The sequence below is a fragment of the Corticium candelabrum genome, chromosome 18 (assembly GCF_963422355.1).
Source record: "Corticium candelabrum chromosome 18, ooCorCand1.1, whole genome shotgun sequence".
Taxonomy (NCBI): Eukaryota; Metazoa; Porifera; class Homoscleromorpha; order Homosclerophorida; family Plakinidae; genus Corticium; species Corticium candelabrum.
In genome coordinates this window covers 1,435,611-1,503,896 of record NC_085102.1, presented here as the reverse complement: position 1 = coordinate 1,503,896, position 68,286 = coordinate 1,435,611, and the positions used below count along the sequence as shown (strand labels likewise).

Here is a 68,286-nt window from a genome sequence, read left to right as displayed (position 1 = left end):
AGCATCAATTTTACATGTGTGGGTCCATTTTTGACAGTATTTCTCTGGTTGCGCCAATAGAAAGAATGTCTCTCTGGCTTTCTTACCATTTATTAATTAATAAATGTCATAAAATATAATCAATTAAATAATAAATTTGATACATGTAAACTGGAAGAATATAGTTTGTATGTAGGCCACCTCACTTTAGATAAGATCTGATACGAATGCTGGCGAGTGCAAGCTTTTGATTCAATTGCATGGATTGCGGCATGTAAAATGCAAGATGTAAGATGGCGGTATTTATTAATTGAATCCATACTGGCACGAAATCAAAGAATGAAAAGAAGTTCTATTAAAGTTTAATAGACATTCTTGCTCAAGGATTTCTTGGCGTTGATTGTACAAACTTTTTTTGACGTTCTCACCACATCTTATTATATTTACACTTATATTACGTGGGTTACAGTGCTCAGCACCGTTTGCGCAAGGAGAATTCAACTGCCTTCAACTGTACTTAAAGTCTATTTTAATAAAAGTGAGTGTGTCCATAAGAGTGAGCGCGTCCCGTAGCATCGGTTAGCTCCCCGTTTTTAGAGGTCACGCTACGCCCCTAGACATGCGACACAAAAGATATAGGGTACTGCATACGTACAATATGAACTTTCCTCATTTGCTCGAGCACCTGAGAACTGAGAACTACGTATTGAACGTTGTGTAGTGTTCGGAATTTCTAATTTGAGGACAGATGAATAAAAGGAATATATCAATATTTATTTATCTGCAATCTGGCAAGCAAGAATTGAGAGCAAAGTTTGAAAACAAATTTTATCACAAAAGATGTTGGATATAATTCTAGACTTGATGACAACAGCAATCGGTAAAAAGAAGACAAACACGATAATCATTCAATAATCCAGGTTAATGAAAGAATCTAGATTATATTATTGTACACAGAATTATTATATTATAATTGTGTTTTTAGCTCTAAATACGCTTGCTCTCACATATCAAGAAGGGGGAATACGACTAGGCATATAATTAAGAGACGTTTACCTCTCAAACGAGCCAACCGGTGGTTTCATACCGTTAGTCTTCCCCGCATGAGAGCAGTCGCGAGATTATATATACCGCTCGTCCGAGTATACACGAAAACATTCTGAGAAGTTACAATTGTTGGAACAACGTTATAAAACAAAGGTACAATAGTTACCGACTTTTCTAAGCCACGAAGTCGGAGCTAGCGATACAGCAACAGAACTATGCAGATCGAAGCGAGCAGGTGTCCAGGTGTCCGAGCTATAATGTAGGACGTACGATGTCCGTGAAGTAATCCGGAACTCTAGTTCTCGCAGTTTTTTTCTAAACCCTCAAACTGAGGTTGCTACAGTGTAAACTTCGACAAGCACTTGCACTTCGAGCCAAATCGGAGTTCCATACGCTCTGCACGTAGCCAGAAACCACACGTCACGTTTCCGTAAACTGCATCTGGCGTAGTCACGTCTTTCTCTAGACACCGCCGTAGTAAGCGGGGAAACTGGGGCTGCAGCTCTCTCGCTCAGAGTAGGAATTGAAATTTTCTGTGCCAGTGACTTTGCAAGTCTGTTTACGGTCTCGTCTGGCAAGTAAGATACTCATGATACGTTACAGCCCCCCCACACTCGTGAACATCTTCCTACGCCACTGACCAAAACGGTTAATGACTTGACCACACACACACACACACACACACACACACACACACACACACACACACACACACACACACACACACACACACACACACACACACACACACACACACACACACACACACACACACACACACACACACACATCCTATAACGTTGTTGGAATTTGTTGCAGGAAATACAAGAATGCCCAACCATAACCTGATGGCAACTATTTCGTGCTGAATCATGCATGCAGGCGGCGATTTCTGTTTGGTGTTGCCCTTAATTAATTTACGTTAAGTCAACCAGGAACCAGCCTAGGGATAATCTATAGTATTGATCCTTGCTCTGTCTGTGATGCAACACCCCTAATTGTTTAAATCCTTTCTATATACCGTCAAAGTGCGACTGCAATAATTTTTGAGAAGAAACAGAAAGGTCGGAAAGGGTGGCTGGAAGGACAGTCGATAGCTGCTGACAAAGCCGATCTTTCTCACAACTCTCCCTGAATTTCAACTATATCTGACCAATATAAAAATAATCGAAGAAGCATTGATGACAATTAAGGTTTAGATTAATAGCCTAAATATCGATTGACATGTTAATGTACGAAGGTCACATATCAAAACAACCGGAGTACAAACAGATGTGGAGAGCTTTGCAATTGAATGACCGTTTACTGGCAGAAATTGTAGCGACCTTACTATTTCAAGTACGACAAGTAATCAAAATCGTTTTCAAAAATTAGCGACGGACGATTAAAACTGAATGACTTGCTGTTGTAATCTCGAAACTGTGATATTGTAATTTGTAGTAATTGGTACTGTCATGTATAAAACCCAGCTCTGGACCATAGAGGCCCTTGCCTAAAAATTATGAATTTGTTGTTATACCAAAAATGTACAGTTCCATAAAGCTGTCAGCAAATTACACAGATAAAACGATAGAATAGATATTAAGACATAAACTATTGTTTCACAATAGACTACATGTCTTCAGCTTATGATATTTCAATGTGCACAAAGAGAATGCAGAATACGTTCTTTGTAGCGATTTCCAAAGACGTGACATACAGGTAACGTACGTTGAAGACCACATCATTGCAACCATGCAGTGACCGATGAAGGAGCAGCAGCTGCTCTCGTTTTAACTTTTCACTCCCTTCTACAAACCATGTAGAACACTACCTCAGTTTTGAATCACGGTTACACATTCCAAGCTCTTTATTTATGACTTTCCTCAACGCTATATATATATATATATATATATATATATATATATATATATATATATATATATATATACAGTTTGACATGTAAATTACTTGTCAAAAGACCACAGATGATAAGCTGTCAATTCACAATTTTCTCCATGTTTTCTCTTTCTCGTCCAATCTTCTTGAAATTGCAGCAGCCATTAATTTAAAGGTTCATAATTGTTCTCTCCATCATTGCTTTCTACAGAAATAGCGTCATTACGAACGCTATTGAACAAAACTCCTACAGATGCGGAGCAGAATTAGTCACACGTAAACACTGTCCATCAAGCTAAAGACCTCGACTGCGCTAAGAAAGAGACCTCTTGAAGAAAACTACAACTCTAGACACTCTTCTTCACATTGAATTTCTTCTGCACAAAGTTCTCGCGCACAGGCAACATAGACTGAAGTCAGTCCCAAAACAGTTGGAGATATCAGTGCGATGTTATATGCTAATTATAGCTATGGATGGATGAAAGTCGAAAGCCCGGTCGTGTTCCTTGTTAGCACTTTGAATGCATGGTGTCGCTGAAGAGAAAATGAGTAGACGTTTCGCAATGGGCGAAAGGACAGAGGCTATTGGAGGTCGCAAAAGCAATCATGAAAGTACGAGAACTCAGGATCCGCGGCAGTACGTCGGGTGGTAGAGCACGAAATCGACGAAAAAGAACTAGAAGGTCAGTTTCATGTCTCTCTTTCTACTGTTCACTTTACTTTTGCCTGTCTTTTGTTGGGTTTGTCTCTGATCATGCGTGACCGTGCTGGTCTGGCTGTGGCTCGATTGCTTGTCTATTTGTGTATCTTCATGTCGTGTTTTCGATTGACTGTTCGTTTGACTTGCTCCCAGCCTGCAGTAAATGACTTACATTCTTATGCATAAATTGATAGCTTGCTCAATCAGATCAGTCTGGTTCGTGAGATTTCTTGTAAGTATCGAAAATAAATCTTGCCTCAGAGCTGCTGGTTTATAAATTAATTATGTCTTTCGCCCAGCGTACGCCAAAAGTTGGGCTACGCGAGACTATAAACATGGCGCTATAACTTCGCCTAATTAGCAATATAATCCAAAGCTCTGTCAGGACCACATCCCCAATATATAATGCATGGATAGCTGCTGTACGAAGTGTGCAAAATTTGTTCAGTCGTAAGTACCGAGCATGCATGTATTGTATCTAGCTCTCGGTCTCTAATTTGAAGACAGCTAACCTCTAGGAATTGGGGGAGCTAGATTTCCCAACGCTACGGAACACGCCCACTCCTTGTTGACGTAGACTGATGTTGTACTCATCCACTCTACATGCATACCCGTATACCCACGCTGTACATACGTATATAATTAAATTAAATTAGCTACATGCATATACACGTGTGCATGGAAACGCCCGGTTGAAACTAGAGGGATCAGGCAGAGCGTGGCCCAACAGGCGCGGCGTTACCCGTTTCGAGACAGAGAGCACAGTACACGAAGAAGCAGTGGCATAGGAAGCGTAGAGGCTGGGGCGGCCACGGCCGCCGCACTTTTCAGAAAGTGGCTTTCCGCCAGCTTTTCATTGCCGGTCACTTCCGTTGTTAGTTGTGCCGATTAAATACGTAATATATTTCAGTATGAATGCGAGCAAACTTAACGTGCTCTAGATTGCTTGCTGTACAGCGCACAGGCGCGTTCGTTACATGCACGTGATCACCGCCACGTGCCCTTGATTATAGACCATGCAATGTGTATAGTATAATCATTACTGTTTATCTCAGATCTGGCACAAGATGAGCATTGCAACAGAACACGGCAAACAAGTGGCAGACGAAGGATATGAATTGTTACCCAAGGAAGATGTTCCATCGGAAAGTGCTAATGGCAACACTTCTAGTGTTCCGAAACGTCAAATATCTGCCATCTTTACTGATATCTATGAGGTAACTCACACATACGCAGCGGACCGTCCGTGTCAACGTATACCTAGATTATAGCACAACACTCTGCACGTCTACTTGTCACAACGAGCGAATGGAACTCTTCTAACCCAATCGAGGCTTAGTAATAAGAAATTGCATGTTGTAGTACGCTGTTATTCGATGGGGCCGTGTACGTGGTCGATCGAGAGGGCCTTGCATTATTTTGGAATTTCTAGATCAGAGGGAAATCACTACTACATATGTAAACCGTGTGTGTGTGTGTGTGTGTGTGTGTGTGTGTGTGTGTGTGTGTGTGTGTGTGTGTGTGTGTGTGTGTGTGTGTGTGTGTGTGTAAGTGTAAGAGAGAGAGCTTGGTTTTGAAGGCTGCTGTTTTGTATTCATCACGAAATGAACACGAAACAGATTGGGACGCCAACCCATTGACCCACGTCGTGCCATTAGCAGGGCCTTAACCCAGTATCCAGGAATTACCAACGAGAAGGTTGCACGCCGTGGATTTTGTACCGAATGGTACTGAAAGGATGGTACCACCTCAATTGGATCACAATCAGGATGCAAAGAAATGGAAGATGGAGAATGGGCATCAGCTCAAGGTAGGACAGCTAGAAGCTTGATCTTCTTGTAATTGATGGTAAGCCTCTTGTGCAAGGGGCTTACCATCAATTACAAGAAGACCAAGCTTCTAGTGCAAGAAGCTTACCATCAATTACAAGAAGACCAAGCTTCTAGCTGTCCTACCTGGAGCTGATGCCCATTCTCCATCTTCCATTTCTTTGCATCCTGATTGTGATCCAATTGAGGTGGTACCATCCTTTCAGTACCTTGGAAGTTATCTTTCTAATAATTGCTCCATGGATGTTGAGATATCAACACGGATAACCAAAGCATCTCAATCATATGGGTCACTTAACCGCATCGTTTGGCACCAGAGGAAGATCAAGTCTAGTACCAAGCTGAACATCTTTGTCTCTGTAGTTCTTTCCATCCTTTTATATGGTTTGGAAACAGCAGTACTTCTGGAGCCGCAAATACATCGCTTACAGAGCTTTGTGATGCGAAGCCTCCGCTCCATCCTTGGAGTGTCCCTATGGGACGGGAAGAGAGACACCTCCATCAGAAAGATAGCCAACCTACAAAGAATCTCCACCATGCTAACACAGAGACGTCTTCGGTTATTGGGGCACATCTTGCGCATGGATGAATGTCCTCTGCCAAGGAAACTTTTGGTGTGTGCATCACCCAAGGTAGACGTTCAGTCGGAGGCCAGAGAATGAGATGGAACGATTTGGTACTGAGGGATTTAAGGAATTGCAATCTTGATGGGGTTTGGAGGATACTAGCAGAAGATAGGAATGAGTGGAGGAATCAGATCTGGGCTGCCACACAGGAAGTAAATTTCAAGAAGGAAGAACAAGAGAAATACCGCAAGGATGAGCAGAAACGTCGCCGCGAAGCAAGGCAAACGACATCAGAGTTTGCTTTACACTGCAGCTTTGATGGTTGTGGATTTACTGCTGTAAATCATGACGGCCTTGTAAACTACCAGAGACAGAAACATGGTCAGTCCCTGACTAGTCAATATGTCAGTACTGTCACCAAACATTCCGCCAACAAGGCCTTCACAATCACGAGCGTTTCTGCTGTCAGAGAACATCCATTCCTCCGATATAGCATATGGTGACCTTGGCCTGCATCGTTTCTCATTGAAATGAACGCAGCGTGAAGTGAAGTGTGTGTGTGTGTGTGTGTGTGTGTGTGTGTGTGTGTGTGTGTGTGTGTGTGTGTGTGAGCGTGTGTGTGTGTGTGTGTGTGTGTGTGTGTGTGTGTGTGTGTGTGTGTGTGTGTGTGTGTGTGTGTGTGTGTGTGTGTGTGTGTGTGTGTGTGTGTGTGTGTGTCTTCACCTTCTAATTTCAATAAATTGTTTTATCAATCGTCAGGACAAATCAACAACTACTGCACTTCAAAGTCAACTGCAAACAAGAAAGGAATTCGAATGGTTTCACTCACCAGGAGAAGCACAAACCAAGCGCAAAAAGCATCTCAACTCTCTCCTAACCGCGACCGCATATCCACTCTTCATGGCAATTCTCGTCACAGTCATCAAAGATGGACGTCACTACACATTCTACACTACCCTCATGCCTCTACTCTTCTTGAGTCTTGCACTACAAATAGCCATTGCAATTGCAATTGTCATTAGAAATGGTATGGTTCATATCAAGCATCCTCTGGACGTCGAGGCTGCAACTATGGTAAAGAGACGAAGTATTGCAAAACTAAAAGCTCGGTTTGACTTGTCTTTACAAATTGCCACGACGGTGTCTATTGCTCTCAATATGGCAGTTCACGCATTTTTCGCTGCTCGCGTGTTGGAAACAGATGGAAAGACATCAACAGGCAACGATACCAAGTAGCAACTATACAGCATACATTAACTAAACTGCATGTTAGTCTGTTAAAGACAGTGGAGATTAGGGGTTAAAGCATGATAATACATTTTCTATTGGCCGAGTAGATACAACACTGAGTAAACTTTCAGAGCTTGTCTGGGCTAATTTAATTAAAATATTGGCGCGGCACTGGCCAGGGCAAGCCAACACTTACATCACAGATTGCTGTTAGTGTACGAAAGATGGAATCAATGTAGAAACCCATAGAACATTCAAATACATGTATCATACATGAACGTATAATCAACATGCATGTAGTCGGTCTTTGTTAATAATTCATTTGGCTAAATATTTTCTACTAGAAAATTGTTAATTGAACTAATACAGTTATTAGAGGTCTCTGCATGTCCAGTCACATAATTATTATATCTGTCTTTGTTCTGGTATGCGTATAGTCGCGTGACGTTTGCAAAGCTACATCGCCGATGCACAATGGCAAGTCATAGTACGCACTGATACGCAATGACATTTGACTCTGTGCTCGCATACAACGGTTGCTTTCAAGTTTGAAAAGAGCTGGTAAACCAACTACAATCAAACGCGAAAGCAACCGTTGTATTGCGTTTTCTCAACGCTATCAGCGAAATTGGTTGGTTTCAATTGCAAAGAATTTGAGATAGCATGTAAGGTGGTTAAAACGTTTGACGGTATTCCGGTTGTTTGTCATCTACGGTATTCGTGTGGGTCTGCATTCGTGTTCGTCTGCGTTCTAGTTACAAGTACATATTAGCATGTTTCACTCCAAAGCTGTCACGTGACGACAATTGTTTCAGTCCTTTGTCGTCCTTACTACGTACTGTAGCAGAGTAGTAAATAATATATTAGGTTTTCAAAAAAGATCAATCACTGCATGGGAATATCTTTATATAAAGGAGAGACAATTTATAAAGCAATGCACATGCATTGCAAAGAGCAAGCAGATATTAGTCTCAGGCGAAATGTCCACATAACAAATTTATTGTTATTGTTAGTTATATCTAGGACTGGACTGCAACGCATTTCATAAAGGAAGCGGTCACAGTCGCAGCTGTTGTATTTCAGGATACCGAGGAAGTATACGTACCGTACCGACTCCTTCAAATCCGCTATGTCGACGTATAGAGCAGGTATTTAGGAATCTAATGAAGTTGCGTCAGAGGCATTTGATCTAGCTAGATACAGATGAAATTCGAAAGCCCGATCGTGCCTGTCCCTATGTCGTGCAGATTTCCAAAGCGATCTGGAAATTCTACAGTGCGTGTAACGTATGCTGGAAACTTGAGAGTTTACTGTTGCAGTCAATGTCTCGCTGGTATTTTACATTCTATAGAGGTGAATGCTTTTTGTCCCATGACCATTGAGGGTTTAGTACTTTCGACCAGAAAAGGAGACGACATTTACAGTCACAGGCAGATTGAACTGTGAGAATGTAGCGCATGCAGATCAAAGTAAAGTTGCATTTCACGTTGGAAACTGCGCTATATCAGTAGCGTAGCTAGGCATGAGGCAGTGAGGCAGTTGCCTCGGTAGGAAAAATGGGCGTGGCATAAAGACTTTTACCCGAACGTGCATGCGATACTCAAGCTATTGTTGACTCTACCAGTAGGGTCAGTATCTTGCGAGAGGTCGTTTTCGAAGATGAGAAGGCTTAAACATTGGTCAAGAACCACTATGGGAGAGAATAGGCTAAATGGGTTAGCTCTCATGTTTGTCCACAAGGATATGAAAATTAGCAGAGAAAATGTTCTGCAAAGATTTGATTCCACGAGACATAGAAGGATTGGACAGCTTCATCTGCCAACTGCTAACTAATCCAAGTGTAGTTTACTGTTTTTACCCTGTCAAATCAATTAAGCATAGCAATATGACAGCAATAGCCTTAGGTAGTGCATATCAATAAGGAATTAATATTAATAAAAAAATTAATATTAATATCAATTTGCCTCGGTAAGAAAAAAATCCTGGCTACGCCACTGTATATAGATGGAAAAGTACGACGTACGACGCTTACACAGGATAGATTTCTAAATCTCGCGTAATTATCGAAGAGACTCGACCTGTATAGCAAAAGTAAGATTTCCAAAATGATCAAATATTTGATCATAAAACAGAGACATAGAGAGTCAAGAGTACACTAGAAACTGCCAGAATGCGTATGTTGCACAAGGTTTGATAAAATGCGCAAAATTCACTTACCGTGATTGTTTCAATAATTTTCATATTGCGTAAATCAGCTGAAATCGTGTTAGTCGCTGTACTCTAATATTTAAAATGTATTGTACTTCATTTTTGTGTTGTTTCCACATCATATAAATAACTTACAGCTTCGTAATCGCTAAGTGCAACGTTCCCAAAAGTTAGATCTCCTTTCGTTGCTTCGTACAGCTAAAATATGTACATGATTGTTCGGCCGTCATAGCATGGAGTTAATAAGTTAATTAAAATAATAATATAGAAACCCTGCTGTCCATTCAAATTCCCGTGATATCGATGCCGATATTTAATTGGCGACGTTTACAAGCGAGCTCTTGACTGTTCTCGCCCTGAATGCTCTATGAGTGTGCATCACTGCAGCGATCTGCAGATGAAACAATGCCTGCACGACGTTTGAACATTTTGATATTTTGTGCCGGTGACACTAGAGAGTCAAACAGGCACCTTAGCAGTAAAGTGATATAAATGCATATTTTGCTGTATATAAACCAAAAATGCAAAAGACAAACCAAAGTAACAAGTGTCAATATATAAATCGTCAGTCACTTGAAACTTTTCTGTTTCTAGTTTTCAAGTAAACGTACGTACGTTTAGTAGTCTAATTAGAATTCAGTTTCTAAGGATCAAAGGTGACTTAATTTGTGGCATAAAAAAGCAAGTAGATATTATACAAGCTAAAGTTATGTAAAATCCTAACTAAAGTATTTACTCTAGCAAAATAACAATTTATTTATTTATCTATATAATTAGAACTTATTAATTGTATTTACCTGTTTGTTATTGTTTAAAACGACAAGGTAATAATATTTTCTAGTGGTATACAATTGTAAATAAGTGATTAGACATAAATTTAAATGTATTGCAGATAATACATAATTTTTAATTTAAAATTTTACCATTTAATTTTCCATTTTTAAAATTTAAGCAAAAACTTTAATTAAAATATAAAATAGAATAATTAAACATTCTAAGATGTCACTTTTAAAATAGACAAAAAATATTGAAAACGTACTCGTTAGTATCTCAACTGAAATCGGTAAAGTTGCTTCTTACTACAACAAATGCTTTTGCGATGACTCACGTCAGGTTGACAACTTTGTACGTACGCTTAGTTCACCAAAATGATACAAAGTCTCGTATTTGGTACCAGATACCGTTCAATCTTGTTAGATGCCTGGAACACTGTTGGGTCGTCATTTCCCGAACAGATCTAGATATTCTGTAAAGGTTTTGAGCATACGATGTCAACATGCACCTAGTGCTAAAATCAACTATGAAGACATGCTTGTGGCTTCCACCTAAGCTATCATTAATTAATCTACTAAAACTCTGAGTCTCTGCAGCGTGGAGATTGTATGCTTGCGTGAAGGTTGAAAATATAAAGAATTTCCTTATGTAGCAGTATCTTCATGGCTTTCTACGCAATCTAGAGTAAAACATGGTTCGAATTTCACAGTCAAAATAGGGTATTCCCCTCTGCCATTGAAAATCTGATTTAATTTTCTCATGATCAAGATGGTAGGATTATAACGGTCACCACTCTGTCACTCAACTTTGACGTTTTGTTAGCCTTTTGTCGTTACGTCCATGCATATATTTATAACCTGCCTACCATGCAGCTTGCAGCCACGTACGGCATCTAGTACAAAAGCAGTTCGCCCGTTTAGAATCATCGGTCGCTATGGCTGCACCTGTCCCCGACAGCTGCCTCTTGTTTCTCGACTCTGTGTAGATCCGACACAGCGTTCAATTCCACATTTTTACGTGATTTCACAACCTTCTAGGTGATGCTAACATATAAATTCCCAATTTAACCACGCTCCCGCGGAACAGTCTTATACTGTTAGTTCACAATGACGACCAGACACGACTCTTGTATCTGCATGGTATCATACCTTATAAAAATAAAATTTGATTCCGACGCTAAGAACGAAATAATTGTCTACGTATACGAAGCCTAGTGCAAGGTCTAGACGTTAGGTAAATATTCTTGATCCGTGACAATCAATGGAGTTGGCTCGTTCTAGCGAGAACGAAGCTCGACAAAATCTCTACCGCACCCTACTAGTAGAACAATAGCAAGTGCTATAACGTAGACGTGGAGTGCGGATAAGGAGAGGGCTGGGTACTCTAGTCCTGACAATCACGTACCTCTGTTTCGGATAGCCTCACCTACTGCGAAAGCACAGAAACAACCCGAATCTATTTGCTGTAGCAGCGTAATGTCAACATTTCAAAACAACCGTATGCCATGGACAGCGTCCAAGTGTTTCCTGCGCCTAGCCGCGATCGCTGTCACTGTTGATTGAAGTCACCCCCTATAGTTTCCGATGCCCGAAACATGTTGGGTCGTCGTTTCCCGAACAAATTTAGCTAAACATTCTGAAAAGATTTTGAGCATAGTATCTACTAAAATCAACTTGGAATTACTACCAATATACACCTCGCCAATTTAGCATTACGAGTATCCTCAGCATAGAGATCGTACGGTACCGTGTGATCTTCTAAGAAACAAAATTTTCCTGTTTAGCAGTATCGTAATTACTGGCTTGCTACGCAATCTAGAGATGGAATTCCGCTGTCAAATCTAGAGTATTCCCCTTTGCCATTGGATATAAATTTTCTTTTCCAGATGCATGTAGGATGTAGTCTCGCGTACCCAGCCACTCCCCTTTCATTAAATAAAGCCACACCCTCTAGTTTCATATGCGCAGAACCCGCTGGTTCGTCATTCCCCGAGCAAATCTAGACATTCCGTAAATAATTTTAGATAGAATCTCAACGTCTGATGCTAAAATCACTTTGAAGACATGCCTTTATATCTATAGTTCTAACCAATTTAATAATTATCCAAATATCATTACTGTCTGCAGCCTAGAGATCGTACGGTGCCGATGGAACATACTTGTATAAGAAAATTATTCTCTATTTAGCATCCTAGAGGCCTGCTCCCCAATCTAAAGAGGTTGGAATGCCACAGTCTGCTTTGGATATATCTAATTACCTTTTCTCGTATGAGATGGTAGGATTAGATTGTTCAACAATAGATACAAGCGTTTATGACTTTCCTTTGCTTCAGTAACAAACAGGAGTAACATGCGGCTATTTTTTAATTGGCGTTACACTGGTCTAGAAAGCCGAGGCGAGGTACCGTACGTATCTGCACCGTACATATATACGGTTCCGTACCGTATGATCTAGACTAGCTACTTGTTACACCTGTTCGTCACCGAAGTACAAAAGAAGTCGGAAACGCTTGCTCTATGATAGGAAATGCCGTATGAAAAGTAGAACAAATTAAACACGCATTCAATTTGACGTTCGGCTACAGCAGGGTGTTATCAATCTGCTATTTCTAACTCATGTCTCGTCACCATGGGTCCCGAACCTCGAAGACAACTCGCATCATCTGTCAAACTTTGACTTCTTGCCAAATATGGATAAATCATGCAAACATCGACTTGCAGCATTGGATAGAAAGGTGGACTTACGTCATTGTAATCGATATGATCCGGTACCAAATCTGTTAGAGTAAGATAACGTTTTCTAGTGGCCGTGCGTGCAGTCGTAAAGTGTTGGAATTGTTGCGGCTGTCATGGAGTTGTCGACGGCATGTGTACATACACTCCACAAGTTTTCGTTGTACGCCCTTGATGTCATCAATACGACTCCTCCGTGTTTATAGAAGATAATTCTATTTTCTTACCTTGACTTACTCGGTACCATATCAGAGAGGTCGCTAGTACGGCGTTACAATACTCTACCAAGTATGGTCAAACGATGGGTACCGTTACTACACAAGATACACGGAATGATGTCATACACAATGACATCATACAGGAAGTGGCAGACTTCCAATGTTATATATATGACGCAAAGTCTTACTTCTTTTATCTACAACTGTGAGACAAGAGAAGCAACATGGTCAAGTTCTGTCTTTTGGTTTGCTTTCTTCTCTTTGGCGTTGAACTCGTCATGTCCATAGCAGAGGAAAAGGTAATATATGAGTTGGAGTTCTACATTCTAATCTATTGCATTGAATGCATTATTATTGTATTAGACTGATGGTTGTGCTGGAGTTCCCGGTATTCCTGGTTTGCACGGCACTCCTGGGCGAGACGGTAGAGACGGAGCTAAAGGAGACAAAGGAGAAACGGGGAAGGGAGAAAAAGGAGAGACAGGAGACGTTGGAAGAATGGGGGAGAAGGGAGAGGCGGGGCCACAAGGTTCTGTCGGTCCCAAAGGAAACAGCGGGAAAGTGGGAGCACGTGGCTTAGTGGGAGTAAAAGGAATGAAAGGAGTCGATGGATCTAAAGGATCGAAAGGAGAACAAGGGACAGCAGTTAAAGTCAACTGGAAACAATGCGTGTGGAACAGAGAAGACGGCAAAGACAACGGAGTTATTCAGGTTTACCTTAATTAACAGTTTCATTTCCTAATAGAATATCTCAAAAAGTGTAAAATGTTTGTATTCAGGAGTGCAGATTTACAAAACGATCTGGAAATTCTGCACTGCGTGTAGCGTACGCTGGAAACTTGAGAGTTTACTGTGGTAGTCACTCTGTCTGTTGTTCTCGCTGGTATTTTACATTCAATGGAGGTGAATGTTCTGGTCCCATGACCATTGAGGGTCTTGTATTTTCTAACAGAAAGGGAGACAGTGTTCATCGTCACAGGCAGATTGAGGGCTACTGTGAGAACATACCAGCAGGTCAGATCAAAGTTGCATTTCACGTTGGAAACTGCGCTAGATGGATCGGTACGATATACGACGCTTACACAGGATGGATGTCTACATCTCGCATAATTATTGAAGAGACTTCTCCTGCACAGTAAGAGTGAGACTTCGAAATAATAATCAACTGGTGATCGTAAAGCATAGAGGTAAAAGCGCCGAGAGTGTGCTAGAAACTGCTAGGACGCGAATATTGCACATGGATTGATAAATTACCCAAAATTCACTTGAAACGTGTCTCAACTTGTATAAGTGTGAAACAGAAATTCGTGTTGATAGTCGCTGTTAAATATCTAAACAGTATAATAGTGCATTTCTGTGTTGTTTCTGCATCATAAACATCCAGTACGTAGATTGCAGCTTCGTTAATCGCTAAGTAAAACGTTCGCAAAATGTTTGAGATGCTTTCGTTGCTTCTTATAGCTAAAATATTCACGTAATTTTTCGGCGACCCTTGCATGGAGTTAAACCCTTCAACTCCGCACGATATCGGTGCCGATATTTGATCAGCTACGCTTTCAAACGAACTCGTGGCATTCTCGCCCTGAATGTTACGCAGACGCAGATTTTTTATGAAAAGTAACGTGGTGAAAGTTGACATTTTGCATCTCTGGTACGCAGCGTACTCGCTATACCTTCCACGTTCGGAAACAAAGTTCTTTCGAGAATAAATGATGTCTACAAGGTATTTATTTCAACTTTACGATTAACGTAATACAGAGATCTGAGAAGTATGTTGTGTGACTTTCTTGTAAGTAAATCACGGGTTAGCCTTTAGAGCTTGTGAATGGATGAGAGATCTCGCCCATTCACAAATTCCTGAAACCCCTACTGAGACCTTAAGCAACTGAAGTAAAACAACGTGCCCAACTTACCGGTTCCCGGGTTCTCACTTCGGTTTCACGTTCTTCCGTTTAGCACTCGCGCGTATAGACTGGTGATTGGGCTGCTGATTGGGGGTATGGCCGTCGTGTCCTCCGTGGTTAATACGCCTATGACTGACTGACTAGGTGGGGGGGGGGGGGGTTAAGACTGGACAGGAACATAATCGCTTGCGTTGTGCATAGAGATATAAGACCGTGCGTCACTCCAATGATCTGCAGATGAAGTGATGTCTCTGAGTAGCGTGTAAGCATTCTGGTACTTTGTCAGTTTGACAGTCAAACAGGCACATATACTTTAAAGTGATATTATGTATAGATGCCTATGTTACTGCATGTAAGCACAAAACGCAAAAGACAAACCAAAGTATTAACAAGTGTCAATATATGTCGCCAAACACTTGAAAATTTTCTGTAGTTTTGTTTTCAAGTAAGTGTACCTTTAGTAGTCTAGTAAAGTCCATAATAAACTTAAGAATCAAAGGTAACGTAATCTGTAGCATGCATTTGGGCTTGGTATCTTTTTTGAGTTCACTGTCATCCTCAAGGTCTTATTCATCTTGAATAAAACATAAACGTACTGGCAGATTTAGCAAACGTTCCAAACAATAAAGTCCAAAAATCTATAGAATGATAGATATTCTGTTTTACATTTTAGTCTTCAAGCATTTCTTGCCCTATGTGGACAGCAGTCCATATGCATCCTCAGTAAACTAGCCGTTATCTACCCTACTACAGAAAAGGGTACAGACAGGCTTACTATTTGTTTGAGACCCTACTCCATCCGGTCATACAGCATATTTGAGCACAACTAATAATGGAGCACGGTCTTTTATTCCCGGATAAACGATTTCTGAAGTCTAGTTACTGTAGCCATAAGTTATGTAAAATGCTAAATAAAAGTATTTACTTTTGAAAACAATAATAATGTAATTACTTAATTATACAGTTAAAGTTTTAGAAATTGAGGTTTATTGCTTGTTAGCATCTAGAAAGACAAAATATTATTTTCTATTGATATGCAATTGTAAATTAGTGATTAGACTACAAATTTTCATGTACATTACATAATTTAAATTTTAAATTTAACCATTTAGTTTTTGTAAATTTACCTTCAAACAACAGAACAAATGTAAATATAAAATAAAATATTTAAAAATTTGCGATGTGAATTTTAAATTAAATGGAAAATATTGAAAATCTACTGACTAATATCTCAACTCAAGTTGCTTCTAAGTTACTGTAATGAATGTTTTGGGATGACTAACGTTCGGTTGACTACAGTGTACGGTTAGTTCACAACGACAACGAGATACGACTACTGCATCTGAATGGTATCAGATACCTTATAAAAATAAAATTTGATTCCGACGCTAAAACGAAATAATTGTCTACGTATACGAAGTCTAGTGCAATGTCTAGACGTTAGGTAAATATTCTTGATCCGTGACAATCAATGGAGTTGGCTCGCTCTAGCGAGAACGAGACTCGACAAACCTCTTCCACTCCTTCATAGCAGTACTAAAAGGACGTGCTAAAACGTACACGTGGAGTGTGGGTGAGGAGAGGGCAGGGTACTCAAGCCCTGACAATCACGTACCTCTGTTTCCGATAGCCTCACCTACTGCGAAAGCACAGACACAACCCGAATCTATTTGCTGCAGTAGCCTAGTGTACGTCTCATCTTTCAAAACAATCTTTTGCCATGGGCAGCGTCGAAGTGTTTCCTGCGCGTAGCGGCGATCGTTGTTACTGTTGAAGTCACGCCCTCTAGTTTCCGATGTCGGGAAAACGCCGGGTCGTCATTTCCAGAGCAAATTTAGCTAAACATTCTTTAGAGATTTTGAACATAGAATCTGTTAAAATCATCTTTGAATTAACACATTCTTCTATGAATATACATCTCGCCAATTTAGCACTCCAAGTATCCTGAGCATAGAGATCGCGCGGTACCGTGTGTTCTTTTTGGGAACAAAATTTCCCTGTTTAGCAGTATCTTAATTAATGGCTTGCTACGTAATCTAGAGATGGAATTCCACTGTCAAAACTAGGGCATTCCCTCTGCCAATGGATATAAATTTCCTTTTCCAGATGCATGTAGGATTTAGTCTCGCGTACCCAGCCACTCCCCTTTCAATGAGTAAAGCCACACCCTTTAGTTTCATATGCGCGGAACACGCTGGTTCTTCATTTCCCGAGCAAATCTAGACATTCTGTAAAGAACTTTAGATAGAATCTCAACGATCGTACGGTGCCGATGGAACATACTTGTATAAGAGAAATATTCTCTATTTAACATCCTAGTGGCCTGCTATACACAATCTAAAAAGGTTGGACTGTCACAGTCTGCTATTGGATATATCTAGGATTAGCTTGTTCCACAATTCAAACAAGCGTTTATGACTTTCTTTTGCTTCAGTAACAAACAGGAGTAACATGCGGCTATTTTGTAATTGGCGCTACACTGGTCTAGAAAGCCGAGGCGAGGTACCGTATGTATCAGCACCGTATACATATATACGGCTATGTACCGTATGATCTAGACTAACATATTACTCATGTATGTCACCGAAGTACAAGAGAAGTCGGAAACGCTTGCTTTATAGGAAATGCTATATGAAAAGTAGAACAAACTAAACACTCACTCAATTGACATTGGGCTACAGCAGGGTGTTATCAATCTGTTATTTCTAACTCATGACTCGTCACCGTGGGTCCCGAACTTCGAAGACAACTCGCATCGGCTGTCTAACTTCGACTTCTTGCCAAATATGGATAAACCATGCAAACGTCGACACGCAGCATTCGATAGAAATGTAAACTTACGTCGTCGCTAATCGATATGATCCGGTACCAAATCTGTTAGAGTAAGATAACGTTTTCTAATGGCCGCGCGTGCAGTCACAAAGTGTTGGAATTGCTGTGACTGTCATGGAGTTGTCGACGGCATGTGTACATACACTCCACAAGTTTTCGTTGTACGCCCTTGATGTCATCAATACGACTCCTCCGTGTTTATAGAAGATAATTCTATTTTCTTACCTTGACTTACTCGGTACCAACTCAGAGAGGTCGCTAGTACGGCGTTACAATACTCTACCAAGTATGGTCAAACGATGGGTACCGTTACTACACAAGATACACGGAATGATGTCATGCAGTGACAACATACAGGAAGCGGCAGACTTCCAATGTTATATAAATGACGCAAAGTCTTACTTCTTTTATCTACAACTGTGAGACAAGAGAAGCAACATGGTCAAGTTCTGTCTTTTGGTTTGCTTTCTTCTCTTTGGCGTTGAACTCGTCATGTCCACAGCACAGAAAATGGTAATATATGAGTTGGAGTTGTACATTCTAATCTATTGCATTGAATGCATTATTATTGTATTAGACTGATGGTTGTGCTGGAGTTCCCGGTATTCCTGGTTTGCACGGCACTCCTGGACGAGACGGTAGAGACGGAGCTAAAGGAGACAAAGGAGAAACGGGCAGAGGAGAAAAAGGAGAGACAGGAGACGTCGGAAGAATGGGGGAGAAGGGAGAGGCGGGGCCACAAGGTTCTGTCGGTCCCAAAGGAAACAGCGGGAAAGTGGGAGCACGTGGCTTAGTGGGAGCAAAAGGAATGAAAGGAGTCGATGGATCTAAAGGATCGAAAGGAGACCAAGGGGCAGCAGTTAAAGTCAACTGGAAACAATGCGTGTGGGACAGAGAAGACAGCAAAGACAACGGAGTTATTCAGGTTTACCTTAATTAACAGTTTCATTTCCTAATAGAATATCTCAAAAATTGTAAAATGTTTGTATTCAGGAGTGCAGATTTACAAAACGATCTGGAAATTCTGCACTGCGTGTAGCGTACGCTGGAAACTTGAGAGTTTACTGTGGCAGTCACTCTGCTTGTTGTTCTCGCTGGTATTTTACATTCAATGGAGGTGAATGTTCTGGTCCCATGACCATTGAGGGTCTTGTATATTCTAACAGAAAGGGAGACAGTGTTCATCGTCACAGGCAGATTGAGGGCTACTGTGAGAACATACCAGCAGGTCAGATCAAAGTTGCATTTCACGTTGGAAAGTGCGCTAGATGGACCGGTACCCTATACGACGCTCACACAGGATGGGACTCTACATCTCGGATAATTATCGAAGAGACTTCTCCTGCACAGCAAGAGTAAGACTTGATCGCAAAACAGACTTCAAGAGTCAAAAGAGTACTAGACAGTGCCAGAACGCGTAGATACAGCACATGTATTGCTAGATAGCGCAAAATGGACTTACTTAGCGCAAAAATACTGCAGGGGCGTACGCAGAGGGGGTTCGAGGGGGTTCGGACGAACCCCCTCTAGGCGGTAGGTAATGGCGGAATTCGAATTAGGCAATGCCGCATGAGCGCAACTACACAGCACCATTACATATGGGGACAGCAGAAGACACAACGAGACTCCCGATTTTGGATACATTGAAATTATCTGTAAAAAATAATATAAATCTATAAAGTAGTACAGCACTTAACTTTTCGGCAACTTAGTTACGAACCCCCTCTAGAGAAATCCTGCGTACGCCCCTGTACTGTATTGAATTTTTGTGTTGTTTCCGCATTACAAAAATAAATTGCAGCTTCATTAATCGCTAAGTGCAACATTGCCAACAGTTCGAGCTCTTTCGTTGCTCCGTATAGCTAAAATAAGCTCGTAATTATTCAGCGATTCTTGCATGGAGTTAGTAAGTTAATTAATATAATGATATAAAGACCTTACTGTCCATTCGACTCCGCATGATTCGGTGCAGATATTTGATCGGCGACGTTTTCAAGCGAGCTCGTGACTGTCTCGCCCTGAACGCTATGTATATTGTGCCAGTGACACTACAGAGTCAAACAAGCACCTAAGCAGTACAGTGATATACGTATATGCATATGCTGCTGCATGTAAAACAAAAATGCAAAGGACAACCCAAAGTATTAACTAGTGTCAGTATATAATTCATCAGTCACTTGAAATTTTTATGTTTTCGTTTTCCAGTAAATGTATACCCTAAGTAGTCTAATGCAGTTCTTAATAAGAAACTCATGGATCAAAGGCATAGCGTATATTCTGTGACACGATGAAAGCAAATGTCAGTGGCGGATCCAGGGTGGTGCCTGCTGTGCCTAGGCATCACTACTTTTCAGGTCACGAGTAAGGACCAAAATTGAAGGTTCTGGTAAGGACAGGAATGATGACCTTTTCCACCAGACAATATAGTTAGAGAAGTGTTGTGCTGGAAAGCAAGCTGAGACAACCGTCATTCCTAGATATAAAACCTATCAAAAATGTGTCCAAGCGTAATTTCCTAACATTCTTTATCTTAGAACAGTTGCTGCCGTTAGCAAAGTAACGGTGCCTAAAATCATAAATTAAATAATCGAAACCCTATAATACGACTTCAGTCCAAATTTTAAAAGCAGTGAGGGATAGAAATTCCATAAACATGTTGTCTTAGCATTGGCATTTGTATTTCCCCCTGAATTGCTATACAAACATGCGGAAAGTTGACATCAGAACAAGAGTATGTCCAGGAAGAAGACGTACAAACAGTGCTCGATTCCTAGAGAAAAAAACTCTTTAGATTCATAAGGAGGAGTAAGTGAGACTCCGTGGAGTTGTAAGCCTTTTAGTTGTCCAATGATCTGCAGAAGCTCGCATGAAGGAAGTCATTTGCATGAGGTTTGGGCATTTTGCCATTCTGTCCCAGTGACACTAGACAGTCAAACAGGCACCTACGCAGTAAAGTATATAGATGCATATGTTGCTGAGTCATAGGGTACCTATAGTATACCTACCTGGAGGTAAGTGGAATTAAAGGGTTTCACTGCGGTCACAGCAACTTCATGTTGCCAATGCAGAGTGGTGATGCTAAAGTTGCTGAGTATCATTGGTAGACAAAATTATCACAAAACATGGGTAAACTATAATGTCGTGATTGGCAGCAGAGTAAATACGAACTACAGATATTCTGTAATGAAACAGCTGAATAGAGTCCAGCAGATAAATGTACAATGTGAATGTCATATAATAGTGTTGAAGACCGACAGAGCAAAATATAACTGGTACAGAAAACATCTAATAGGATGTCTGTTGATGATCGCCCATTTTATACAAGCATGTAGTATGGACCTGTATGAAAACGTGTCTTTGGGCCTGATGGTCCGCAATGAAGTTTTGCTGCACAGGATGACAAGGGTTTGTCAATGAATACCATCATAGTTCAGTTGCACCCAAAATATTCACAGTAACCTGGGTTACTAACACAAAGGCATTCCAAAGTCTCTTTCATTCCAATTCACAAATCAAAGGTAACATAATAAATCTGTGACCTCCTGGGGCTTTTCTTGAGTTTTCCCGTGACCCTCTGATTCATCTTGACTGCAACGTACTGGTTTACAGATTTGTCAATCATGTCAAACTACAAAGTCTAAGAAATCTGTACAGACACCTACACTGCAAACTTTCCTTGCCCTATGAAAACAGAAGTCTAGTAAGATCCATGCACCCTCCTGCAATAAACTAGCTGTTAACTACGGTATTCCAGAAATAGTAGACAAGTGCATACTATTTTGTTTCAAACCCTACTACACTTGGTCTAATATAGGAGCATGGGTCTTTTATTTCCGACAATAAAGTATCTCAAGTTTACTGTAGCTACCTGCTTTGTTTAATTAAATCATCTCAAAAAGTTCATACTAATGAATCTCGTTCTACCCTCAAATACAATTTTTGGATCAACACTATAAGTCCTAGAAACGTGCACCATGTTAAATGGACAGTGTCAACAACAACAAACTTTAGACAGTCTCCATCAACAAAAGGCCAGCGCAACACACTCCCAGGTATGAGGTTTTAATTACTATCATACAGATGCATCACAGAATCAAGACTGTCCTTTTCAGTGAAAAAGGTTTCACGTTATCAATAACTTTTGAAGTCTCACCAACACAACAAAAAATGTTGCACTATAAGACGCATGCACTTTCAAATTATAAAACCGGATTTGGCTAAACTTTCAGGGAAGTAAGCCAAGATCAATCAATAAACACACAAAATTCTTCAGTCTTGTCTCTCCCTAGCCCATTACAGTTACTAAAACAAATACGTGTATACATTAATTCAATTCGTTTAATATTTACAAGACGGCCAAATGCCAACAAATAGATTAAATCATACTGATGTCCTGGTGAGAAAGCAGCCAGAATCCCGTGACTGGGAATCTCAAAGGTTTGGACGTCTGAGGCCACACCTTCAAAATCCAAACTGGGTTTTGCACCCTGGCGTTATGCTAACAAAATATTTTCAAACGACTTCAAAACCAGTACATGCAGTTTAACTGTCAGGAAGTGCTTCAAATCGAAACCAATACTTAGCCAATTTCGATGGCATGAAATGTCAAAACTACTTCAGAAACACTATGCATACCCCGCCACATCCATAAAAGAAACTCTTACTCTACTTCTATAAAAATCACATCAACAGGAGACTAGACAATCCAATATGGGATTGACAGTTCAGACATCTTTCACCTGCTAGATGCTAATTGGTTGGGGCGGCGACACGATTTGCTACAAGAATTGAGTCAAATCAAGTGGTTTGTGTTCTCTAATGAGCATCGCTATCAAAGCATGGTGATTGGCAATCGGCAATTAGCATCATCCACTCCAGCAACCAATCAATGCACGACCGGACGAGAGGAGGGGCTAATCGAATTCCCTCCGCATCTCCGTGGAAAGATCGATCGCTGCGTAAGCATGAGCTCCGCCCGCTGTTTCGACCATTCGCGTATGTTGTAACAACGAATCAGCGTCAGTTCGAGTGAAAGCAGTCATGGAGTCTGTCGTCAACGTGAAACGATCCCGACTATCGGCCTACCAGCCACAACAAGACTACACGGTCAAACCGCTCCGTTTCCTCGAGCTTCAAGGAGTTATCGACGTTCTAAACAGCTACAATACATTTGACGGCAGCGACATCATTTGCTGTATATGCGGTGAGTACCCCAAGATTTTTTTAGCTGCATGTGTGGCTTCTACTTGTCAATTTCAGGCGTGGTTTCGGGCAGTTGACAGCCGTTTAGGTACTCTTTAGGTGTGACGTATTCGATAACCATAAACAATAGGCCTAGCATTCAGTCTGTACAGTACGCACGGGCTTACCGTTTGTGTACTCAACTCGAACGACTCGTGGGTTGCGCGCGTCGCACGTGGACCCCAACGAGTCACTTCATAGCCCCACCTCCCTCATCTAATCATTTCACCATTGTCTTGTAGGAAAGCCGTACAAAAGCCGAGTCTGTTTCACCAAGCATCTCTGGGAGCACAGCATATACTGGGATCTGTTCGACGGCCACAAGAATCAGGACCGTGTTCTAGCCATCCAGGCGGCAATCATTCTCAGCAGACCATACCTGACGTTCCTTCTCGTCACCTCGCCACAAGCAGATAAGAAGAAAGAGTCATCTTCCGGCCCGTTGCAACACATTTCGACGTCGTCTCGCAAGAGAAAGAGACACTACTAAGCAACCGGAGACGAAACGCTTCACGCTCGAAGCGTACACAAGGTCTAAACGGGAAATTTGTTGACAGGTGTCGTTTTACACAAGATAAAGAGAGTGGCATACTTTTGAACTGATGTTTTGTATGGATCTTTATCTATGTAGAGTGGGACTGTTAGAGCAGAGTTTAGTAACATACAGCCTTTTGTCAGTCGAGATTTCTGATGTCATAGTGTAAATGTATACAGCACTCTAGCTTTAGCTGTAGAAAGACAATAGATATACACAGCTGATTTTTCCATGAATTGCGTAAGAGGAAGGTACACACCACCCGTTATCTGTACCACCCGCTTTTCCACCGCAACACTTAGCCTGTACTGAGGCCAACAGCCACAAGCCCACACTGTCACACTACTACACGTACACAGAGCAAAGCTCTCAAGGAGGTCCAGCAAGAAAAAACTCTGATAAATGCTGGAGACGTAAACATACCTAAGGAATCCTATCAACATGACATCCTATAACTCTTGTTGTCAACAAACTATGATATACTAATGAAGTCTGCTTTGAAAATTAAGAGGACTATACCACTCATCTGAACCTAATTCATGTATGTCTATCTCATTGTATTCTTTCTGAGAGGAGTGCCACACCTGCAGCCCCAGGACATGACTCTAACCTCAGACAACAATATCCATCATGCAACTAATGATACATTTGGGTTACTATGAAGCAATCTCCTAAACAACACACCTCCTCATGAGACAATATCATATCACCTGTTTTGGTTCTGACAAACAAACTACTATCTGCAAGCCATAGGCTTTGTACACAACTTCAGAGTTCAGACTGAGATAAACGAAAAGACCACCATGGTCCAACGAGTTAGAACTCCAACCACAGCATCACGCCATTCCCTCCAATGGCTGTATCAGAGCAAACAACATCTCTAATTCTCTGGCAATCTACACAACACATTCAGATATTCAATACTCTATATCATTCATATACTTTCTCGTGCTAATTGCAGTCACCATCATACATTTTCAGTGGAAGGTCGCTTCAGACGAGAATCAAGACATCGATTTGCTAGCTTGCCAAACTCAACAAACGAGTTATCGGGCCAATTGGCACACCTCGAATCTCGACAAGCCAATAACAATTTTGGGTCGCCATCAATAGCATCAAGAAAGTCACTCATGTAACACGTCTAAACACAGTGTAAAATGAGAATTTCTAGAAACAAGAGAAATTTCAATGTAGAATACCAAGTCATGTGTCTCTCTCCTAGGGTCGTAGGTTGGCTGTCCAGTCATAATTTCCAATAGCACCTGAAATGGAACGACAAATGACAAAAAGTTCACGATTTAGTTTCTAATAGTGTTGCCTTCTCCCCTAATCAGCCGTTCATTTTCCTGTTTCAATCTATGTACTCCAAATTTCATTAATTGATACATTTGTTTATGACTGCTCAGCCTGCCTGTCTGACCAAACTGCGTAGCTGCACACATACTCTTCCATGTTTCTTGTTTCCTGTCTTAGACCAAACCAACTAATTTTAATGCTTGAACATTTGACATGAACTTGGACAAACCGATTAAAATACAATAACAAATTAATGATCGTGAGACATTTTGAGTATGTGCAGGTTTTCATTGCACTGCATACAAACGCGAGAGAACAAAAACAAAAGACGCTGACACCATGCAGATAAAAAACCGTCATTGGACCGCATGCACCGTTAACACTTGGGGAGTCAATGATCTGTAGTGGTAGGATGTTATGTAGTATTAGGATGTATGTACTACAGTACCAAATTATTTTACAGCAAGCATAATATCATTGAGCATGCGCACATTGATATACTTTGGTCAAGCTCAAAACTGGACCAGCAAATCCAAGTATCAAGGAATGTAATTAGTCTGGCCTTATACAATTGTCAACCTACCATCATGCCAATCGCATGTCAACTCACAGGCAATATATTCCATATCTTCACCAGCATGTAGTAAGATTTCGGTAACAATGTTAATTATATCTAAATGCCAAACTGGTTACCAACAGAAAGAAGGCAAGGGTAAAAATATAGAAATGCAAGACAAACTACTCATGCAACAACGCTATCAATGTATGGTAGCTTTGACTTGTACTCTCATCTTCTGTAGGCAGTTAAAAATTAGTTCTAGAATTGTGTCAAGGTTTCAGCTCAAACTTGAAGACTGACTAATGGATCTACCAACCGCTCTCAAAGTGTAATCTGTTTGGAAGCACAACTCAGACTCACATTCTCGCAATAATACACTGCAAAAGTATTCAGTACAGAGATCAACATAATAACTTCATTTCCAAACTGTTTCTTCTCGTGCTCATCCTACATCAAGTAGCAAACAAACTGCAATCCACCTTCAAGCAAACTAGCCATGATCAATGCTTTCGCAAGCATAAAATTGCTTAGATTGGCACACTCAACCTTGCCTTGCCTCCAATTACAACACTGACTGACACAACCATGAACTTGACACTGAACACAGTGATTCACTACTGTAAATCCATAAATTTTCATAACCTAAGTTTGTAAATTTCTTAAATTTTGTAAATTGCAAAGAATTCACTAACTTATTAAACTGCTTACTAACTTTTGCAGTTCAAATATCCATCAAATACTTGGTTTATATTGATCTTATAGTCATCCTATTAAGCGGACAGGAGTAGAGTATGCTTGGCTGATTGGACTATGTAAAACAACATCCAAAAATCTCACTACTGTAACAACCACAAGCAGCAATTGCAATACTAACAGCAGTGCTTGGAATCAAAATACTACATCAAGACATTCCTGTTTGGAAACAGTAATGATCTTCATGGCTGACGACCTAATGTAGCTACTTTCAGACATAGCTCATCGTTGTACTGGTAGTACGGCACTGCATTGCTATGCTTTGAAGGTTCTTCCAGTTGCTCTCTCTTCATTTGCAAACAAATGCACATACAACTCTCTGAATGATTGTCATTGTTTGGGTTAGGCAGAAAAGGGTTTCTCGGCTCAGGGCAGCAATAAATTGGCTTTTGTAAACCAAGCAATCAAACAAACGAATTAGGTGTAGACATTGACAGTTGAGTCTTGTTGTCACTTCCCCCATATGTTCAAAACGAATGAGAGAAGTTTAGAAGCATTTATTGACTTACTGTAATTGATAGCGTGTTTACATTATTACTGCAAACTACCATGGATTGCAATCTACTCTATTTGAGTAAGGGCTCAACAACTCCTCAAGTTTCAGACACGATTTACTCAAAAATGAGAAGAAAAGATACCACATGAAAGTTTTTGAAGCTATCACACTGGCAGCACTAACCAATAACTGTGCGTAGAATGTCCCTGCTTGTTTTCATATTTCTTCTGTATAAAAAATTGCAAAACTGTTGCAAATACGTTTCAGTTCTCACAAAGCATTCAGATTCAAGACGTTGAGTTTCACACGTTTGATCATGACACATGATTTGTAATTGTTCTGTTAAAAGTCATACAGAAAGCACCTATCAGACTTGCCATCAATTGACATGGAGATGTGCAATACAATGAGAACACTTAGTCCATTCACATGTCTCACATGTCACATTAACATACACTTGCATATCTGGACATGAAGTTAGCTCTAGCAAGCGCCTTGCTCCGTATTTGAACTACTCTAGACCTAATACCAGATAGTGTTTAATTAGCCCCAGACAAATTGCAGCGTATTATTCCAATGTCACTTTCTTTCAATGTTTCGATAAAAGCACTTTGTACAAAAAGTATAAAAATAATAACTACCCTATCAGTGTGACCAAATAAATTTCTTGAAGCTTGAATTCACTGCTTCAGTTTGTGCTTGACCAAAATAAAAATAAAAATAAAATTTGATGTGCGCATACAAATGATACTATGTTTGCTGTAATACAATGACTTGGTACGTACATACATCTTATGAGGAAGCATCAATGACTCCACAAGTGTGAACAGTGCATGTAGTCCACTGAATGTTTCCACTGCCTGGTCGGTATCAGTGTCATTCGTTTTAGCATCCATTTTGTTATCTCACTTTGCATATGCTCAAAATGCCACATTACTATTACTTTTCTAGTTTTATTTCGGTTGGTCTAGCGTTCATGCAGACCTCTCAACTTTCTCTTCGCAAAATTTGTGAGGCTGTCCTTTGTAAATGACCACGCCTATTAAACATGTCCAAAGTAGGCGTGGTTAACAGCTTAGGTGCTGTCCTCGCCTTACATTTCTGTGCGCCAAGACTTCGCCTCGAACTTCCATACATTACTTTTACTACAAGTAGATATCCTGTATACCCCAGATACAAAAAAGTAGAGACGTAGCCTAGTTCAAAAAATCCGCTATGTTCGGAAAGACGAGGCTAACGGGTCTGTGCAAAGCAACAGTCAGGGTGTCTCACTGTATGCTTGTCGGGAGAAAGGACTGGCAATAGCGAGAATTGGGTGAGATTGTGAGGCATGCCTGTAAATAGTGAGTTTAACGACGAAATCATGAGAGTTAAGAGGTCTGTTCATGTCCATATATCCAGAAATAAAATTTAATTGGTCTGGCCTTGTATGTTTGATATTGTCAGTATTACTACAAAACAATTTAGTTAACAAAAAACGATTCGCCATCAAGTTGCAGTATGCCAGCATGCTGATCACGTTGTTGCACATGTTATTAACTTCACAATGCAACAATATACCAAAATATCAAAAACAATAATTATTCATGCTCACCACTCCAAAGGCATAGACATCGAGTGCAGGAGACAATTTCCCACGGATGTACTCGGGTGGTAAATATATCCCAGTCACAGCCATGTACAACGACTTTGTATTCAAATATGTACGGCTGTTTGCTTCTGACACGTCCGGTATTCTTGCAATGCCAAAATCTCCTAGTTTTGCCTTGTAGCTCTCATCCAGAAGAATATTTGAACTACTCAACCACAAAACCAACATCAGAAACACAAACTAAGAAAAAGTTGTACAACAAGTTAAAACACTTACCTCTTAACATTCAGGTGAACCATTGGATTATCAGGAAATGTGTGCAGATACAATAGAGCCTTCGCAATGTCATGTGCTACCTTCACTCGTTTCACGCAGGACAAGGATACAGTCGATTGTCTAGCCTACAAGACCGATGTCATTATAGCGGGTGTACACCTGTAACAAACAACAACAAACAGAAACAAACTCACTTTCATTGCAAGACAGTCTGATAGTGATCCGTTAGCCATCCATTCCCATACAATAAGTGGATACGGTCCTCGACGACAGTAGCCAAGTAGAGTCACAATATGAGGATGACGAATTCTAAACATGAAAACAACAAGTACCAATTAGACATCCAACAAAGGGACCACAGAATATTTTCAGAAATAATCTACATTTTATTAGTGAGTCTGATTGAGAGTCAAACCACAGAGTCAAACGTTAAATAAGGCACCATATATTGTCCATTCGATGACATTAGAATTCACATGCATGAATCAAGACAGCCACATCACATACTCATAACCAAAGGCAAAAGCTTCTGACTACCAACTAAAAGTTAATGTGCTGTTACAGTAATTATTTTAACTGTAATTATCCATTACCTTAATTATCCATTACCTTAATTAATTATTTACTTTATTAATTAACCCATCAGAGTACTCATAGATATCGCCTGGCTTTCGTTAAAATTTTCCTCTGGATACCGATTAACAATGCTATTAAAATGCATACATCTTGCTCGACTACCTTCAGCATCACACAGTTTGTATACTTGAAAAATGTAACCAAACCTATGAACATGTCCTCCACAAACTCAAACTTACCATATAAACAACACCTCCACCTCTTACCATCACAACGATATCACCCCACCCATGCCTAGACGGATGCTCCATCTTGTCTCTTTATATGCTCCTGACCATCTTATTCATGGTCCAGCCTCAGCGAAAAATATAAGCTATTAAAGGAACATTTTGGCCACATGCGCTAGTAAATTGCGCCCAGCATACACCTTTGATTGTTGGTTACCAACAATCAAATTGAGACATTTGACGCATTTGCAGAACGAGATATGCTTACAAAATTTTTTAACTGATTAAATGATAAATTACATCAGATGCGTTATAACTTTTTCGATCGAGGCTCCAACTTCTCGAATATCTACCATAGATTGCAGTTTGCAAAGCGTGCTGTTTGGTTCCGTAGCTGAAACGCTTACGCACAACTTACTCATACTTATCAAGCGAGCAAAGCTTTTCTAATGTGACGCTGTGACATCGACAGCAGTTGGTGAAGCGTGGTGGACGCCGAAACAGATCCGGACACCAATACCGCTCACCTCTTTATCCTTTTAGTTGTGTTCATGTGCGACAGACCACGTATGAACAGCTGTTTTTACCACACACCAAAGGGGGCCCTGTCGTAAAAACTGGACTCAACTGTAACTTCGCGTTGCAGTTCTTGTCACTTCCATCAGTGCATGCAGCCATTGCTTTTTGCCGCAAATGTACGTTAGGGCACGTCTCTGAAAGGTTGCGTTAACGCAAATCTCCGAAATGTCTCTTTAAATGAAACATATGCAGTAGAGGTAAGATAAAATGCCTTCACGGCTAACACAAGATTCTGGACTAACAGTAATAACCTTTTCGCATAAGCTCCTTTCCAAACTGAGCTAAGCTGAGTCAGTCCATGCCAGAGAGCCAAACCAACCCCTTTTCATACGACATTGAGACAAGCTGCACTGCGTTTTACCCAATGTTATTACCACAATTAAATAGTGAAATACGTCAAGAACATTAGTTGTATCGCTAAAAGAAAGACAAAGTCTGGCATTGCAAGTATGATGCAAAGGAGAGGTTCTGGCTACACGAGACTACAAATGGCTGTGGTTGAGCTTGGTTACTGTTCACAAGGTCAATGAGAGCCAAGCCGAGCCAAGCCAAAACTGTGATGGCGTGGCAGTTGGAGGTAGACCCTTTTAGCATGGCTCGGCTCGGCTTGACTTGGCTCTGCTCAACTTGACTCGGCTCAGCCTGTGTTCACACAATCTTTCAAAGCAAGCTCACCTGTACTGACCCGTGCTGGCCCGGTTACGACTGCTCGTTATGTTAATGAGCTATAACAATGCAAGCGGGTAGCAATATGAGTAAGCCTCACGTACCTTACCCGGAGCAACAAATATTCAGACACTATTTCTAACACTTCAATAGATAATATACTGTCTACCTATAAATTTACCTATAACTAATTTACCTGCTCAAATTCACAATCTCCTGAGCAAACGTTTGGATGTCGACTTCGGCCAAACTCTTAAAATAAACATCAGAAGGATTGGTCTGTAAACAATCAGAGTTAATTTAGTTAATTAACTTTGCCCAATAGTATGTGCTTGCCTTTGTTAGACATTTGACTGCAATAGGTATTCTATGACCTCTATGAACTCCTTTGAAAACTTTCCCGTAACCTCCTCTTCCTACCATCACACAGTTTCTGCCACTTGCCAACTGAGACGATTCTTCATTGAAACCGTCAGTTGCACATTCAAGTTCTTCATAAGTAAACTCTCTTACCACTAAAATACGTCTTATTATGCCATAGCACAGACAAAGAAAGTGAAGAAATTACGTGAGCTGCTAAAAGGTGAAGGAGGTCGACACAGATGATGGGGAGAATCTGAATACGAAGTTGACTCACAATGCTGGACTGGCTCCAAACCAGTTGAAGACAAATCACTGCTTCTCTCTGACACTGACACAATTTAATAAAATAAATCAGTTTTCACTAGTACTGAGTACATACAAACACACACTGTCGTATAAACATTGAGTAAACTGTCAATCAAACTCTACAGTAAAATGGTTCTGTAACAAGAAATTGAAAACCTGTTTAATTCTTATAAGTATTACATACATTTGCCACTATACATAACCATCATTCTAAAACCAGAAAAACCCAAATACAATTTACGATTACGATTACAATTACACGCAAAACATTCAATATGGCACTACAACAAGACCTATGAATCTCAATGTTGTTGCCAATACAAGGCTCATGCTACGTACCATGCACTAGAATGGCTCGAACATCACAATGCCGCACATTAAACTCACTACTAGACAACGCGTAACATAAGGTAACACAAACATATAGTAACACAAACATATAGTAACACAAACATATAGTAACACAGTCGTGCAGAAAGAATTTCAGTAAGCAAATTTTAGTTAATTAATTTCAGTAGAAATAACCCTGGGATGTGATCATGCACCTACTCTGAGCAGCAACTGGTATGATAAAACTATATGACTAGTAAATTATTACCAGCCCATCATATATACATGTACTTATCCATGTTTATCAATTAATTAAGCTCACCTGAGTCACCCTCTTCCTTTATTGACATGTAACTAGAGTCAGATGAGGGAGGAGTAGGATATCCATTTGTGCCATGCATCTCAAAATGACCATCATTCTCAACTGCATCAAAAAATGAAGTAAACTTAAGTTGAAAGTGACAAATGTAAATACCACCTGAATCAGACGATGAATCTCTACATACACCATTTGCAATCAAATGTGGTGAAACTGCAACACAAAATAAGTGAAATAGATATTGACAACCAACACCATCAAGACACCACTGTCGATTAATTAATACACTTTGTACCGTATAACCAGTTATTTCTCCGGACTTAAGCTACTGTGATTTGAGAAATTTAGACAAAAGTTGTAATTATTGCGAATATAATTTCTGCATTCCAAACCAGGAAGACAATAGGGCTCGTGTGTCCAGACACACATATGTACATGTGTCGGAACAGAGACCGCCCGGGGGACTGAGTGACTCACTTCAAGGATAGGCAAAATATCTACAAATTTTTATTAGTGCACTCCGTGATTTCTTCGCAGAATTCGCAGAAATATCATGATCGCAGAAATAACCGGTTATACAGAATCAGGGATTGATTACAGCACGCCAAAAAACTCCGGATTGCCCCCAAAAGATCAAGTATGATTAATCAAATCTATAGATCTGCAGATGTGAGGAAGTTGTATTAATAGTCATCTCACATTTCTCCAAGTCTCAAGCAGTTGAAACCTCATATACACATCCCAGTTGTACATGTCCTATGCGTACTGTATTGTCGCAAATAAAAGCCGATATCCAATACAAGCCGATCTTGAATAAAAGCTGAAAATCAAAAATCTTGTGCTGCGTACAAGCTGGTCGCATTTAGAAACCAATCTTTTGTTCAAGATGCACAGCACGCATACACGCGCGGTCACGTGCACATGTGTCGGCGTGTGCGTGCAGCGTTGATTGACACCAACAACGGTAACAAAGATTCAACTAATGGTCTTGAAACTGGCATCTCATGGTAATCATGTGTATATCTTAACTCTTGCTTCTGCAAGTAGATATATATACAGTTGTCATGTCTTCGCGTGTTTGGCTGGCATATAAGCCTGTCTTGAACATAAACCTTAAATATTAGCCTGAATTCCAATTTGGCTTATACAGATATAAGCACGACTTTTATTTGCAACAATACTGTAACTTTCAGCCTGATGCTAGTCTGACAAGAAACACACTCAGTCAGTGGCTAGATACTTCAGCGTAACCCTTCAGGCCAAAAACCAAATTTCTTGATGCCCGGATGTAAGACATTAAAACCAAACGCACTGACAAAAATAAAAATTGAAAAATAATAGCCATATGATGTTATACGCATACATAGTTCTCAATTTGCTGCTTACAAGTACTCGAGGTACCACCTGCTAGTAAACAATGGCTCATATGTTAAAACAAAATAAATGCACAAGGGATCGATCCTATGATCTATCATATGATCTATGATCTATGCTATTTTACATACAATAGTGTTCCGTTTACATCAAAATTTCATACATTACATGATTAAATCATTCTATAGAGATATATAACCTCAATTTGTCTGCTCCACCTCTGTTACTGTTATTTCATGCATATCACTATCTTTCTTTTCATCGTTGGTCAAACAACACGTACACAACAACAGTATCACGCACAAGATACTCACATGCTCACCCATCAAATTTATATTTCTCTGTTGGCCAAGCTCAAAATTGCCGCAGCAAATTCAAGCAACAGAAACTTTAGTTGGTTTGGTCTCAGTGACAACCAATACAATGGCATCAGTAGAAACCACATCCCTTAAATAAATAGAGCAATTTCGTTCTCAAACGTCATATCCTGAATAAATCCCATTGTATACAATGATAGGACATAACGACAGTTCAACATCAGTTTTCCATATTATGGAAAACATATTTCTGTTGTTCACTGTTGTAAATATTTCTTCTTGTGCCACTTTTTGAAGTAACTAATTTTGCAAATATAATTACAGGGCCATACCTGGCAGTCTGGAAGTGGTTCGGTTGAAAAATAGCAAGCACACACAGACGCGCGTGTGCAGACAGACACAAAAGATACTTTTTCTCGTGTTACATAGTAATGCACGTCTTGAGCGTCATCGACGTCGTAGTGAAAAGGTGGCCAGGTCTAGAATCATGCATTGAGTCTGTGCAGAGTATGATGCAGCACACGGTTAATTCTTAGACTTTCAGAAGTGTCGATCTTGTAGGAAACAAAAAGTCCGTAGGGTGATAAAGCATTAGAGGAAGGTGACAGAAAAAACACCTAGTTCCACTGCTATATGCTATACTGAGCTGTATGCGTTCTGATCTGCGGGGCTGCAGGCACTTGATATGAGGCTGTCTCAGAGTGATTAAATAAAACTTATTTAATCAACTATGCCCTACTTCAGAAGTTGCCGGGAATAATCTGTTGGTGGCTACATCCCTGAATTACAGCTTCTGTTTGTTTCTGCAACTGGTAATACCATTCATTAATTAAAGTGGCGATATCAAGAAATAACAGAACTTGCATCATGTCACGTGGATTTTGCCAGCCCTGATTGGTCGATACAGCGGGTACAAATCGTTTGTACACTGCTACCGCTGCCAAGGGCAATGCATATACCCTACCGTTGCTATGATCAACAACATAACACAACTGGTTTCAATAACATGCAGATGATTTGATGTGCCTTTAATGAGATACTAAACAACCAATGCACTTACTTAAGCTCTGTCCACACTTGCAACTGGATTGCGATAAATCCAACCCACATCGAGAGGTGGTTTCAACCACAATTGGATCGCAATCACTTGAATCCAATTAGAATTATGTGGACGTTACCTTCACATATGCTATGGGTGTAGTCGAAACATCAAGCCCAGCTCGCTTATCTTTGTTCTCGCTCACCTTGCCTCAATGTATCAATGCATTCCACAAGCAAAGAACCGACACATACACGTCGATTATAAATCACATGATATTGAACAAAAGGCAAAGGTATCGTTTTCACAGTGCAGTGTGGAAGCTCGCTAACACGATCAGATCGTGATTCTGGTCTAGTGTGAAAAGGCCTTTAGACTCCGTCTAACTAGTTACAGAATGGTTACTGGCAAACAAGTAAGAAGTAAGATAAACGTACTCACAGCTCAAAATGAAAGGTAATTCAAACCAACTAATGGCTTTGCGTGATACAAATCACCTAACCTATGTACGAATCTCGAATATCGTTGTTATTCTGCCTCGGGTGAGTGGAAGCTAATTATCTCGCTTGTAGCTGCCACTCCCTTCGGGGGAATAACAACGATATCCTCAATGTGCCCATACGATAACTAGTAATAATAGATCTGGCAAACACTTTGACAAGTAAGCCAGCTCATTTTATCTTTCATTATGCTATGCTGCAATGGCCACGCAATTGTACCGTTATGCTCAAATTATGCTCACACAGGTTAACCTAACTTGGCTCTCCTCTGTCTCCCTTCGCCCTCCCTCTTCCCTCCTCACTGACACGTCTCTCAGTCAAAAGCCTGCAATCAACAATTTGTTCTTGAAGCAAAATCAGTCTATTTACTTGTCCTTTAAAGTGTCTCTCAGTAAATGCCTTCACCACCCAGCACTTGACCAACAACAATAAAAATTGGCTAGACGGTCCAAATTGCTGTCTGTAGTCCAAACTGATGCAGAGCCCTCTAATTAGCTTTTACTATAATCACTCCATTTTGTTGTTGCTCTCCTCCTTCTCAAGTTTAGGCCCGAGTGTTCAGGTGATCATCCCGGGGGAGGGGAAGGGGGTAGGGGAAGAGGGTAGGGGAAGGGGGGAGGGGAAAGGGGTAGGGGAAGAGAACAATCTGGGGAAGAGAAGGAGCTGGACAGTCGAGCCTATCTCAAGTTAGCATATCTAGCCTCGTACCAGACCCTCTCACGCCGTCGTGCCCAGTTCCCGTATAACACGACAACGCCGGAGAGGGTCTGGAATCATACCGCCTACTTTCTTCACCTAGTGTCACCCCACGTCATCTAAGTGTCACCCCACGTCACCAATGTCAACACTCTCATGCTCTTAGTTAATTATGAAGCTACCCTTCCATCAAAGTTATGCTAGCTGTGATATCCGATTGCATACATTCACTGTTTACAGTTCGTTCCTGCACAGCTGCATGAAAAGAGACCCGCCTTGCCGCATGGAAAGAGATTCATTCACAGAGGGAGCTCGATCCTGAGTTCGATTTACGTTATCTGAAGCTGTGAGGTCCAATGTGATTCGATCAGCAATCTAGGTAGCTTGGACTAGGGATGCACTAGACGCCGCTCTATTACTGTGCTAGGCTACGAGAACAATACAAATCGGGAAGCTCGAGTACGATTCGGAACATTTGGAGCCTGGCAGAGCGTGCAGTCAGACACGGTGTTGACTTCCGCTCTAGAGTCTCTTGGAGCGGAAGTCCTCTTTCCCAGACAGGTTGGCAAATACGTAGAGCTTGCGTAGAGACAGGATACCAACACTGAAAGGAAACAAGTAGAGTACAAATGGAAGGTCAAGTCGGTTGCAAGACATTCCGTGTGATACATGAGAATAACTATTAGACTAATTGTATTAGTAGCCTGAGGCTTGGTGACATAGAGCTAGTTTGATCATTTAATAGCATAAACGGTAGGCGGTATGATCCCAGACCCTCTCAGGCGTTGTCGTGTTATACGGGAACCGGGCACGACGGCGCGAGAGGGTCTGGTACGAGGCTAAGCATATCATATTCTAGTACCACTCAGGTTTCTCCCTTTCAACCATAATTAACTAGTTGTACGGTATCCGTAGGTGCCTCGCATTCGTGAGCAACACGTCCAACCGAGTTTTCAGACTGTCTACTGAAACACCGAGTCCTAGCTAGACAATACGTATTTGCTGAAACCCTAGCTGTCATGGAAGTAAACATGCAAATTGCCTAGTAGTTTAGATTACGTCTATAGCCTGGTATAGGTAGTCGTCGTTTTGCGATCGTGATCAAGACAATTGAAATATACAGTCTAGGTAATAGCACTTCTCCAAGCAGCACAATCATCAGCATCACGAAGACTGATATGTAATGATCTGAGGTCTCTAACCTAAGGTTTAGTCCCATGTGTTGGTCTTGTTGCATTACTAAGTCTGCTGCAAAGTAGTTGTTTCTGGGGACGATTGTCACTCATGCGTAGCAGATGGCCCAGCCATTGCAACCGTTGTTTCTGTATTGTCATAGCAATAGGGTCTTCACACGCTCATTCTAAATTGTCTGAATTCTTGATTTTATTCCATCTTGAGACACCAAGAATCGATCAAATGCACCGCATGTGGAATGTATTTAAGCATTGCAAGTTTGGTTGTGTAACGGACCAAGTCTCACATCCATATAGAAAAACAGGTCTCTCACCAAAGCACAAAAATTTCATCTTTGTGGAGACTGAAAACTGCCTGTTGGTAAATACCCTTTTCTTCCAGGAACCAAAAACTTTACTTGCTTTGCTTATACGAGCATCAATTTCAGCAATGCATCCACCATCTTGGCTCATGATACTCCCCAAGTAAGTAAACTCTGTAACGTTTTCAAGAACAGAACTGTCAAAAAGAATACGTGCCTGCTCGTAACCAATGCTCAAAACTTTTGTTTTCTTAATGCTGATTTTCATTCCCCTTTTACAGCAGGACTCATGTAGACTGTCTACTAACTTTTGTAGTTCACCCGAGGTCTTCCCAATTAAAGCTAAATCATCAGCATACATAGCAGCTTTAATAACACTACTTCCTTGAGCTTTGACTCTGTAGTTCATGTAGAGACTTCCCTCTTTCCTGTATTCAATTTCTACTCCGCCAACTTTAGCTTTGTTTAGTGCTTCACATACAATCTTGTCCATGACGAGATTAAATAATACAGGAGACATAGCACAACCCTGCCGTACACCAGTTGTAACTTCAAATTCTGATGACTTCTCACCACTAGATTTGACAACACAATGTGTTCCATCGTGCATGTCAACAATCAATTGTACAACTTGTTACTCAATGCCTCTCTCTTTCAAAAGTAGTCTGAGAATTTCTCTAGGTACGGAGTCAAAAGCTTTTTCCAGATCAACAAAACAAACATGGACAGCACACTCATGTTCAATGGACTTTTCAATTAACCGACGAACCAACCATATTTGACCAATTGTTCCTCTACCCGAACGAAGACCACATTGAGCTTCTAGTAGTAGAGGTTCAACTGACTGTTTAAGTCATTCCAAAAGAATATTTGCTAATACCTTTCCAGGTACACTGAGTAATGAAATACCACGATAGTTGTCGCATATTAGTCTGTCATTTTCTTGAAAACAGGGACAAGAACTGAATCTTTCCAATCCTGTGGCACTCTTCCTGAAGACCAAACTTGTTGAAGAAGCTCAGATAGCCAATCAAAAAGCTCCGCAGGCCCAGCTTTCAGTAATTCAGCTGTTATTCCATCATTACCAGATGCTCTATTATTTTTTAATTTTTAATAGCATTGGTGATTTCTTCTTCACTGAGTGGAGCACCAGACCCAACAGAGCGTACAACCATTCCAGAGTCTATCGCAATAGGACGTCTGACATTTAATACCGAGGCAAAGTGTCTCTTCCAACGATCTAACTGATCATCGGTACAAAGTAGTTTCTGACCATGCTCATCTAAAATTACTGAGGCAGGTTGAATGGATCAAAGTTTTTGAGCTTCCTGAAAAATTCAAAATGATTGTGGTTTTTCAAGTCATATTCTAAATCAGATGCTTGTTCATGCAACCATTCTTCTTTGTCTTGTCGAACTGCTTGTGTTCGCTTGTTTGCATAAACTAACATAATGTTTCCTAGTCATCTCGTTTTCCGGACATCTCATCCAAGCGATGTGAGCCTCACGTTTCTTAGCTATCAACTGTACTGTACGCTCAGAAATCGATCTATTCTTCCTGGTTTGAACAACATTGAGGTGTTCATTTGCAGAGTCCATACTTGCACTACAAAAATCAGATCACATAGCCTCAGTCTCAGTAGATAATCTTTGTGTGAATCTAGTCATGACTATATTTCTATATTTGCCTAGAGCAATAGGATCACTGAGTATGTCTCGTGCAAAGATTTTCACTCGTCTTTTCCCACGTGGCTTCTAAAGTTTCAGTACCATCTTACTACCAACAAGTTTGTGGTCACTGTCAAAATTTGGTCCTCGTCGTACTCTTGTATCATGTATCATTCTTTGCATAGACTGCTTTACCAAAACGTAGTCTTTTTTAGACTTGGTTGTAATTTGGAATTAGGAGGATACCAAGTGGCAGTGTGTATATTCTTATGCTGGATAAAGGTGTTTGTGATTCCCAGGTTATGTGCTTGACAAAATTCTATCAGTCTAACACCATTGTCACTGGTTGACTGTAATAAACCAAACTGACCAACAACTTTTAAAACTGCCTTTCCAAGTCTAGCATTAAAGTCACCCAGCACAAGAACAAGCAAACCTGTCTTATGCATAGCAACAGCAAGTTGTTGATAAAATTCATCTTTAACTACCTCTTCGCATTGTTCTGTTGGAGCGTAACCAACAATGACATTCAAAATTCCTTTGTCAGTGAGAAAGTCAACACGCAATATCCTATCTGAGATAGGATCAAACGATTTGAGTGACTTCATCACATTATGTCTAACTGCTAGACCAACACCCCTGGAAGCTAGCTCAGGTGGTCCAGAAAACAACAGACGATAGCAGGAGTCTTCATCTAAATCCATCATGCCTGCGCCAGGTAAGTGAGTTTCAGTAATGCCACATAATATAATATCAGTTGTAATCAACTCTTTGGCAAGAAGGTCAGTTCTGCCCACACCCTTTAATGTTCGAACATTCCACACACCAAACTTGAGCAATTGATTCTTTTTCCACACCACGTCATTGATTTCTTTCCGCTTATGGTGAATGAAGAGCTTAATTAAGCTAACAGTTGAAGGGTAGTGTAAACTTGACTTGCAACTATTCTTTACCATTATATTGCATATATGATGAAATTTCTTTACATGGTTCCTCATGGAATTTACTGATGACAATATACTAGAGCAATCCAGAATAGGACATCTCATGGAATGACCAGACCATGTTATTGTGGTACCAGAAGCAGATTGGATAGTAGTCCGACTACAAACTGAGTTATTAGGGGCAGTCGGAGAGCCCTCAATAACCCCTTCCCGCGAGCACAGCCCTTGATTACCGGGTTGCCTCTCAATTTTCGGAGCCCAGTTCTATTCCTGGCGTCACTGGCTCTTTCCCCAGCGCCACCCCTACGTTTGTCCACACACGAAGGAAAGCGCTCTATTCTGCGTTTAGTAGCAACATATGTTTTAAGTGACCAGCTTACTAGGCTAGCGCACCCTACACACACACACACACACACACACACACACACACACACACACACACACACACACACACACACACACACACACACACACACACACCAAGAGCTTGATGGAGAGCCATATAGGACCATGCCCCTTTCTGTTGTGCGACCCCAATTAGAAGCCTCGCTACCCTCCGCAATTAATGTTCTCAACCACATTTCTCCGTTTTATGCTTCTTATGGCAAACTGTTTCTCTTCCTTGATACGAAGTAAGCTCTAGCAGGATAGTCTGATACTGTGAGGGTAAGTTATTCCATGCAGTCCCCATTCCCCTTCTTTCCCAACTCCTGCGGAATGGCGCATAACTATATCCACACAGGAAATAGCAATCTTACTTGAACGGAATGCTCTAGAGACAACCATAAGTCTACAACACAATGCGTTTGAAGAACCAGACTATTGCACCGCAGCCTGAGAGAAAGTGAAAGAGTACGTTACTGTCTTGAAAAGTCTACAATTCTAACATTCAGTACTGACCCTATACCCTAAACTCCCCAAGAAACCAATGCAAACTACCTAACAAGCAGTCACCAGTCAAGAATTTCCTCACCGAAATCTCTAATCGTCTGCATGCCGCTTTGCTGCCCAATGTTAGCCAGAAGTTGCCAAACTACGTCTGTGGTGTAGTTCCTTACACCAAAGTTGTCTAGAACTTCTGTGGCTGGACTTCGTCCCCTTAACAGCTGCAGTTCAAAGTGCTTGATTTCCACTGTGCTGTAGCCCATCACAGTCGCTAGCGCCTTCCAGTTCTGGCCGTCACCTGCTGAGTCCAATATTTTGCTCAGTCTTCCTTTGGCTAAAGACGGAAGTTCACGAAGTAGAAAACTCATGGCAAGTAAAGCAGACTAGTGTCTAGCTGCGCAAAATTCAAGCATGCGCAGTAGTCGGCGAGAATTTCGAAGTTGTTTATATCAATATTCCAAATCAGGCGGGTAAGTTTGACTTGCGGCTAAAGACAGAGAACTTTTTGTAGCGCACGCTAGCAAGAGTGATTGATTCGCGTAACACATCTACAATGTGCACGTGACATTGGTTTTCGCTTGATCAGTGGCAGCGTGCTGTCTCCCTCATCTGTGATTGAGTGTAAAAACGAAGCTTGCTGCTTGAGGACTGGGGCTCGCTTGGTCGTGATGCGAACTAGAAGAGATTTCGATTGCACACAACTTGGATGAAAGTACACACGAAGTGTGCTCGTGTGCGTGTGCGTGTGTGTCGTGTGGTGTGGTGTGCGTGTGTGTGTGTGCTTGTGTGCGTGTGTGCGTGTGTGTGTGTGTGTGTGTGTGTGTGTGTGTGTGTGTGTGTGTGTGTGTGTGTGTGTGTGTGTGTGTGTGTGTGTGTGTGTGTGTGTGTGTAGTTGTATAAAAGGAGTGATTGGCTACGTGTGCATCATTAGAGAATACTTGTGTGTGTTTGTTTAAATATTACGTTTAAATATTGTACCATATAATTGTACTATGGCAATGAAGTGGTGCATAGGAAGGTGGGTTAATTAATTAGTTCATAGCTATAGACATGCAATAGCAATAGTGTATCTTTAGATAGCTATTCTATATATACCCACTGTCATACCCAAAACTTTCCCAAGCTAGTTATCTTACTGGTCCCAGTCCCAAAACATGTAACTACCATACAGTTACAGAAAATTCCCAACAGCCATCAATTAAAGTCCATGTGAAATCTACTATGTAGTCTACATGCATACAGTATACACACAGTATGTTTGTAATCTCAGATTCTGCTACAGCTTGTAGCACTCCAGTGTCATTGGTGCCAATATTAACCGTCAACTATATCCTGGGTAGATGTCACACGCTGACTTTTGTTGCTTAATGTTTTACTCTATAAATTTGGCCACCTAATTCTAACTGCCTAAGAACTGTCTTTTTCTAATTCCAATTTGTTATGTAATTGTCGTGCTTTCAATTACAACACATGTGTTCACAAGATTCAAGAAGACACTGTTTCATTACTGATAAAAATTAGGTGAATTTCACACCTTGTGGAGTAACCATATTACAGTATCAGTGCTTCTGTGTTAAGTAACAACTTTGTCTTAGCGGGATGCTACAAACAGTGTACCAGGGCTACAAACTATAATCAGTCTCTGATTATTGCAGTATTGAAAAACCTTACAAACGTTGCCAAGTAACTACATCTCTTGATTCTTTGTAGCAGAATCTGTTCTGCAGGTACGGAAGTGACGTCGCTAATCATTGTCACTATTGGTTTCATTGTCACTGATCCTACAGACCTCATATTCTTTGTCTTCATCTGGCAGCTCAGGAAACTGTAAAGTTTGCCCGTTATTAGTGCATATGCTGTCATAATGACAACCAGTGTGTGCTATTTCAATATGACCATTGGTGTACAACAGAGACAGCTGTGGCAGTTGTGATGTGTCGGGTACTTGAGGACTGTAGGATGGCTTGAAACAAAGCCACTTGATTTGTCTAGTTGTGGGATGGGGAGAGCACACATACACAGGCATTTGGTAGCTGTCACTCGCTGCCTGAATTTCAACCTGTGTTCCCCACACTCCTAGTTGATGAATGGATTTTTGGTGTTGTTGAAATGTTGTTGTTTCAGAAGGAATATAAAATTGTTGGTATCTGTCATGGTTAAGCACTATGACACTTGCAAGAAGTTCCCTAAGCTGGTGGTGAAGGGTATCTGTTCCAAAGAGTTGTTTTGACATAGCTATGAAGAGGCAGTTACCATCTCTTTTACTGCAGATCGTTGTCTGCCCTTAGAAGCTAGAAATCTGTCAATGTGAATTGTCCACATTCCTAGCTTCTTGTTAATTGGACTTTGAATGGCCCTCTCTGGTATACGTACTACTCTTCCAGGACATGGCAGTATGCTCTTGTTCAGAACACCCTAGCATAGGCATATGTACAACAATGACTTATTGGTATTCTTATAGTGTGTTAATTACCTCAATGATTTTGTCATATGTTGTATGCTCTGTTGTGGACTTTGTTATGGTGCCTGTCCAATTGAAATCACAAAATGAGCAGTACATATAAATAATATGTTATGACAGAATTAATACTGTAAATGAAATAGTTTTGAATTTCGTAAATTTTGCCAGGACTGGTGAATTTTCCAAGTTAATAACTTGCTGAAGTTGTTATCGACAACTTACAGACAGTCAACATCAACATATTAGTATACTGAATGTGTTAAAACCATGGGGTTGTTTGTGCATAGGTGTTGTGTTTGGCTTTCTACGACAAAACACATGCAAAACAAAGTGGGTTTGGGAGACATTCTCAGTAGTCAGTGATGATCGTAACTGTGGTTATAGCTGACGATATTGATATCGTGTCTCTATGATTGAACAAGGCATTTCATATCGAAGTCCTTGAATAGCAGTCACAGGCAATGTCAGTTTTGCCAAATTAAATTGATTGTGAAAACAGTTTGGCTTCAGATTGCTAAATGTATTTGCATGCAAAATGAATTGATTTAATTAAGTATATATATATATATATATATATATATATCATATATAGCCAAATATATATTTCAATACAACCAATCTACGATACAGGCAAATCCTATGAACTAAAATTACTGTCATTATTGTCTAACAACAATCTACTGAGAATCATGCGTGCATTATACGACCACAAGTTGACTGACAATTGCTGCAACAAATTATTTAAAGACTGACTAAAAGGAATAGTATTAACAGAAACAGTTTTAGATGCTATAGTCTTCAATGTATCCAAGCTGACATCCAACCATGACCCAAATGATTCAACTGCAAGTGGAAAGAAGAGAGCACCAGATGAAAACACTTGGGTGTCGTACTTCATACACTTTGAAATTTCTCCTTCTAAAGCTGCAAAACCAGCGTTGCTTGCTGAATGCAACACAAATCTTTGCTGGAACGAATTACACGCGGTTGCATCAAAATAAGCCGGACGGCCAAACAAAAAGTTTGGATGATAGACATCGCCAGGTCGACTATAGTTCTCTGAAGAAGATCTTTGTTTGCGTTGGGTTCGTTTATTGTGTACTAGCAAAGCTTGAAAACTGACATCTCTCAAAGCATCATGACGTCTAGAACGTAAAGAAATCTTCTGGCAACCAAGAAGATGATCACCAAACTTATTCAATACTTATACATATATATATATATATATATATATATATATATATATATATATGTAACAGTGAGCTGTGCAATGCAATGATGTTCTATTTTTGAAGTTCCATGTGATTTAATTTGCCTCTTTCCTCTGCTCTTGCTGACATGAGAACCAGATCTATTGCGTGAGTAACAATGAATAGTATTAGCCTTGGTTCTCTTGGAACCACTTGATTTGACAATTGAAGATTGATGATCTTTTTCAAGTTTTTCATATCATAGTTTGAAATCTGTAAACAAAATGATATAGCTATAACATATTGGTAGGTTATACACAATTATCAAGAGTGTACAATTGAACAGGTGTGAGACCATAACAATATAAAGAATCAGAATAGTACGCATAAGTATTATACAGAGGCAGACATGCAGCAGTGGTATGCCGGTGTGATTGAATGTAATGTACATTATCTTTGAAGACATATCGAGGCTGTAGCTAGACCTGTATGCAAAGTCTTCTGTAAAGACATCATTGCTGTGCATATCTGAAGAGTGGACATACACATGCATACGCATACGTACATACATATAATGACAGAGTACAATTGATATACTACAGTACATATGCATGTGCACACACCTTAGTCCACACACACACACACACACACACACACACACACACACACACACACACACACACACACACACACACACACACACACACACACACACACACACACACACACACACGAGGCTATTTGTTTTAGAGGAAACAGGAATGTTTAACTTAAGATTAAGTCACAATCACACAAATTGATAAAATTGTACTGTTGTAGGAAACAATCCAGAAAAGGTTTTGAAGGTGGTGAATTTCTCAGTTATTTTCATCCCATGTGCTTGCTTTCTAAGCTGCAACATACGTGTACAGTGGAAAGTGCAATTGTTTTCTTGACAGCGCATGGCAGGATCATTTCCAACACTCATTGTTTATCAAAAGGGCACTTGATCACAACCTAGACTCTAATAGTGTAGGATAATGTATGTGCAGGTCAAATGTTGTGACTCCTATACTAGGAGACACTTACACAGACGATTTTCAAATATGCTACTTTAATTAATGACTCAGCTCTTCTACTGCAGACACCTTGACTTGTTAGACTACAGGTGTGATAATCATAATATGTACTACAGAAAGTTTGTTCTTCGCGCGAAAACAAGTGGAAATACGGGTTTTTAGTTTCGCGCGAAATGGATTAGGCACATACTGTACACTGTGCAGACAGGTTTGCTGACATTATGCCATCTGGTGCACGTGCATGCCATCACGTTTCTGAGTGTCACGTGCGTTAGCGTGCGTTACAGCAGAAGTTCTCTGTCTTTAGCCGCGCACGTCTGACTGCCGTGCCTGACAACAGCTGAGCATGACGTTGATTTGGAGTCCAGAAGCAGAAGAAGGTACGTTTTGTTTATAACATGAGTTAGGTATGAAGAGAATGTGATTAACTAATTTATTGCTCACAATCAGTTGTAGTGTCTCTTCGATCTTTGGGGGTGTCATCGGCCTTGCTCGCTTGTCTTCGTATCTGTCTGCACTCTATACACGTTAACAATTGTTTCGAAGCTGTTTCCCCAGAATCAAATGCAACGCGTCAGTCAAAATACGCAAAGCCGCGGTAGCGTGCGTTACTATGCTCCATTTCTCGTCCCTGCAGTTTGCTACATTGTCATTGTCTCTCTCTTGTTTGTGCATATATTTTTTTTCGCAACTGCTACGTGTTTCTGGAAAACTTTCTAAACAGATCTGCCTGTTTGGCTGTCTCTGAATACAATCTGGTGTTTCGGATCTAGAAATGATATTGGAATATTTTGTCTATTCATTTGCCTGTTTGTGTGATTGTCTGTAAAAGACAAATTCACAATTATACGGGGAGGGGGGGGGAGAATATTGGGCATGAAGAATATTGGGCATGAAGAATTATCAAAGAACTGTACAGTACATGTAATGCAGTAGTACATTTAATATTTTTGAATGTGTTTCTGTCTGAATGTTTGTCTGTTTCAAATTTTTAGAATATTCTGAAGAGTTTTATCTCTGCCAGTTGTGAATTGATATTGATCTTTGGAATATTAATTAAATTGAATTAACTTGGATGAAATTTCTGTAAAATTTGTTTTTTCTGAAAGGTGTTACTTTGGCTAATGTTACAATACTTCAGATCAGATAAGTTTACATAATCAAGAGCTAATCTAATATACCTGAGGCTGAGCAGTCGTTGTTACTTTCTAAAATGTGTCAAGAAAATGACAGTCTAAGACTCTAGTGCCAAAACGTGTTACATGTTTTCAATTTTGCAATTTTTTTATTAAATAAGTGTTTTCTATTTTCTGAAGAACGTGATATAGGTGCTACATCTTCTACCAGGTTTGTGTCATGTCTGTCTACTTCCTAGTATATGTTTTATTGTTTGCAGCCTATCGCATACATTTGGCTGGCTATGACAATCTTGAAGATTATTGCAAGCAGAAGAATGTCAGTGCTGATGAAGTAAGTACATGTTAACTGAATAGTTGCTCTAATGTAACGACTGCACAATTCTTGTCAGATTGAGCGATGGGAGAAAACAGGTTTTATCAAGAAGTTGCAGAGAACTGATGGGACATATTACTACTACAACCAAGACAGAGAATGCAAAGATGAAGATTTGATTAAAATCAAGTCAAAAGTTGCCAGAGTTCCTGAGAAGTGACTTAATGCTAATTGACAATGTTGGGCTACGGTGATCTTCATGTTGTAGAACTTTAGTATTTTGACTTGCATGTACAGATTCTAAGTACGGAGTCAAGTAGAAAATTAATGATCATTATTATCAGTGTTTATTAGTTTGGACATGTGGGGTCTTTAATTACTTTCGCTAAAACTAAGTCATTGTTTACATTGCATCATAAAGTTTTGTTTGATCTCTTTACTTAAGTTTAATGAAGATTGGTTATGAAAAATATATTGTTTCAGTTTAGATAATTTAAATGTAACATTATACAATATTCCACATATGACAAATACAGTAGCATAGCGTTAATAATAATGTAGAAAAATGCATTGTCTAGATAACAAATGGTCTAGAAAATGAGCTCAGATAGTTTATGGATTATTCGTAACCACTTTCCACACTATTGGCAGGACAGGTGTGATGCAGACAAGCAACACTGTGGTAAAGACAGATATGGGTAGACACCAGAACACTGTGAATCGAGGCTCATGATCCAAATCAATTGAAACAATAGTCACAAGTCGATGCCATGTTCTGTATTCTCTGACCATGAGACTTTTTTCAGCTCGACGTTCATAGTTGATTCGTGATATTTCAACTACCAGCTTCTTCTGCAGTCTTGGCAGTTTGGAAACACAGTAGAGAGGATAAACATAGAACCAGACTAGTTGAGTGACAAATATTGTAGTGTATCGAGTTGCTTCTGGAGGAATCCAGCAAGTGTCAATTTTATTTAATGGAGATTTTAGCCAGTAATGGAAAGCGACCCATTTGTGTACTACTAACCAAACACAAACATTGAGCCACAGTAACATGGTAAAATAGTACACCGACAAAATGCCACGCTGGTTTTTTGATGATTGATGCAAAGTGCTTTGAATTTTTTTGAACATTTGAACTGAAGTGTCACGCTCTTCTTTTTCAAGTTTTCTTGTAGATATGCAATTTGAGAATGCTTTTAGTTCAGTCTCATGGAGTTTCACAATGAATAATATTGTTAAGAAGAGAGGCAGTGAGATCATGTTAAATAGAATGTACCCTCCTACTTCAACTGGAACTGTGCTGTTGAGCAGACCAAGTGTGTCGTTATACAAATGATGATTACACTGTTGCATTGAAGCTAATGCTGGGATAATGAAGACTCCTGGTAGCATAATAAACACAATGCTGACTACAGCTGTATAGGTCATGTATCGACTGATTGTATTCCATTCAGACTGGTCATTTCCGACTACTTGGGTTGAACATTCTTTGATGACAAAGTGAATATTACCCTTGTAACATTCCCACATTCCCAGCACGTAGAACACTAAGTATCTTATACCTTGCACAATGAAATAGACGTGACTCAGTCCAGGAGGATTTCCCAGAGAGAATGCGAATCCGTGTTTTCCTAGAAATGGGCAGTAGACGATGTAGAAGATGTAGAACACAGCTAACAAGAAGAATGCTAATTGTCCTAAAATTTGCCTCCAAAAGACACATTTGTCGAACTCTTCCTTTTTTGCAGGATTCCCTTTGTCTACCTCTTCTTTTTTTGCAGGATTCCGTTTGCCTAACTCTTCCTTTTTTGTAGGATTCCCTTTGTCTAACTCTTCCTTTTTTACAGGATTCCAGAGAAAGGACAAAAGGGAAATCAAGTAGAACATGCGTTGATTCATTGCAATTTGCTTATCTTCGTATTCACCATTCATATAGAGATCAGAATCTGGAGTTCTTCGCAAAGTGTTGGTGGAATCTCGCGGAGTGTTGGAATCTGGCCGAGTGTTGTCTAGTTCATGAATTTCTTCACTGGACGATGAGGAAGAAAATTGGTTCTCAGTTGACAACAGTTGTCTTGCGTCTGCGGCACGTGCACGTAGTTCTATGTCATCTTTGTCAGCGTTGGCAAAGTAGAAAGACAGCTGTTTGTCTGGAGATAGATCAGTATTCTTACTTTCCGAGTACAGTTTACCTATTCTTACTTGTGATCCAGTCTGTCGGTCGTAGCAAGATTGAACTGCTTGATGCAAAAGTGCAACATCATTGTCCAGCTGCATCCACCTCGTTATAATTACTCCATTCACGTTTACTTTGAACAACCGCCCTCCTGTGGGCCATGAACAGGGCCCCTCGTTGCTGGGGATAAGTGGTTCTTTTTCTTCACTCATTCTGTTGTCTCGAATTTCTATTGGAAAGTCGTATTTGTTGTCGGGGTGCAGCCTGTCTCGTTAGGGTTTTAGAATGACGTAACTCTGTGCCCTTTAATTAATGCATACTCAGCGTTTCTGCTTGGTCTCGCGTGATCACTATTCACATGACATGAGTATATTCATTGAAAGTTGCTAACTACATATACATGAGAAAGGTTCGAAGCTATTCGCAGTGATCGCGGGTTTTCTCTGCGTATTCGAGGCTTTACTAGCCAGAGCGATACTCTTCGCTACGTTTAGTCGAGATGTGTTCTCTCGTTTAGAGGCGTATAGTAGTCGCGTCCTGTTCGAAGCGAGGGCCAAGCGATAATATTTATACAGCAGAACTCAAAAAGTCCTTCATGAAGTCGTTTCATCGGAAGATCACTAGGCTGTATTTTGGTGAAGGATGCTGATGACGGCAGCAAGACAACTACAAATGTATACCGGTACAGACATCTATAGTGATACATAAACGCTAGGGTCATTTGGTACCGACATATCTATCAATCTCTGTATTTCTATTCTTAATTAACCGTTTACCGTTTCACTTGTTAAGCCTAAGTTAATTGTTCTGCGCTGCTAGTGTCTTATGATATGTATAGGTTCCCTCTACTGCCGCTACAGTTGTCAAGGTTTTGTTCTATTCTAATTAGTTAATGAATTAATAATTTATTGCAGAAATAGTCAAAATCCTTGATTTAGAGACACTTACGGCATACTTGTAAAATTTCTTTGAGACATACAACAACGTAAACTTTCAGTCTCGGGAAGCACCCCACCGCGCCTGATGGTACATTACGTCAGAGAGAGATTTTACTTCCTGTTTGCTTTCTAGATAACGTGCTGCAGACTCCGCCCGAAATTACACCATTTCATGATTACTAGACGCCTAATGCCCCCTAAGAAACCTACAGGCCGTGAACTACGACTGACTTACCGCGTTTATGCCTAGAGCATCACTAGCATCATTGTAATGTGCATTAATGGCTAGCTAGCTAATGCTAGAATTTGAAAACATTGGTCACAATTTGCAAACTATGGGATCAAAATTTTAAAAAGGAGCCAAATTTTGTGGGGCACGGGCCACCAGCAGGCCCCCCATAGCTACGCCACTGAGTGTAGAAATGTAGACCTAGTGATATTTGAGTCCCCACGCATCAATTAATTGCCACCTTGCCTAGAAAGCCTGAATAATTCTGAAAACATTAATGAGAAACTGAATATAATCACACTCAACTAACACACTCAAATATATTATGCACAAGTGCCAAATACAAAATTGAAGAACCTTCCATCTCTTTTACAAACTACCTGTGCAATTATGCAGTCAACTAAATCATAGTACTCCTAGGTGAGTGCTCCTGAAAGAAGGAATAAAATAAGTCGATTTCTTCAAAGAACAAAGGCGTGTAGCAACCAAAATTCCCCGCATTGGGGCTCTCTTTTCAATAACCACTGCAGATCGCCCACTGCGATAACTGCTCCCAGTGTCGAGGCTAGCGGCCCCGGGGTTCATGCTCCCAAAAATACTATTTTTTAGTAGATTTAACTACTAGTAGAGTCATACTACATCGGCGCTACACGGGTCTGGGAGGTCGAGGCTAGAGACACGGGGGGAACACGACAAACGCGCTAGGGAACCGCCAACGAAACGAGCGCATATCTCCGAAACATAAGCTTTGATTCTCAGGAACAGAAGTAGACTAATATAACGTGTTGTTATGCCTGCATTCTAGAGTGAACAAAAGTGAGGACCAGCCAGGGTAAGTTTTCTTGAAGCTTCTTTTGGCAGTACTTTCGCGTGCACTATTTGTTCGTTCGGTAGAAACTACTTGATATCGACATCTAAAAGTAAGTCTTGGAGAAATTGTTTGGACACGTGCACCGCGTCAGCACTTGGCACATCTAGCTAGACTGACGAAGTGTTCAGAAACGGGGACCCAGTTGATTAACTTCAGGAGCTAAGAGCGCATTTCTTTTACCTCCACCAGCTCAACTGGTTGAAGGGGTAGGGGTACTGTACAGCACTAGGAAGTAATCTCGGTGGAAAGAAACACGTGAGGGCAGACGAGCATGCGCACTCACCTGTTGATTGAAATGGATTATGCCCACGAAGAACACGATCTCCTGCTATTGTTTGGAGTCAGACTTGTTGTTGCTATGGCTGAATAAACGGATGTTTTGATGCTGAAATTGTACTTCCGTCTGTTTTCCGTCATTTCTCTCTACTTGGGCATGCGCAATAGCCTACTTTCACCGAACTCTACCAGCTCAACCGACATTTCCTGGTGGAGCCGGTGGACCCGTAGCACCTAATCTGGTGGAGATAAAAGAAACTTGTCAGAGCTCTACCGCTTTAATTAACCAGTTGAGTTGGTGGAGGTGAAAGAAACGCACCCTAGTGTTTCCTCCAGACGGGCAAGAAGCATCCTTTGGTCTACATTGGGTCTGGGAACATCTAAAATTTTAGTAACGGTTAGACTTACCGACAAACTACCGGTGATGAAGTACACTTTCGTTTTGGAGTAGCGGTAAGAGGATAAATGAAAATATTTGTTGGTTAATTAATATTGATATTTATGACGAACTGTTGTGGTTCACACTTTCACTTAGGCCAGTCCAATAAGTATTTGTGGTACCTGTTGCCAAACTAAAAAATAAGAGTCGGTTACCAAAAGTTTTTTGGGCTAAAACTTTTTGACCTTTAATATTAAATATTCAATGTGTTAAATGATGTTCCTTTTCATGTTCAGTATCAGGGTGGCGATTTGGAAGTGTATACTGACATGCTGCAGACTGCCTCTCTAATTAAATGCAGAACACTCAAACACATTGTTTCTTTACTGGAGACTTCATTATGCTGTAACTGAAGCTTCAGGTAGTGACAACCAAATCTGTCACCAACATTATGGAGTCGCTTGCATCGACGTCTTTCCAAGATCCAGGCTGACCATTTGTGGATGCCCTAACAGTCAAAATGCCTTCTGTCTGAAGATTCAGTTCTTGGGAAAATCCCGGCTGCAAACTATCACCACTGTGACCAGATCCAGAAGTAACACGCTGTCTTTTATAATCTACTTCGTAATTGGCTTTGATTGATCGCTAACTTGGATGAGTTTGCGGGAGAAGGCATGTAGAGCCACACTAGACTTCCACACATAACCTTATTATCTTTGGCGTCAAATGCAAATGAATCTAGTGCATGCAGACTACGTCATTGACCAAAAAAGAAATTTTCTGATTTTTACAAGAGTTGTACGGGAGGCAGGAAACACTTATTTTTGAACTGGCCTTGTGAAAATCAATTGCTGAGAGTTTCCTTTTTAAAAGGATTTAAAAGAACTTCCCTTTGAGCAGTAGATTGGTTGGTTATTATTTTGTTCTCTTTGCATTTAGTGCCTTTTGTATACGTTGCATCTGCTTAATTAAAGGGCCATTGCAGTGAGAAAGTTGAAAGATTTTTAAGCTAAAAAATGAAAGATCTACATGTGTCTAGTCTAGATAAAATATAATGAAATTTTTAGCACACGTTTTGAGAGAATGAGAGCAGTTGAAAGCTGCTTCCGCAATACTATTTCCGGAATATGGCGGGGTTAGCACACTGACCTCAGTGGAGACAGAGTAGCGCTATCATACCTACTAATTAGTATGGTGAGTGGTTCAGAAAGGGCACGGAGTGACTTTGCTACACATAGGGATTTGGAAAGTGATTCAGAGGATTTGTCGTCGGTGGATTCTTTGTTGAGCGAAGTACTGGAGCATGCGGGAGAGCAATCTCTCAGTCCGTCGACATCGTCATCTGAAGATGCAGCAGAAGACTTTGGATCTGTGGAACCGTATATGTTTGAGTCACTCGCTGACAGCTCAGCGTTCTAGTCAGGATTTTTTGCCAACCGTCGATATGATGTTATTAAATATAATGATGTCAATTAAGGACGTCATCAAATGTTTGATGTTGACATCTTTGGTAATGACATCATAAAAATACTTTATCTGTTCCCTACTTGTATTAGAGTCAGGTGCATGTATATTATTAGTAGTAGATATCCTACATTCCATAGATGAGACAAAATGCGATAGACATAAACTACAATTTTAAAAAGAAGTGCGGTACTGTAACAAAATGTCAGAAGACTCTATGTAATGTCTTGAAGTTACTGCATGATTGGTAGACTATTCAATATAATTGCCACTCAGATCTTGTTGTAAAGCTCATTGAACATAACCTTGTTAAACGTAGCACAGACAGACAGACAGATAATACAGCAGATTATTACAATGACAAGTTGACTTATAAAACTGGAATATTATGAGCTGACCTAAAAGAGTAAGGGTGTGAAAAACATGAGATTGAAGATAAACAGCAATTAGTAGAACACCTGCTGCAACCACAGTCTCATTAGCGTTTCTTTGTGTGAAAGGTCAACAGGAATTCACCTTAACTAAACACCAACAATGCACTTTCTAAGATTACTAGATGACATGAGAATATGTATTGTTCTGTAGAAACTTTTTTGACTATCAAGACCACTAACATGTTTAGCTAGATCCGTGCGTGATCCCACACTATAAGCATGCTAAAGCTTTCCAATTTGGTTCCCAACCGTCAATAATTGCTGTTTTCTTCTCCCCAAACATCCCTTCCTTGTTCCAAACGTCAAAATGACGGTACTGATGGCACTGGTGAGAACACTGCAGTTCATCTACTGATGAATTGCTCTGCCGATGTTGACGAATGCAGTGAATGGTTGTCTGACCTGTCGTGGTAAGTCCTATTGTGCAGAAGCGGAAGTTGTCGACAGCTGCAAACGGAATGTCTCCCTTAGGTGTGATTGTGGTTACTGCAAATTTATGAGTACTGAGCAAGAGTGTGTGTTGCAATGAAGTCTCAGAAGTTCTCTCCAGAATGAGAGAATACGACGCCAGTTTGCAGTGCATCATATGTCACCCTGGTTTTCATTCCAACTTTTTTGACGAATAGGTACATCAAACAGCATACTATCAGTATCGCCAAGAACATGGAACGAGAGCGCTACCGCCGTCTGCACAAGAGTAATGTGTAACCCATTATCCAAGCCAAGCCTCTTTTTCTTCTGGGGCAGTTGCAGTTTGAAGGCACTGCCAGAATTAGCCTGCCGTACGAAAATGGTTGGTACTGCATCGGACTTTAACTTTCTATTTTTGCTGGCAAGTCCAATGCTTTGAAACAACTCCGGCTCATTGTCAAGAACAGTGTACTTCGAAGTGACAGCTGCAAAGTCCAATGTGCTCCGTAGGACCTTCCCAGCCCAACATTTACGAAGCTTTGGATTTTTTTGAAAACTGAAATACATTAAATCCAGACTGACTAGAGTTGTTGCTGCTGCAACACAATACCTCACCATACTCGAGTATCACAACAATGGATAGGGTGCCTCCAATGACGTCAACATGCTAATCTGCCCCATTCCGGAAATAGAAACGCGCAAGTAACTTTTAACTGCTCTCATTCTCTCAATACATTCACAAAAAATGTAATTTAATTTTTTAAAGTACACATTTGTAGATCTTTTAATTTAGCTTAAAAACCATTTTTGATTTGCACTGCAGTGGCCCTTAAGGGCTCTCCATAATTGTCAATATGTAGTCTGTGGTTAAGATTTTGCACAATATTGCAAGCAATTGGGATAGATAAATACAAGGTTAGTGTTGGATAGCATCATCTGTAATTTTCTTGAAATATCACTTCTTATAGAGAATGATTTTGTATGAACGTACGTTTCAATGTAATTTCTTTCGATAACCCAAGGTCAGTGTTTTGCAACATTCACATTGCACTAGTAAGTGAGAAGTATTGTCACCCTCACTTCTTGAAAATTTATGTGGAATCTCTCCTTTCCAGCATGTAAAAAGAAAATCTATGAAAGAATGGTCACATTGATCAGATATAAGCTCTATGATTAGCAGCCTATACGTTTGGCCTCAAACCCTGTGTCACAACACCCATGGCCTCTTGCTTTCCTATGGTCTCGAAACTTAGACAGCTGCATATATAGTATTTAACCAAATAAGTGCACTGGGCGTTAAAACGGGCAGATGTTGGTTTTGAAAATTGTGTTATTTAATTCCTCTGTTGACAAGGCATTGGGGTCTGTCTTGCAGAGGTGTTGACAGTCAAACAATGCTGCTTAGCAGGTCTAACTGTCTGATTTATGTTTCTACTTAAGGTATTGCCGAAAAATTTGCTTCTATCATTTTGTGGTCGTTTATGAGTCTGTCTAGTTGCCTTACATTGATATTGACCAGCCTGTTCTCCTTTCACCACTGTTGGCATTTTAGTGTTGTGCAATCAAGCGCGACAAAATCAAATGCCTAAACAAAAGCAGAACGAAACACTGACTTCATTATATTGTAGGGAACCCAGTTGCCATGGCCCTAGTCATGTTGTAAATGCATTGCAGCATCTGCTGGAAGACTGACTCCATTTGTTTACATTTGCTTATCATAGGAGCATATCTGCTGCTTCAGATTTAGTGCTCGCACTAAACTATTGTGCAAACAAACAATCCATTTCATGAAAGAAATAGGACTTAAGGTATTGTCAATTCATTGACTTTTTGTGTCTTTGATTGGCCCAAAATCACATTCTTGAGTGTACATACATAGGTAGATAGTTAGATACATTGATACTGACAGACACCTTTCAGGGCTGCACTCACACGCTTTGCTAAGAATACTCGCACTTGGCTGAGTAAATAATAAAATTTACTTGCCAAACAAAATATGCCTCGGAGTCCAACAGAAAGTGTGCAGATTACACGTGTTTTGTACCGGGTCTTGGCCTTAGTAAGGTATAGTAAGCATGGTTTTTGTTGTCAACCATTTTGACCACTAGATCCATATCTGTATGTCTACTGCTTTTCTTAATTAATTAGATAGTGTAATTTCAGTATGAGCCTGTTAGTTGCATTGTATATTAAGGCAATAGCTTTGATAGTTCTGCTAAGAGTCAGTGAATGGTTATATCATCAAATTCAAATAATTTTTTTGCAACAGATCTTGTACTTGGACTACACCTAAAACTTGCACTTACAACATGACATGGTCCAAAAATTTCAAAAAAAACACCAAAATTGATACTAATTAGGTGACTTCTCATACTTTAACTTTTTAGAAACCATTTGGTTTTCCACTAATGTCAATCACGTATGGTTATAAGCTGTCTTACTCAATAAAGTCTTTCCTCTGTAATGTTTTGTTCAAAAATGATCAACAATTTCACTAGCGTACAAAGTGCACGCTTTTCTGAAGCCTCTCCCCTTCTCAGAACCTACTCAATATTGTTGGTGCACAATTTAATAGCTTGACCATGGATCCATCTATTAGATGGCTGACGGTCGTCTTCAACGCTTTTGCATTGATACAGTTCTTCCTCCATTTCAGTTGACCCGCTCAAATGATGTCAGCTGTAGGTTTCCGGTTATTGAAGTGGACAAAGACAAAACATTGAGAAAGTTATGGTAGAGGCAGCTGGGCTAGTTCGTTATGGATGGCTGCTACTGTGTCTAATACTGGCTTTACAGTGACGATTTGACTCCAGCCAAAGTGGTTCGAGCCTGGCCCATGCTCATTTGGCATGCTTTGTGGCATGGTTGGACTATCCAGGCTATATAACTGGGCATTGGCGTGCCCAGGCATGTTTCCAGTTTGCCCAGAAACCCCACCAAGAGGTGGGAGTCACCCTTACTGTTAGCGTGAGTGTCAAGGTTCGTATACGTTTAATTAATAGTATTTACATGAGAGGAAGGGACCCTAGTGGAAAAGTTCAAGCGATCAACTAGCGATTGCGCTTACCTTTTCCGTCCATTGCTTAATTGCTTGGCAGCCTCATCTACATAATTGGGCATTAACTGAAACTTCGTGCGAAGACTCATTATCGAGCGACTGATTTGACTGATCTATCGATTATTCTTGGCTAATTAGATGGTCACATGCATTGGGAAAGAATTATTCAGGAGTGTGATTCTCCGCCCGGGAATACATGACCCCAGAGAAAAGCAGCTTGGACAAGAGGAGCCCCACCCGGGAAGAGAACTCACACTCCGTCCAATAACTGAATTGTATAATGGGAATTTGTGCTAATTACTTTTCTCTTGTGAAGAATGGGCTAATGGGGCTAGTAAGTGATAAAGTGGCTAGTAGTATATGTGGCTAGTCACACCTCCCCTGTGACTACCTAGGACGTTTGCATGGCTTCATCTTTGTCATGATGATCTAGTCAATTCTGATGGTTTCAGAATACTTTCTCACAGAGAAACTTTTTTTGCCATACAGCAACAGACTTTCAGTGAGTCTACATCTTCATTCAGTGACAAGAAGTTGAGCCATTTCTATTAGATACGTGCTACTTCTAGTATACCAAACACCAATGTCTTTACCAAATGGGTTAAGCCATTCTTGTATGAATACGATAAAGCTTGTTCTTTTAGAAGTTGCGTAGCTACGTACATGTTTGCATGCATCAGACAGAAAATTTTGAGCTAAACAGGTGTACTAGAACTGTTTATCCATTATGTAATTATCAGCTCCTCCTCTGTACGTGCTCTCTTAATGAAATTCCTTATTTCATAATCACCATGTTAAGGTCTCTATTTTGAACAGACTAGGTCATGATACAACTACACCTAGTTACCTGCAACAACAACACAAGAGCTTACAATATTTTGTCTTGACAGCATTGCTGACAGTGAGTCCAAACTCTTCAAGACAGCCTTGTTCTGTTCTGCATTGGTGAACAGAACTTCTCGAGCGCAAGCCTACAATCAGTTAAAAGTGTATCAATTTGTTGTGCATGGGCATCTATCCATTGGTCAGTCGTAAGATCTGCCTGTATTGCATAATTGCATGCATTTGTATAACAGCACTCTTTGCACATTCTGCACTCCCACCTTCCTGCATGTACAGTTGATATTGGGCCGTAAGTTAATTAATAGATCTGTTTAATTTAAGCCTACAGTTACTCTGTCATTCTTAATACTTGTTTTATGATCTGTGGTGTACCCAGGGTCTCTGCAGTTGCATATCCCAAAGGGTTCTCATAGGGGTTTCTGAATCAGCCAAACTTTGTAATACATAACATGGAAAGTTGCGGTAGTCCATAATTGGTATTTGCTAGAACACTTTCATTGATGACTTATGACTGCTTGGCAGATGTTTCCATACCCTCTGGAAACATCTTGGTATCACCATGTGTGTGTGTGTGTGTGTGTGTGTGTGTGTGTGTGTGTGTGTGTGTGTGCGTGCGTGCGTGCCTTGTAACATTTGCGCATTCCCAGCAGATAGAGCAGTAAGTACCTTCCACCTTGCACAACGAAATAGACCTGAGTCAGCTCAGGAGAATTTCCCAGAGAGAATGCGAATTCGTGTTTACCTAGAAATGGACAGTAGACGACGTAGATTATGTAGAACACAGCAAAAGAGATGAATGATAATTGTCCTAAAAGTTTGCTCCAAAAGACCAATTTGTCTTTCCTTCCTGCAGGATTCCAGAGAAAGACAAAAAAGAAATCCAGTAGAACGTGCTTTGATTCTTTGCAATTTGCTTCATCTTCATCGTTATCGTTTCATAGAGGTCAGAGTCTGGAGTTTGTCACCGAGACGTTTCATCTAGGGCATGAATTTCTTCACTGGATGGTGCAATAGAACGTTCGTTCTCATGAGGCACTTGTAAGGGTCGCGGTGACACTGGTCTTGCCCCTGCAGCACGTGCACGCAGTTCTATCTCATCTTTGTCAGCGATGCCAAAAGTATAAGACGTACAGCTGTTTGTCTGGAGATAGATCAACATTCAAACGTACCGAGTACAGTTTAGCTATTCTGATTTGTGGTCCAACAGTCTACCGGTCGTAGCAAGATTGAACTGCTTGACGCAAAAGCGTAACGTCGTTATCCAACTCAGAGCCGGATCCAGAGGGGGGTTAAGGGGGTTGTAACCCCCTCTTTTCTAATGGGCGTGGTTTAATGATTTTATATAATTTCATTAGAAAATAGAAATTAGTAATGTTATAAATAACTGCTACCAGGTGAACCCCCTCTTTCAAACATTCCTGGATCCGGCCCTGCAACTGCATGCACCTCGTTATAACTACTCCATTTACGTCTACTTTGAACACCCGCTGTGCTTCAGGAAGAGTCGCGACGCTTACTTCCTCTCCAGTGGACCCCTCATCGTCACTGCTCTCGGATATATGCAGTGTTTGTTCAGGTTCACACATTCTGTTGTTTGGATCGAAGTATACTGTTCGAAGTTGTATTGTTGCCTTGATGAAGTCTGTCACGTTAAGCTGTACAGTTAACACAAATGTACAAGGATTGCTTGCTTCCGGGGACTGTTTGGTGTTGGGCAAGTATCTGCATGGAGTTAACTTAATTTGGTTCTCAAACCGTCTAATGGGCGTATTTGGTTTCGGACTGCACAAGGACTTACCATGGTTGCTGAGACTATTAAATTTGGTCTTGGGCAAATAATACTTATTACTGTTTAGATAATTGAAAAAATATACAATGCTAAGATATGAGAGCCTATATTATTATCAGTGAGCATATTGAGACATTACGTTCAATTATCCCACTTAAACTTCAACCGATCGCGAGCTCAATTCAGTATCTGTAACCCTCAGTATATTTGAATGAATGATGATACTTACATATTACGAGATATTTTTGTTATTTAATATTACTATTAACAGCTGTCGCCCCAAAGTGCTTTTGGATGTACAATTTGGGCCTCCTTGTTAAATCTGACCGGCAACTTTGTCCCTAAGCGCAAACCAAGAAGAGGGCCGGGGTGACAGTATATACATAATGTACTGCATGCGTCAACGCTGACATGACCAATGACTGGCTGCTCATGCATGGGGTCAACTTAACGTAATTAGTAAGGGCGGATTTAAAGTGCCCCGTGCTCTTTTCTAGAATAGGCACCAGGTTTAGACAAGAATCTCTTTGTGTCTTGTGAGACAGTGGTAGCTGATCTCCTAACTGTTGTGCAAGCTACGTCTTACTATACCACACGGCCGTTTCAACTATGCGAGTCCGCGCAACTTAGTTGTTGCGCATGCTCAGTTAAAAATGACCGGTTTTTGATCAAGTGACATGAATCGGCGTTTGCACACAGATACTGCAGAAAGCGTAGGCTGTCTTTTAGGGCATGACCACACAATCGGGTAGTGTCGCTATCTGAAGAAGATCTCTGGAAATCTCGAAGGCCTTTGTAGCATGTGAAACGACACATTTCTCGTCCTCCTGTTTTGCCGCATTCTCCGGGTTTTGCGAGGACTTTCGCTGTAATCCAGTTATTTGTGCTTACTAGAATTCAGTTCGTGGGAGATCCTACCGATGTACGCTTCGCCGTAATGGAAGAATCGAGACCCAAAGATGGCGGAGTCAGGTTTGTTTTTTGTTTTTATTCTTACTCACAGCGCATTCTACAGACCTCTACCGCTATCAAAGATGCCAATTGTAGTTTCTACCTTTCGCTTTTTGACTATTGGCCGATGCCGTGTGACCTGTGGCATGACCATCTCTACTGCAGTAATGCTAGTGGTGGGCTCTTGATGTGCTTTTTATAGCTGCTGGCACTGGGAACAGTCATACAAGGGAGACTGATGCAAATGTTCAATGGCACACTTCTTGCACATTAAATGGTTGCATTGGAGTTCAACTGGGATGTTGACAACTTTTCACACAGGGTGCACTTGAACGAGTCAAACAGGTACAGAACTGACTCAAATTGGATGAAATGAGGTAGTTGGATTGCTTGAATAAAGTCTTCTGAACATAGGGCTTCTGGTGTTACTGTTTCTATTTGTTGGATTAGGTCAGTCAATTTGATTGCTGACTGACCTGTGAGAACAAGCTGATTTTTTCAATTTTTGGGTGGTCTTCCTTCTTTCTTCTGTTGCTGACAACTACAGCAGGCGTTGCAGTTTTCTGAGCGTACTATCCATTCTCTGCAGAAAGGTACAAGAATAGAGGCTCCTTGCCTCTTTGTAAATCAATGCATCACTAGATGGCAGCGGACACAGAAATTGGTAGGATGCACAGAAACATTATCTGCTCCAACATCTATCTTGTACAACTGGAGAATCCTGTTTTTGTGGTCTAGACATTTGTACTGATATCCTCTCGATTGAACCTGGGGGCACATAGCCTGCGAAGCTCTCGTACAGAAAGGCTGTGATGTGCCATATCCATAGACTAGACTGACAACAATTGTATACTGGTTAACTGTTTCTGCCTCTTCCTGGAAATCCTGTTTCCGCCCCTGCATGACTAGGAGAATGTTCTACAGTTGTATACACTTGACAGAGGTCACTCATAGTATGCACTTACTCACCGCAAGTAATTAATTCACGATAACTCCTGAATGTATGCAGTCTCACGACAGACCGTCCTTTTTGTTTTTAATTAACGGACGAATTACACCTGTATATATATATAATATATAAAGGAGACAGTTTGACGTACTTTCTGTTTCATTAAAATTTTCCGATGTAGAGCTTTTTCCTCTAGCTAGTACAATGCGAACGAGTGCATGGTATGTACAGTTTGACATACTTTCTGTTTCATTGAAATTTCCGGGTGTAGAGCTTTTTCCTCTAGCTAGTACAATGCGAACAAGTGCATGGTATGTGCGCACTGCATGCTGCTGAACATGTACTGACTACTGCATGTACCAGTGAATAGTCCGTGTGCTATTCATGGTAGGAGAAAGTGAATTGTCCATGGGCGTGGCAAATACTACCAAAAGCAAAAGCAAATTGACCTATACAAATCTAATCGGTCTGTTCATGCAGTAATCATACAAAACTTTATAAATTCTGTTAGTAATTACGCTAGTATACAGGCACATAGCGTGGCATATGGGCTAGCCCGCGCTATAGCGCATCATTTGTAGGCGTGGTCATAAAAATTGTGGTCTTTAAATACGTGTGAAGACCAAAGCTATATATAGTATATATACACGATAAATCGTGGTGTAGGCAACTACGTAATAAGAAACCTATAGCAAAGATACCATATCAGCGAATCTTAAAAACGACAAGTCACTCTAGAAGATTACTTCGATGGTAATATTACCCATTGGGTAGCTACCTAGACTATAATAGAGGACGAGACGTAGATAATTTTGATAGTTTCGGTGTGCGACCTCCCAATTGTGGTGCATCAGTATATGCAGGTATCCAGACCTCTCAACTGTTCTTCTCGCCAAATCGTGAGCCGGTCTTTTGTAAATGAACACACCCATTAAATGAGTAATCGCTTTACCTTTCTGTGCGCGCTAAGGCTTCGCCTCAAACTTTCAAACGTTACTTTTATTGCATAACCCGCCCGGATAGTTCATATGCAAGCAAGCAAAGCCGTCTACGAGAGTCTTGTTCAAAGAATCAGCTATTTCCGAAAAGACGGGGTTGCGCAAAACGACTGACTGAGTGTCTCACGGTAGGCTCGTCGGGAGAAAGGACTGGCAATCGTGAGAAATCGTGAGATCGTGAGACATGCCCGTAAATCGTGAGTCTCATGCCAAAATCTTGAGAGTTTAGAGTCCTGGGTATAATTCTAGTATGGTACAGGATATCAATAGCGTAATGTGTGGTTATTGTGGTATCTACTGTATAGTCCATAGTTGTAAAGGACGTTGTATGCGTGATATTCTTTTCCATTTCATCCAGGTACCGTCATCGGAAAAAGAAAGACGAGTAGGAAGTTTTATGAAGACTTCTAGATGACACCATGTCGTCGTACTGTGTGAGGTGTAAAAGTATAACTCCAGAAGTGAATACTACCGCGGTGCAGACAAATAACAACAGGATAGCCAAGAAATCTGTATGTCCTGTATGTGGAGCCAATAAATCCATATTCATATTCATGAATGCATCGAAGTTTCCCAAAGAGGGTAGGTTTCTGGGATTGATAAAAGTCTGTTTGGTTTGGGCGCTGGCAGCGCTAGCGCTGGTTTGAAGTTGCCCGGCTCTGTTGGTCGATGTAAGGAAAAGATGGTAACAAAGGTGATAAAAGTAGCTTGTACACACTAACTCGCCGAAGAACTTCACAAACCCATCAAACGGCGGTTCCCGACGAGACGTGTGATCGTTGGAGGGGTGGACGATACGTGGTCTGCAGACTTAGTCGATATGCAGTCATTCTCGAAATACAACGACGGATTCAAGTATCTTCTCAACGTCATCGACGTGTTTAGCAAGTACGCATGGTCAATTACTCTACGAGATGAAACGGGTAAAGCCATCGTAGAGGCATTTGAGGCAATACCCAACGAGAGACCCAAGAAACCTATGGGTAGATCGTGGTGGTGAGTTTACAATAGGACCATGGATCGCTGGTTAAAGGAAAATAATATCAACTGGTATTCAACCTACAATGAAGGTAAAGCGGTGGTTGTAGAAAGGTTAACAGGGCTCTGAAAACGAGAATGTGGAACTATTTCTCGGCTAACAACACCTATAGATATATCGACGTTTCGGAAACCCTGTTGAAACGATACAATACCTCCGATCACGGGTCTATGCGAATGACGCCCACCAAAGCCAGAAAAAACAAACCAAATCTCTCGTTTACAATCATCTGTATGGAGAAGAAGAATCGGTAAAACGATTAACATTCAAAGTCGGTGATCGTGTGCAAATTAATAAAAAGAAGACGACCTTTGAGAAAGGATATACACCCAATTGGACCGAAGAAGTCTTCGAGATCGTCGATATACAGAACACCAACCCGGTAAACTACAAGATAAAAAAACTGGGACTGCTAGACTATTGATAGCTCCTTGTGCAAACCAGAGTTACAAAAGTCTTCCCAAGACGTTGTTTGCATCGAGAAAATGATACAAAAAGGGTCGAAGAACGTTGGTCAAACGGAAAGGATATCCTGATGCGTTCAACATTTGGGTGTCTGTTAACAACCTTACCGCCATTGGGTAAGATCTTTGATATTGTTTCATTGTTGCTCGTACTTGATGAGAGTCTTTCGGGTTAGGGTCTTTTGGGTAGTGGGGGCACGCTCGTATTTGATTAGAGTCTTTTGGGGAGGTGGGCACAGCGTTTGGCTGTGGGGGAACAGTGTTGAGTTACTCTTGAAGACCCAATCGTTTGAATACCTTAGATAGAATAAAATCCAACTTGATGAGTTTCCTTTTGTGGAGACTATTAGAATCTGTCGAATTCTTATTGCGACCGTCTTATTCTTATCCTCGGTGAGATCGAATTGTTCCAATTGTTTGTTGATGTGGTATTTGAGGTTGTATTTGGTTGTTTTGACATATTGGGTGTTTGGCCACGCTTTCGGGTTTTCTACGTCGTGGATGCTACCACTTTCCACGCATAAATATTTTGATTCGCACACCTTTCTAAATGTCGCACCACACTCACATTATTAGGTATGGGATCGCTCCATTCCAATTCTGGAGGAGAATGGAGGGCGCAATACTAACATTCGACGTCGTAGTGGATGGTGGCCCTACACTGAGGACAATTGGATAACCTCACGAGGTTCACGGCATGTACCGATTGCGGTATAAATCGTCTGCTTTGTATATACACAACATTCTATATCTACAGTTTTTATTTCTTTAATAGGTCGAAATATTTTCATATATCCGTTTACATAGCTATGGAGGAACTCGAGTCCCTCTTGCATTGATACGACGAAGTCATATCAATGGGGTGGCGCTCGATAGTTTATTGCGCGTTTTGAATCCTCCCACCAAGGTGCTCACATACCTCTTACATACAACTATACCACCAGGAGCATATCAGAGGGACGGCACTCGACTATGGTTTGCGCTTTGTGACATAGATGTTGAAATACCTCATAGAAATACGAGCATGATAGAATCGGCGACGAGGCGCTCGACTCGGCATTGTGTGTTCTGAGACCTTCCTACAAAGATCTGAAAGTGGAGGAATTGTCGTATAAATCCAAGCAGGAAGAAGAGGCAAAAGAGGAGCCGTACGACGAACCTTGGCGTATGCCAGGGATGACAACTCTCGAGCCACCATCCGACAAACGAAAACATATTATAAAATATCCATTCTAGCGACTTAGGAGTGGAATATATTGCACTGTAATTGACACCCGCATGACTAGACTGGTAAATGTGACTGCCCCGATGGTTCAGTCAATTGCTAGCTATTGTGTCTTTCTCTTGTTACACACATTGAGTTTACCAGCGGTGCCTATTAACTGGTAGCAGAGGGTGGTTGTGTTCATGAGCGTGTCATGGCAGAGCTTTACATTAGTGTTCCTAATTCCTGTAATGTTTCCTTCAGGAGACGTCCTCGAATGGTTTCTAAGGTTTGAAATATGCAGTAGGGCCAACAAGTGGAGCAAGGAAACAATGTCACTCAGGTTGCTTACGTTATTGGAAGGTGAGGCTTTTGCGGTGTGGGTGGAATTGTCAGAAGATGTTCAAGAAAATTATGACGCTACGAAACAGTACCTCCTTACTAGGCTGAAGCCTGTAGAGTTTGTGTCTTTGGACAAGTTTCACCGACGCGTGTTACAGCCGGAGGAATCGCCTACAATGTATCTATATCTGCTATGGACACTGTGGATCAAGTTATGCCTAAAATGGATGATACGGTTAGACAGACGTTGTTGTTGCACCAATCTGTTGCCGGATTGTCAATACCAATAAGCTGGCGACTTCGAGCAGCCGGGAAACTCGAGACTTAAATTCCGTCGTGGATTGAGCAAGAATACTGATGACAATCGAGAAGCATTGTTCGAGTACTGCGGCTGTCTGTGATAAGAAGGATGGTACGAATAGATTGCAACAGCTATAAAAACAAGTTGAAACATTATCGGAACAGACTGCACTTCTTACAGCAGACCGCAAACAAGCCAAGTCTTTGAGAGTTAGATGATTTAACTACAATAAAATTGGTCACACACCAGAACGGTCTCTGAGTAGGCAGAATCAACGATGCTATTATTGCGGTCAAATAGATCATTACGCTAGGGACTGTCGTCAGGGAAACGGTCGATGAGCTTCTGCAGGGGCAATGGTATAGTATAGGCGCTGAATGCGTTGTTGTGGCTGCTGTAAACTCTGAAGCAGCCACTATTACGGGCTATGTGGTAGGCGTTGCTAAAACTATGATGTTACACTCGGGATCTTCTGTTTCTCTGTTTCAAAAATATTTGCCTACGAAGGTATCAAAATTTGTGAAGATACGTCCTATTTTATAACGGCGACTTTTGACAGCTTCCAGAAATGAGACTTCTATTCGAGACTATGTTTCTGTTGTGGTGCAGCTGGACAAAGAGAGAATAAGCCACGACTTTGTGGTTTTTGATAAGCTCATTGCTCTGGTGATTTTGGTGTTGACTTTTGCTGCTCACTTGACACTTGACTGCTCACCAACACCTCTCAAGGTAGGAAGCCACAACTGTCAAGCAGCGGCCTGCATTTCTCTGGAGGCAATTAAGGACGTCAGAGGTACCACTCTTGTTATATCCTCAACAAAATAACAAAGATTGTGTGTCGAGAACTTAACAAAAGAACTTCTAAAGATGCCTATCGTCTGCCACTTGTAGATAAAGTACAAGATCGTTTAAACAGATCCACAGTATTGACTAGTCTTGATCTGCGGAAGATATTGGCAAATACCAGTCCATGAGTCAGATCAACAAAAAACTGCGTTTTGCCCTGAGCCAGATTTAGGTCTTTTTCAATTTAAAAGATTGCTGTTTGGACTTACAAGTGCTTCTAGCCTATTTCAGAGACTGATGGACAAACTTTTTCGTAATCTTCCCTTTGTTACTGCTTATATGGACGACCTTATCATTTATTCCGCAAACTTTGAGTTACAAGTGAAGCATTTGCAAGAGTTTTTTTTTGTCGTTTACGGAAGGCTGGTTTTACATGACGAGGACGCGAATGTTGCATTTGGTCAACATGAAGTGAAATATCTTGGACATGTATTTTCGGCCAAGGGAACGCTTCCAAATGAAGATAAAAAGAGATTGTGAAGAATTGAGCCATTTCGAATGATGTAACGGAGCTACGTCGATTTTTAGAGATTGTATCGTATTACCGGAGATAAATTCATTATTTTTCTGACATTGCAGGACGCTACATCAGCTCACACACAAAGGAGTACCCTTCACATTGTCGGCAGAAAGTCAGAAAGCATTTAAACGACTAAAGGAAGCTTGAGTACTGCCCCTGTCTTGGCGAACCAACAGTTTCACGCGAATGCCAGTCAATTTGTGTTGCACACGGGTGCGAGTGAATTTGGATTGGGGTGCGTGCTAGAACAAGATAATCGAGTGGTGGCTTACGCAAGTAGGAGTTTGACCACAGGGGAGAAACACTGCAGTGTGATCCAAAATAAGGGCTTGGCAATAGTATTCGGTTCCAAACAGTTTCGACATTACTTGGACGGTCATTCAAGTTGTATTCTGATCATGCTCCTCTACTATAGTTGTCAGAACAAAAAACGGAAGAAATGCTTTATCGCTGGGCTTTAGCTTTACAGGAGTAGCCGCAGTTGACAGTTGTCGATGGTGTTCTCTGTAGGTGTTATAAGCATAAATCAATGAGTGATGCAATTACAGTTCCAATTCTACCGGATAGTCTCCACCAACAGGCACTGAGGCAAGCCATGATCCTCCTAGTGCTGGAAACCAAGGAAGATTGAAGACGTTGGACAAACTGCAACAGCTAGTTAGCCTATTGGGTTGAAATGAACAACGATATTGAAGTGTGCAGTACTGTCTAGA

The 68,286-nt window shown here is 40.7% G+C and overlaps 7 protein-coding genes across 8 annotated transcripts; 4 read left to right on the top strand and 3 right to left on the bottom strand.

The window, feature by feature from the left end:
• Positions 1-3,520: 3,520 nt before the first annotated feature.
• Positions 3,521-7,403, top strand: LOC134194302 (uncharacterized). The gene is made up of 3 exons (XM_062663231.1): positions 3,521-3,587; positions 4,660-4,821; positions 6,759-7,403. Exons 2-3 carry the CDS (start codon positions 4,672-4,674, stop codon positions 7,233-7,235), a joined length of 627 nt encoding a protein of 208 aa, XP_062519215.1. The 5' UTR covers positions 3,521-3,587; positions 4,660-4,671; the 3' UTR covers positions 7,236-7,403.
• Positions 7,404-18,609: 11,206 nt separating this feature from the next.
• On the top strand, positions 18,610-19,256 carry LOC134194338 (collagen triple helix repeat-containing protein 1-like). The gene is made up of 2 exons (XM_062663265.1): positions 18,610-18,822; positions 18,891-19,256. The coding sequence occupies exons 1-2, from the start codon at positions 18,610-18,612 to the stop codon at positions 19,254-19,256; spliced, it is 579 nt and encodes a 192-aa protein (XP_062519249.1).
• Positions 19,257-22,821: 3,565 nt separating this feature from the next.
• Positions 22,822-23,903, top strand: LOC134194063 (uncharacterized). The gene is made up of 2 exons (XM_062662966.1): positions 22,822-23,100; positions 23,381-23,903. Exons 1-2 carry the CDS (start codon positions 22,938-22,940, stop codon positions 23,626-23,628), a joined length of 411 nt encoding a protein of 136 aa, XP_062518950.1. The 5' UTR covers positions 22,822-22,937; the 3' UTR covers positions 23,629-23,903.
• Positions 23,904-24,364: 461 nt separating this feature from the next.
• LOC134193842 (uncharacterized) lies at positions 24,365-41,326 on the bottom strand. 2 transcript variants are annotated; one of them, XM_062662687.1, is made up of 12 exons: positions 41,016-41,326; positions 32,170-32,223; positions 32,014-32,115; positions 31,261-31,383; positions 31,029-31,207; positions 30,889-30,971; positions 28,839-28,953; positions 28,645-28,769; positions 28,372-28,573; positions 24,873-24,935; positions 24,647-24,814; positions 24,365-24,569 (listed from the first exon to the last, which is right to left on the bottom strand). In XM_062662687.1, exons 1-12 carry the CDS (start codon positions 41,293-41,295, stop codon positions 24,510-24,512), a joined length of 1,554 nt encoding a protein of 517 aa, XP_062518671.1. In that variant the 5' UTR covers positions 41,296-41,326; the 3' UTR covers positions 24,365-24,509. The 2 variants fall into 2 exon arrangements, with proteins under 2 accessions (XP_062518671.1, XP_062518670.1); XM_062662686.1 differs by having other exon boundaries at positions 32,014-32,223.
• Positions 41,327-42,472: 1,146 nt separating this feature from the next.
• LOC134194279 (uncharacterized) lies at positions 42,473-43,242 on the bottom strand. The gene has a single exon (XM_062663205.1). The coding sequence runs from the start codon at positions 43,158-43,160 to the stop codon at positions 42,672-42,674; it is 489 nt and encodes a 162-aa protein (XP_062519189.1). The 5' UTR covers positions 43,161-43,242; the 3' UTR covers positions 42,473-42,671.
• A 2,675-nt stretch (positions 43,243-45,917) lies between these two features.
• LOC134194056 (meiosis expressed gene 1 protein homolog) lies at positions 45,918-47,451 on the top strand. Its single transcript, XM_062662956.1, has 3 exons — positions 45,918-46,016; positions 47,033-47,106; positions 47,165-47,451. The coding sequence occupies exons 1-3, from the start codon at positions 45,983-45,985 to the stop codon at positions 47,306-47,308; spliced, it is 252 nt and encodes an 83-aa protein (XP_062518940.1). The 5' UTR covers positions 45,918-45,982; the 3' UTR covers positions 47,309-47,451.
• Positions 47,452-47,526: 75 nt separating this feature from the next.
• On the bottom strand, positions 47,527-49,503 carry LOC134194054 (uncharacterized). Its single transcript, XM_062662955.1, has one exon. The coding sequence runs from the start codon at positions 49,477-49,479 to the stop codon at positions 47,701-47,703; it is 1,779 nt and encodes a 592-aa protein (XP_062518939.1). The 5' UTR covers positions 49,480-49,503; the 3' UTR covers positions 47,527-47,700.
• Between the last annotated feature and the right edge of the window lie 18,783 nt (positions 49,504-68,286).

Bases quoted from the DNA above. Each gene is read 5' to 3' on its own strand.
- LOC134194302 (XM_062663231.1), top strand. From the start codon at position 4,672: ATGAGCATTGCAACAGAACACGGCAAACAAGTGGCAGACGAAGGATAT. The intron at 4,822-6,758 runs GTAACTCACACA...ATCAATCGTCAG, and splicing joins TCTTTACTGATATCTATGAG to GACAAATCAACAACTACTGC.
- LOC134194338 (XM_062663265.1), top strand. From the start codon at position 18,610: ATGGGGGAGAAGGGAGAGGCGGGGCCACAAGGTTCTGTCGGTCCCAAA. The intron at 18,823-18,890 runs GTTTACCTTAAT...GTTTGTATTCAG, and splicing joins AAGACAACGGAGTTATTCAG to GAGTGCAGATTTACAAAACG.
- LOC134194063 (XM_062662966.1), top strand. From the start codon at position 22,938: ATGGAGTCTGTCGTCAACGTGAAACGATCCCGACTATCGGCCTACCAG. The intron at 23,101-23,380 runs GTGAGTACCCCA...ATTGTCTTGTAG, and splicing joins CATCATTTGCTGTATATGCG to GAAAGCCGTACAAAAGCCGA.
- LOC134193842 (XM_062662686.1), bottom strand. From the start codon at position 41,295: ATGAGTTTTCTACTTCGTGAACTTCCGTCTTTAGCCAAAGGAAGACTG. The intron at 28,954-30,888 runs GTAAATTAGTTA...TTTCATGTTTAG, and splicing joins GAGATTGTGAATTTGAGCAG to AATTCGTCATCCTCATATTG. The intron at 24,936-28,371 runs GTGAGCATGAAT...GTTCCATTTCAG, and splicing joins ATGTCTATGCCTTTGGAGTG to GTGCTATTGGAAATTATGAC.
- LOC134194279 (XM_062663205.1), bottom strand. From the start codon at position 43,160: ATGTCAAAACAACTCTTTGGAACAGATACCCTTCACCACCAGCTTAGG.
- LOC134194056 (XM_062662956.1), top strand. From the start codon at position 45,983: ATGACGTTGATTTGGAGTCCAGAAGCAGAAGAAG. The intron at 46,017-47,032 runs GTACGTTTTGTT...TATTGTTTGCAG, and splicing joins GAGTCCAGAAGCAGAAGAAG to CCTATCGCATACATTTGGCT. The intron at 47,107-47,164 runs GTAAGTACATGT...AATTCTTGTCAG, and splicing joins AGAATGTCAGTGCTGATGAA to ATTGAGCGATGGGAGAAAAC.
- LOC134194054 (XM_062662955.1), bottom strand. From the start codon at position 49,479: ATGAGTGAAGAAAAAGAACCACTTATCCCCAGCAACGAGGGGCCCTGT.